At 43.1% G+C, this 72089-nt stretch overlaps 1 protein-coding gene across 1 annotated transcript; it reads right to left on the bottom strand.

Annotated features, from left to right (window-relative positions):
- Window positions 1-30470: 30470 nt before the first annotated feature.
- LOC147632444 (uncharacterized) lies at window positions 30471-57675 on the bottom strand. Its single transcript, XM_086807269.1, has 8 exons — window positions 56941-57675; window positions 34276-34352; window positions 32323-32491; window positions 32092-32180; window positions 31613-31777; window positions 31220-31297; window positions 31025-31128; window positions 30471-30907 (listed from the first exon to the last, which is right to left on the bottom strand). The coding sequence occupies exons 1-8, from the start codon at window positions 57464-57466 to the stop codon at window positions 30802-30804; spliced, it is 1314 nt and encodes a 437-aa protein (XP_086663395.1). The 5' UTR covers window positions 57467-57675; the 3' UTR covers window positions 30471-30801.
- Window positions 57676-72089: the final 14414 nt, after the last annotated feature.

Raw genomic sequence — 72089 nt, 5'->3', positions numbered from 1 at the left:
TCTTCTCCTCTTGGTGGACCAATTGATTGGTCGGGGGCTTCACTGCAATTAGAGAATCAAGCCAAACTTGGAGGTGAAATTAATTTTTATGGTTTTTTTCGATTTTCTCAATGACTTTCTTCTTCTCAACCCCTCTCAAGCTTGAAAAGCTTTCAAAATGATTGTTTTAATTCAAATCAAGATTTTTCTAAAAATCTTAATGTTTAATTAAGAGAAAGCTAATCTTTATGATTAATTGTAATGCTTTCTTTAAGTAAATCTCTCTCTCTCTAAAAGAATAGCCATCTTTATGGCTAAATCCCTTGGAAAAGGATGCTTCTCAATGATAGTCTCTTAATTCAAAGCTAAACTCTAGGCTTGATAAGCTAGAGATTAAGAAAATGATATTTTCATGTTTTTGTGCTATTAAAATAATGGTAAATTCTTTTAGATTATTTATGAGTAGTTAAAAACTACTCTAATTCATTCTAAATGAGAAATGGATTATCCTAACAAATTGGAAAAAGAGGAATGTTGAAATTAGATCAATCTAGTGGGATAATCATAGTTATGTTTAATTTTATGGTTAAAATTATGATTTAAATTCATAGTTTGATTTTAAGCATAAAAGAGGAACTACTATCATATTTTCATTACAAGCTTTTATTCTTTAGAAAAAAATTGAGAATTATTATAGCACAGCAAAGCTATGGTAAAATTTTTAAAAAATAATACATATCTTATTTTTATGCATAGTGCTAAAAGAGGACTTCCTACCATATTCTAGGATTGGACATCCTATGCAAAAAGAATGATTTTCATCATATTCATGAGAAATAAGTTTTTTGTAATTATGCATAATTAATTGATTATGAGAAAAGAGTAAATTTTGGTAAATTTATTTTTATGCAAAAAGAGGAATTCCCATGATATTTGAGATCCAAGTAATTAAATGGTAAAAGAGGAATTTTTGACATAATTGAAATTACGAGTATTTATCAAAAGTGAAATTTTGAGCATTATTAATTTTATTGGGAAATATGGATAGAATTGATTTTTGTAAATCCCATGAATCTTTTACTCAAAAGAAGAATATTGAATATATTTCACTTGAGAAAAACTGAGAAAGAATATGAAAATATCCATCGAGAAAAAGTACCCTTAACTAGGCCAAGTAATTGGCAGAAACTTAGAAAAGTCCCATCGGTATCAAAAGTAGAAAACAGTACTAAAAGTGGATGTGATAAGATGTGATGTAGAGCCGAATGAATGTGACAGGATGTAAATAGATGCGATGTGATTAGATGAGATGTGAATGTGATAAAAGGGGATGTAAACCTGATGTGATAAGATGTAAATGTGATGTGATAAGATATGAATGTGATGTGATAAGATGTGAATATGATGTGATAAGATGTGAATGCGATGTGATAAGATGTGAGTGGATGTGATGAGATGTGGATGAGATGTAAATGGATGTGGATGTGGATGTGATGAGATGTGGATGAGATGTGATGTGATGTAAATGGATGTGGATGTGGATGTGGATGTGATGAGATGTGATTTGATGTAAATGGATGTGGATGTGGATGTGGATGTGGATGTGGATGTGGATGTGGATGTGGATGTGATGAGATATGAATGAGATGTGATGATATGTGAATGGGTGTGATGTGACGTAAATGGATGTGGATGAGATGTGATGTGATGTAAATGGATGTGAATGTGGATGTGGATGTGATGAGATGTGAATGAGATGTGATAACATGTGAATGGATGTGGATGTGATGAGATGCGAATGAGATGTGATGATATGTGAATGGGTGTGATGTGACGTAAATGGGTGAGAATGAGATGTGAAGTGATAGATGTGCATGTGAACGAATGGATGAATGTGGATAGATGTGAATGTGAATGGATGGATGGATGTGGATGAATGTGATGAGATATGAATGGATGTGATGAGATATGGATAGATGTGGATGTGATGTGATATAGATGGAATGAATGTGATGTGATAAGGATAGATGTGGATGGAATGTATGTGATGTGATGTGGATGCAATGAATGTGATGGATGTGAATAGGTGTGATAGATGTGAATGGGTGTGATGGATGTGAATGGGTGTGATGAGATATGAATGGATGTGATGAGATGTGAGTGGATGTGATGTGATATGAATGGATGTGATAAGATGTGAGTGGATGTGATGAGATGTGAATGGATGTGAATGTGATGTGATGATATCTGAATGGATGTGATGTGATGTGAATATGATATGAGATGAGATATAAATGGATGTGATGTGAATATGATATGAGATGAGATGTAAATGGATGTGAATATGATGTGATGAGACGTGAATGGATAAGATGTGATGTGGATGGATGTGATGTGATGAGATGTGGATCTGAATGAATATAAATGGATGTGATGTAATGTGAATGGATGGATGAGATGTAAGGTGGATGAATGTGATGTGATGTGGATCTAGGTAGATGTGAATGGGTGAGATGTGATGTGAATGGATGAGATGTGATGTGAATGGATGTGATGTGGCATGATGTGGATCGCGGTAGATGTGAATGGATGAGATGTGATGTGAATGGATGAGATGTGATGTGAATGGATGTGATGTGATGTGAATGGATGAGATGTGATGTGATGTGATGTGGATCGCGGTAGATGTAAATGGATGAGATGTGATGTGAATGGTGTTGAAATATACAAGTGAATAGGGTGTGTGCGGGAACAAGCCCTTGGCTAGAGGGGCTAGAGGCTGTAAAAGAGAATCTGTAAATGTGAGAGAACCTATGAAAAGGTGAGAAGAACCTATGAAAAGGTGAGAAGAATCTACTGGGAGAGAATAAAGGGTAGCATGAGAGAACCTATGAAAAGGTGAGAAGAATCTACTGAGAGAGAATAAAGGGTAGCATGAGAAGATTTAGGAGGTGTGGAGATATTCTGGGAGAGGTGGAGAGAATCAAGCAAAAGAGGTGGAGTGAATCAAGGAGAAATCAGTGGGATTAGATGCTTGGATGTAAACTCTGTAAATTGAGGCATTGGCCTAATGAGAATTTGCTAGTTTTTGATTATCCATGCCTACATTAAGCTATTAGTTAATTGCTCACTAATCACGTCTTAATTATCATCTAATCTCTTTGTTAATGATGTTGATTCTATTATTTTATCCACCATAGCTCATCACATTGCTGTAATTTTAACATGGTATCAGAGCCTAGCCTAGAATCTATCAATTTGTGAGCCCATTATCTTGCTAATCACTTGGCTAATTAAGATTAGTAGCTAATTAATATTTTTCCCTCTTTTTCAACTACCCCTCTGTATCCCCAACTGGTGGAGAAGCTCTATCTCCTTACATACATCAAATTAGCCCAAATGCTTCTAGCCCAACATAGCTAACTCAGTGTGCTCTAGCCAAGTGAATCAGCGCAGCAAACCGCCGCCCACAGCTCCCGATTTTCACAGATCTGCAAGCACTGTTTTTTTAAGGAAAATTGACATCTTGTCTTCTCCAGTTGCAATGGGTCTAATTCCTCTTAGCCCCGGGGTTTTCAAGCATGATCTACAAGCTGGTGAAGTCATAATTTGATTTGATCAAGTCTACAGTGAGATCCAAGCTCTTCATCAAATCTACAAGTGACTTTGATAAAACAAAGATTAAGCATTCAATGGTTGGTCAAATCTTGTGTTTCTTGGCTTAATCCTCTACTAGACTAATTGCTATTGATGGCCTTGAAAGGATTTGAGCTCATTTGAAATCTAAGGTCTCAGATCTGGGCTCCCCGCATACTCTATTTTCTGCACACAAAATAGAGGATTAATTTGCTAATCAGTGATTAATCAGTACTAATCATTGTATTTTGGTGCAATTGAGGGTTCAAATTAACCATTAGGTATCTGATACAGATCCCTATAACTATTGCAATTCGAAGATGGTTTGATACTCCAACCATTCCGTACAAATTGGTTACCCTTGATTTAATGTAATTTCTCGTGATTTTATAATGATAAATCTATTGTAATCATCTCCTAAACACCAGATTGAGTTGTAAAAGGGTAGACACTGCCCTTGAATCTTGAGGTAAGACCCCCTTCACATCATCATGAGTACAGCACAAGAAATAGCCAAATTTAATGGGGAGCAGTTTTACACATGGCAGACAAAAACCATGTATCTACTGATGAGGAAAAATATGTGGGGGCTAGTTGAGGGAAGAGATGAATGCCCAAAGGTGAGAGGGGAAAATGAGTGGAAGAGCAGGAATGAAAAAGCATTGGGACTTATTGCACTCAGTTTAAATGATGAAATCATTCATCACATCACAGGGATAGTTGAGGGAAGAGATGAATGCCCAAAGGTGAGAGGGGAAAATGAGTGGAAGAGCAGGAATGAAAAAGCATTGGGACTTATTGCACTCAGTTTAAATGATGAAATCATTCATCACATCACAGGGATACAATGGGCAAAAGATGCATGGGATGAACTCAATAAATTATTTGGCACACAAGCTAAAAATTCAAAGATAAATCTGTTAATGCAATTCTACAAATTGGATATGAAGGAAAGTAACCTTTAATCACACACTTGAACAGATATAAAAGCATTAAGCAACAACTGGTAGCTATTGGCAAAAAGGTAGAAGATGATGAGGCACTAGCAGTGCTTTTGAAGAGTGTGGATAAAGGTGAATATGAAAATATTGTAGCAACACTAAATAATGTACCTGCATTGAAGCTACACGAGATAGAAGGAGCTCTACTAGAGAAAGAGAGCAGAGGCAAAGAGAAGAAATGGCTCGACTCAACAGCAGCAGGAGAAGAAAAAGCATTCTTCACCCGAGGAGGATTCTCTTGAGGACGAGGACGAGGAAGAGGCAGAGTAGGAGGAAGGACCTTTACTTGCCACAACTATGGAAAGCCAGGACACATGGCAAGAGACTGCTACAGCAAACCCAGTGGAGAAGGAACAACATCGGCAAACTTCATGGGGAGGCTTCTAAAGAAGAGGAGCCGAATCATCTTTTCTGAGAGAGAGAGAGAGAGAGAGAGAGAGAGAGAGAGAGAGAGAGAGAGAGAGAGAGAGAGAGAGAGAGAGAGAGAGAGAGAAACCCCACAACCCAATGTAACCTGCCCCAACAGAGTAAACCACCTCTGAGCCACCGATGATGTAGGCCATGTGGTAGATGAATGTGTGAGCACTTTAGTCAAGGTCATGGGCACTTGTAGTAGCCTTGGACACATAGAGAGAGAGAGTGTGTCAAGGACTATGAGTTTAGGGACTTGAGGCACTGGCAGACTATCAAGTAAGAGGGAAACTTGGTATAGGGTCCAGGTGCGCTAGGAGTATTCACTTGAGGGGAGGTGTTGAAATATACAAGTGAATAGGGTGTGTGCGGGAACAAGCCCTTGGCTAGAGGCTGTAAAAGAGAATCTGTAAATGTGAGAGAACCTATGAAAAGGTGAGAAGAATCTACTGGGAGAGAATAAAGGGTAGCATGAGAAGATTTAGGAGGTGTGGAGATATTCTGGGAGAGGTGGAGAGAATCAAGCAAAAGAGGTAGAGTGAATCAAGGAGAAATCAGTGGGATTAGATGCTTGGATGTAAACTCTATAAATTGAGGCATTGGCCTAATGAGAATTTGCTGGTTTTTGATTATCCATGCCTATATTAAGCTATTAGTTAATTACTCACTAATCACATCTTAATTATCATCTAATCTCTTTGTTAATGATGTTGATTCTAGCATTTGATCCACCATAGCTCATCACATTGCTGTAATTTTTACAAATGGATGTGATGTGGATATGGGTAGATGTGAATGGATGAGATGTGATGAGGATGGATGTGACGTGATGTGATGAGATATAATATGATGTGATTGGATGAAGACGATGGGAATACATATGACTGGATGTGGAATAAGCAATGTGAATTGATGTAGAAGAATGTGAATAACGAGAAATAATGTGGAACAATGTGGAAAGATGAGAGTTCGTTAGAAACTGTATTTATGAAACCTGTTTTTAAATGACTGTTTTATGTCAAGAATTCTGGGGAAGCATTTTGACCATCTTGTGAATGAGGTCATGGAGACCTAAGTGATAAAGTTGCAATAGCTGACGGAGAGTCAACGGAGGATGTCTCGCGTAGTAGCAAGCCGCGTAGTAGCAAGGTCAGCGGAGGTCTTGACCAGCCTTCATTTGATTTAAATGGTGAGCTTCCAGTACGGTAGATGAGGGACCAAGGAAGCGGCCTGCGAGTGAAGCGCTAGGTGACCTGCAAAGGAGCCTAGAGGTTGCTGACCATACGGTGCTCGAGCTCTGGGTCACATAAACTTTCCTTTCTCTTTGACCATATAACTCTATGTTAATTAACAAAGATATAGAATAATGTCTTTAGCAAATACACATGTCATTTTTTACCATAATGTCTTTAGCAAATATACATGTCCTTTTTTACCATAGGATCCAGATCATCTTTAAATTGTTTACATAAATAAATTGACCCTACTGTAATTTGTTTACAATCAACCTTAGGCATAAATTAGGCTAGATACATGTGGACTCAATAAAACCTTTAAACACCTCATCTTTAGCGGATGTTTTGTCTAGAGGTTATTCAAATAGAGTACCGTAATTTTTCAAAGGTTAAAACCTTTGAACACCTTGCCTTAGTTGGATATTTTGTCTAGAGATTATTCAAATAGAGTACCTAAATTTTTCAAAGGTCAAAGTACTAGGCATAATCCGTAGGGTCTAGATAAAAAGAATCAATTGTTTAATGTATGCTACATTAAGAGTACCAATTTGTGCTCTATTTGTGCACATCAAGGTGTGCACATGGTCTTTTCTCATGGCTTAAATTTTCATTAAAATTAGTAGGAATGTTATCCATAAAAATATATAGGTTCATGTGGTAGTAGGCCACAAAATTGGCCAAAAATGGAGGAGTGATAAAGTTATCATGTATAAAGAGAGACTCCCTTAAGATTTGGCAATCTCTAGAATAGATGTGCAACATATGGTGCAATATAGTTTTGCATTTTTACTAAAGAAGACTAAAAGGATGAATATCATAGAAGTAGCTCCCCATCAGAGTTGGAATGAGCAATTCATGCACAAGATCAGATCACTTTGGCACAAAAAAGGTTGAGGTTTCATTTACTTAATTAGAGAAACATTCCGTTCATAGAAGGCACAAAGGAGCCACAAACCAACTGCGATAGTGAAAACATAGCTACTAGCTAATTTCTTGTGATCCATTGGACTACACCAAGTCGCACTCATCATCAACAAAAAAGTTGCGTTTTAGTTGGCACTCTCAACATCCCTGATCATATCGAGGATTGCCTACCATGAATACTGTAATTGTCTCAGCATACTTCACATAGACAAAAATAATAAGAAGAAATTTTAGGCCAAGGCATCATCTATGCACACATCAAAGAAAGCAAATGAAAAATTACATCTCCCTTCAAATCAACTTTCAATCAACCACCAACCAAAAAATGTTCATATATGAATCAATGGTGGAAAAACAAAAAGCATTGAAAGGTGCCAAACACAATAAAATAGCACCACTGCACCTAAGTCATAACCAATATTCCCATGACATTCATGAATACATACCAAGGTGTGACATAGAAATCCACCCAAAAATGTCCTAATAGTATTAAAAAAATAGTAATTAATAGTGCTAGTGAATACGAGGTGAAGGTGTTCACTAGTTGTATGGATTGCTCCCCACTAGTACGTCCACCATATCATCACCAATGTGTAAAGTATTGGCCTCCTCACCTTCAGCTCTATTCTTTCTATGAAGAATAGGTTGCACATAAGGAGTGATAACCATGTCGTCCACATCCTTTGAAATGCACATGCGACCAGTGTGAAGGTATGCCCTTATGATTGGGGCTGTGCCGTAACCCAGCTCCACTGCTATACACCGCGACGGCACAACAGCTCCAAATAGAAAGCCATGAATTTATGGCTTATCTCCATGCTCCCATACTGCTTAGCACCATCATGTCCCCTAGCCCTTCCTACAAGTGGCAAATGATGGTATGCAATGGAGTCTAATGACCGCATTTGAAGGGACTCAAATAGAGGCATACTATCTGACAAGTAGACAGGTGGATCCATCCCCCATCTACAAACCCAATGTAGATGTTCTATACTGCAAGGACCCAAAACAAGACAAAGAACATATTCAGTAGCTAATGTGTGCAAAAGTACAAAGCACAACATAGCAAAGTATCATTAAACACCAAAAGAAGAGTGGGCATACCTCTATTTGTAGATCCTGCAAGCTCCACATAGCCATAGGCTGAGTGATGCATGCCAATAACTTGATGCCAAATCTCAAGATCAGATACACGACAATACTGCTCAATCCACCCTACGGCATGTCCTAAAAGCAAAGCACCTAAATTATAATTGGATTCTTTGAACCACACCAAGGTTTCCCATGTAACAAGAAAAAAGATCAAGAATACCTCCATTGGATGCCATAATGAGTAGCCATCCATGATTAGAAAGCAAAGAGGTTGCCCACTGATATCCCATATCACACATGCTCCTCCATGATTATATCCGATGTAGGTCAAGGTGAATAACTATAAAGAAATCCACCAAAGGTGAGATCAAGAAAAATAAAATATGTTTCCCACCCCACAAGTTTCCCCTTCTTCACACACTCCCTACCTTGAGGCCGATATTTCATGACATTCTCATTAATCTCTATGTACATGGGATTCTTCTTGTTGCATAAGAAATCTACCCCTATGGCAATGAAATCACCAACAATGGTTATACACTTATGCCACATTCCAACAAGCAATGAATCCATGCTATGATTAGGAACATAGACAAAAGTGCTTCTTTTCTTAAAAAGCACTTGGTGAGTGTTGTCCGCACTCCCTTCCAAACACAAACAACCAAAGAGTCACCTCATTTGAATCAACTACACCAAACCTCATTAGTGATTGTTGACAACCATTGCCTAGCCCTTATAGGGAAACCAATAATGTGACCATTCTCTTTTAAAAATAGTAGAAACCTACATTATTTCAAACACCTCAACTACACCAAACCTCATTAGTGATTGTTGACAACCATTGCCTAGCCCTTATAGGGAAACCAATAATGTGACCATTCTCTTTTAAAAATAGTAGAAACCTACATTATTTCAAACACCTCAACTACACCAAACCTCATTAGTGATTGTTGACAACCATTGCCTAGCCCTTATAGGGAAACCAATAATGTGACCATTCTCTTTTAAAAATAGTAGAAACCTACATTATTTCAAACACCTCAACTACACCAAACATCATTAGTGATTGTTGACAACCATTGCCTAGCCCTTATAGGGAAACCAATAATGTGACCATTCTCTTTTAAAAATAGTAGAAACCTACATTATTTCAAACACACGCTACCAAGAGCAACTTAGAAAACAACCAACAAACACAAACCTTCGTGCAGTAGGCAACCACTCTAAAATAGTATACCTGTACACCAGTCTTTGAGCAGCCATCTAAATCAAGTCAAGGTTTCACCCTGCCACTTCAATGTCAAGACTCTCTTCCACCACTCTTCCCCAAGAGAGGGGATCAACGATATTCAGGATCTATCCACAATAAAAATAGTGAAAAAAAAATAAGATGCTAAATCAGTAAAAAGAGTAGGGCATATTGTTGAAAGACACAATATCCAAGTTGTTCACAAAAAGTTACCTTTCCAATTCTGGCACTATACTTTCTAGCTAATTCATCCATTTCCTTATTCTTTATCTTTCTCAACTCTTCCTTAGATAAAGAAGACCTCATTGCTTCTAGCTTCTTATGTAAATCTTTGAAGAACTGAACCTATGGAAACCACATTATGCTCTCACCAACACAAAATATCCAATTCATAGAGACTTGATGCTTGTTGCTTATACCCTTGTCTTATTGTTCACTAATTTACCCCTCAAAGAGGTGGCAACCAATGCATGCATGTTAAGGGTAGATCATCCAGAAACACCAACACTTTAAAAGTTTTTCACATCAACACTTCAATCAAAACATAAAAAGTTCTTCATCAATACTTTAATCAACATAAAAAAAAAGTAAGCACTCTCAAGTTTAAACAACAAAGAAAAAGGGTTTAATTCTATCAAAAAGGAAAAACAATGTCTCTTTGATAGCCTGTGCTGGCACGATAGATATTGGCAATGTGTATTCTATTTAATTTCACCAAACACACAGACAAAGAGGGTTTAATTCCAAAAAAAATGCAAAAATAAGGTCCCTTTGATAGCCTGTGCCGACATGGTCCATATTGGTCATATTAAATTTCACCAAACACACAACATAATTCCATCAAAAAGACAAAAAGAGAGTTTTATTCTATTATAAAGAAAAAACACAGTGCGTTTAATAGCCCGTGCCGGCACGGTCCATATTGGCAATGTAATTCTCTTTCATTTCACCAAAATTCCATAAAAAATGCTAGAATGAGATGGTTTAATTCCATCAAAATTCAAAAACAAAGTCTCTAACGTAGCCCGTGCAGGTGACATGGTCTACTTTCGCAGACTTACACAAACACACACACACACACACACACACACACACGCACACACACACACACACACACACACACACACACACACACACACACACACACATCAATGACTAAGCAAATTAGGCCAAATCACCATAACTCCATTAAAATGCAAAAAAAAGAGGGTAATTCAATCAAAAAAGAAAAACAAAGTTCCTTTGATAGCCCGTGCCGGCACGGTCCATATTGGCCATGTTAAATTTCACCAAAACATGCAGCATAATTCCATCAAAAAAACAAAAAGAGAGGGAGTTTTATTCTATTATATATAAAGAAAAAACAAAGTGCCCTTGATAGCCCATGCCGACATGCTCCATATTGGCAATGTTAATTCTCTTTCATTTCACCAAAATTCCATTAAAATGCCAAAATGAGATGGTTTAATTCCATCAAAATGCCAAAATGAGATGGCTTAATTCCATCAAAATGCAAAAACAAAGTCTCTATTGTAGCCCATGCTGACGCGGTCTACTTTGACAGACTTGCACAAACACACACACACACACACACACACACACACACACACACCCATCAATGACTAAGCAAATTAGGCCAAATCACCATAATTCCATTAAAATGCAAAAAAAGAGGGTTTTATTCAATCCATTAAAAATGTAAATTATAGAGTGCAGTTTTGGACTAGTTTTTTTAATCATTTAAATATAGTGTATGCCTTGACTACTTGTATGCATTGTTGGTGCGCCCAAAAATTGGTAGCAATCAAGTAAGGCATTACATTTATAGTGGGTTGATGCCTAGTAGTGGTTATTACATGCCATTGGTCCAAGATATCATGGCATTATAGTAAGGATTATGTATTAACATGATGCTTGAATGAAACAAGTTGCATAAACAGTGTATGCCTCCTAAGGAACCTCAAGTAAGGGAAAAGGTAAAAAGTCGGTAGATGAGGGCCAAGGGACATATACACGTCTAGAACTCTATGAAACTAGGGAAATCTATCTAGTGTCAGAAAGCCTAAAGTTTGCGGGTGGGGCTATCCTCAAATTTCATTTTTGGGACCCCCTCACCTTCTTAGAAAATATGCACCCTCACTCTACAAAAATATAAAAATTAATCTTGTTAAAATTTCGACTTATAAAATCTTCTCTCTCTAAACATCCATGGTTACACATAAATTGAAGTGTGCCATAGAGTTATTTTCTAACAAATTACAACTTGATCCATTATAGCCATGAACAACATCATGAATATAATTTGGAGTGCTTCTATTAACAAATAAAGAAGTGGAAGGGTGTGACCATTTTCATTGGAGAAAGGAAAGGGTAGCGCCTTCTTGGAGGTGATGGTGTAAAGTTCATATGTGGTGTAAAAAAGCTATGAATTAGCCATACTAAAAGTAACCATTTATTCATGTAGCCAAAATTAGAGAGAGAGGAAGATGTTGGCGCCCATATTGAGTATTCCAGAGAGAAAGAATGCTATGTAGACATCGACAGCTCCCATGATGTTGGCATCCATGATGACCACGAGGTTGTCATCTAGAAGGGTCACGGGCCTGAGCTTGTGTCCAAACACCGCATTCTTAAGCATTGCACTTCTAGTGGCTCGTGGGCACCTCTACCATCACCCCTACCTCAACATTTTTTGTGGTAATGCTCACGGTCATGGTCCAAACAAAAAAAAGTAGCTCACGCCCCGGCGTTGGCTACGCGCGCTACATGGACACGACAACATCCTGCAAGAATTGTGTATTGCTACTATGTTCACGTTGTGTGGTGGCTGGATGATGGCCTCTATGACACCATCAGTAGGCACACAAGAAGAAAACGTAAAGGGATCAAAACTGGGGAATACCAAGATCCCGGCTCCAAGGGCACCAATCAACTCTACTATTGTCCTCGGCCCTCCAGCTGACATCGTTAGACACCAATACACACCTCAAACTCTCCAACAAGATCCAGCTGACTCCTCCACCTGTCCTCTCAGGTCGGCACTGACCCCCAACACCTATGATCATTCACCTATAAGCCTTAGCTAACCTCAACTGACATCCAACTCACCAAAACAACTCCTTAACACAGAGCTGACTATAAACTGCTTCCAAATGTTAATGCCAATTCCTGTCCAAAATGAGTTCTCTAGGATCCTCTATAATCCTCCAATGTCAATTAACCTTAAACACACAACTCTAGGGCCTCACTAAACACTCTACCAACCCTCTGCCGAGACCTGACTAAACTGACGCAACTATTTGAAATAGACTCGACTGATTTAGTTGCCACAATTGAATCAAAAACGTTCACATACGTGTCCTTTAACTCTTCTTGGCTCTCAAGGGGTGCTTTTTTTTTTGGCGAGCAAATACGGGCGAGCAGTTTTGCGAAACTGGTGAGAGCAGTTGAAATCGTAATAACAAATAGGTACCTCTAACATTACTCTCTTTCACACACACACTCTCTCTCTCTCTCTCTCTCTCTCTCTCTCTCTCTCTCTCTCTCTCTCTCTCTCTCTCTCTCTCTCTCTCTCTCTCTCTCTCTCTCTCTCTCTCTCTCTCGATATTGACACATGTACACACCAACACATTTCACACTTTTGCGAGATATTGATAAAAGTTTCTTCCTTATATGAGACATTGAATATAAAATCCACCAATCAGTGTTCTTGGTTAAAATCATAACACATAAGTACCTCTCTCTCTCTCTCTCTCTCTCTCTCTCTCTCTCTCTCTCTCTCTCTCTCTCTCTCTCTCTCTCTCTAACTGAGAGAGAGAGAGAGAGAGAGAGAGAGAGAGAGAGCGAGAGAGAGAGAGAGATAGAGACTGAGAGAGAGAGAGAGAGAGAGAGCGAGAGAGAGAGAGAGAGAGAGAGAGAGAGAGAGTGTGTGAATCTCCTTTAGCATGTGTGTAAAAGATAGAGAAAGTGACTATCCATTGGAGTGTTTTTATTTGTGTGTGTATTTTTGAGGGGAGAGATGCACGCAAGATGTGAGTGTTCAAAAACGAAAAAAGATAAAGAGATAATGTCACCTCCTTGCTCTTGATGGGGTTAAATCTAACCCAACCCAAACCCTTACCTAACCACTCGAGTTATACAAGTAGATCATATGCAAAATGCAACAAGGAATTTCTTATTCAAAAATATAGTGAAGTGACACCGATTCTTGTAAAATGCAACCCATGTTATTATGGCTGGCATACCATTTATAATAAAAATCATGCACCCAATGAGTGCATGTACTAAATATCTAGAAGATATTATTACTAAATATGTTTAATAATAGATAACCATGTCTAGTGTACGATGCAACAAGTGTAGTATTAGTGGAAACGTTTAGTATTGAAGCTCTCTCTCACTCTCTCTATAATAATTTAATTAGAATTTTAAAAAATACAACATGCCTTACCATATCAAAGATAAGTGAAAATAGCTCCACCCAAGAAAATATAATGTCATTTATATATTTCAAATTTTATATTGGGTTGAGTTGCTTTTCGTGTCAAGCATAGTATCGGAAACCTAGTGCTACCAAGTGCCTAATAGAAAGGAAAGGCCTAAAGATATTTGAATATATTGAAATTCTAAAGGCTTTTGAAAGCCTTAAGAAGATACAACAAGTGCAGTATTAATTGCACAAACCTGCGCTGCAAGCAATGTCGAATAGAAAACTTGAATGATCACAATGATGTCGGTAGTGGTGCGTGTGGAACTAGAATCAAGGTGAGCTCAAACGGACTCAACGATCGCGTGTCGAAGAAGAGAAATCCAGTGAAAATTTAGCACTCTCAAAAATCATGCCACACTACAAAGATTAGCATATCAACAAGATGTGGCAAATGATGTGGCAATCAATTGCCATGTCATATTGCGGAGCATCGGCAATATGACGTGGAAATTGATAGCCACATCAAATGCCACTTTGCCACGTGTATACCCTCATACGCCACAATGTTGACTTCCCAATGCTGTCATTCCCTCACTCTATTCGCTAGCCATGATCTTGCTCCCTTCCTCTACCCACAATCTCACTCCCTCTTTTCTATCACTGCCCCACGATCTCGTTCCCTCGCTCTATCGTTGTCGATGCCACGTCCAAGCATGCTCCATTTTAGCACCTCCTCATGAAATGGCAGTTAACTGCCACATCATATTGTTGATGCTTTGCAATATGACATGGCTGTTGACTACCACGTTTGCTTACCTTTGCACCACCCTCATGCTCCCATCTTTGTCGACCACCTGTGTAGCTCCCAACAATTCTCATCGCCATCGTACTACATCGAGCTAGGCGTTGTTGTCATCAGCCGCTCAACTTCACCTTGCTTCACCTGTCTCCATTGTTGTCGATCAAGTGGGTGCAACAAAGCAATGAAGCCAATGGTCGTCTCACCGAGTGCACAGTAGTAGCTGAGTAGTAGAAGCCGATTAGGGCATGTCTGCATGTTGGGGGGTAGCGGGAAACCTAGTGCTTTATATTTGAAATTTTATATTGGATTGAGTTTCTTTTCATATCAAGCTCAATAATATTGGAAACTTGATGCTCCCAAGTGCCTAATAGAAAGGAAAAGCCAGGCACCCCTTCCAAAATAATGTGATCTACAAAATGTAAGCATCAGGTCTTTCAGGAAAGCCATTATGGAAAACATGCTTTAGTAGTGATATGGAGAGCATACGATAGCTCATATTCGAGACTATCATAGAGGTATAGAGAGCACATGTTTGCAATGGATGAATGGGGATGGAGGGGGTCAATTTTGCAAATGTTGCATATATGACCTTGCCTATTGACACCTTCATCTCCTTCAACCCTCTTATGGTTTATTTCATGCTTATTTCCAAGTGAATTTCTTCTCTCTTAGGGGAATTTCTTCTCTAATATTAATTGAACATGACCTAGACTATGAACCAACCATGGCAAAAATAGGCTAGAAAAATATATGAGAAGATAAGGCACCATGTTTGTGTATGAGGTAAGTTCTTGATGACTTGATATCTCTTACATATGAGGTAAATGTAAGCTCAAAATCTAGTTGGTTTCCTAGCCATTAATGATTGGGGCAATGTAATGATTTTAGTATGTATAAGAACCATTTTCTTAAAAAACAGTGTCTTTAATGATGTTTTTTATATGTCTCTAACTATTTCATAGGTGGAGAAGAGCGGTGATTCGTCATGTACACCACGAACAAACTTGTCAAAGTCTAAACATGGAAGCTAGTTAGCCGGGGAGGGTTTCAAACAAAAAATGACACTCTACAATGCATGTGTATATCAGACTTGGCTAATGCTTTATTTACACAGTGCAAAGAAAAAATCATACATGATGGGCAAGCATATCGAAGGAGGTCCAAGTCTTGAAAAGCGAATTGAGAGGGAAAATATGCATACTCCAAGCCGAGGTGGACAAGAACATTGACCATCCCCCACACAATGTGCCTACTATGGGTAGTGGTTGAAGGCACAAAACTGATAGTTGAGGAGGCCAATGTGTTGGTGCTTGTTGGCTATGACTCCATTGAGCTCAACTCAACCAAAAGTGCCTAAAGAAGAGACAAACAGATTCACCAACCAATTTTGAGAGAAAGAGAGGTAACCAAATGTCTATGCAAAGAACAAACTTACCTTGAATTGGTTTAGTGTACAACTCATGTTCCTAATTTAACTTCATAGATGTATGGGATGTGCAAAAATGTTCGGGGTTATCATTTTATTGGAAAAATTTCCATGGAGTAATTTTATTTGAGTTTGTATCATTTGATTGGGATGTATTATTTTATTAGAGTAATTGAGAGAGATAGATAAGAGAGACAGAAATAGATATATATATATATATATATATATATATATATAATGAGAATCTGCTGCCATATTTGGGAAAATGCTCGCCCAAATTTTCTCGCAAAAAAAAAATCCCATGCTCTTAGGCTGCTCGCACTCAAAGAGATACCACACTATAGGCTCTCTGTCGACTACAGCTAACACTAATCTAATTGTCCTCTCAAAGATGACTAACTGACTCAGTTGATGGAGGCTTCCACTCCTCTGCATCTGCTGACACTTCTAGATCCTCAGAATCCTCAAACCAAGAAATAATCTAACCGTATGGACACTCAACTAACTCAGCTAACTCACAGCAGCTGCCACAAAAACACCACTTAGACCACAAATCGGTCCGACTGCTCTGACAGTTGTCTTCTGTGATAGACTTCTGTGACAGTTGGCTCTAACTCAAGATCACTTGCCTTCAACTCTCAGACAAACCAAAGCAACGACCCTACACCTTCTGCTGATGGTTTTGATCCCCATCTCACACACAGAAGCTAACAATGTGCCTTCTCTCATATGATGCTAACTGAGTCAGCACTGACTCATAAGCTACTCCCTACCCTCCGACAGCAGAGGGATCCCCCACTTCTTGGGGATCAAGTGGAACTTGACACATGGTCACCAAACATTACTCTAGTACCCTAGCTCCCCTTCTTCCCTTGTCTTAACCCCGATGTATAGCCATACTTGTTCTATCTTTCTGTCAAAAAGGTGCAAAGCTGTCCCAGCAACCTGCTCAGGGGACCATCTAGTCAAGAGTGTTTCCCAATGGAGGCTTTCAACGGGGAGGGTAGGATTTGAAGCAACAGTAGCATATGTATGAGTGAAATGGCATCCCCTTGCTCATGAACGATGGTGATTCTCTTCTTTCTTTTTAAAATTACTCGTAAGTTCCGATTCATCTGGTCTCATGACGGTATATATAACTCCCGAAGGTTTAGAAATTGCTTGGAAAACTTATCCACACTGTCCCACAGGTGAATGTGGGAACGAGCTCACACAGCTTCAATAAATGCACATTAAACACACTTGGCCAAGTAAACTTCGTTCTTGGAAAATGGACATATGTTGAACATATGTTGAACTTTGGATGAGGATTAATGGCTCTTGGGGTATTAGTACTTATAAACGAGGACTTGTTAAGATGTCAACTCTCCATAAATGAGGTATATTTAAGATTTCATATGATAATACAAGGGTAAAGTAATAGGCTTTTCCACGAGCCAAGTTAACTTAGCTTTTTGTTTTGATCAACAGTTTTACCCATTCAAACCACAGTACATGAAATGAAATGTCTGCTTTTATAACACAGTTGTTGAAACAAATAAAAACGTTGGTTAACGAGTCATTTATAATATCTTATATATTCAAAAAATATATTACAATGTTGGAGATTACAAAAGGCACAAAGGCAGCATAAAAGCTTAATCCTATCCAATAAAGCCTTCCCTATGGAGCGCTTTATGTTATTTTTTCTGGGTATTGATTCTTGAATTTGTTGCTCAATATTTGTCGAGGCAGTAGGGAAGACTTCTGGTTAGTTACCATTGGGCTTGCTTAAACACACAAACTCTTGTGTAGGTGCTAAATGCACGAGACTGGTTGAGTGACTTGCTTGGTGTTGCTTGGGCCTCCATTCTTGTCAAACTTTAGGTGAAGCTGTTGGGGTTAAAGTTGATAGCGAGGTTGTCTTCACTTTGTTCGATTTTTGTAACCATATGATGGGATGACCATCATAGTATCCTTGTTGATGATGAAGCACGTGCACATGCATTCATCTTTGATGAACATTATAAGTTGGTGGGGCTGATGCTTTTGGTGATGAGGCTTTGTTCTTTGTTCAAGCTTAGGGGACTTTGTGATGCGCTTGGGAATCCAAGCTTTGGTATTACTTTGGTAGTACCCTTGTGCTTGCAGTAATGTTTTGGGTACCCACACTTGTTGACTTGGTGGATTTCTTTGAGGAACTCACATAGGCTTTTGTGGATGGTGTTATGGAGTACTTTTGTTTTTTCCTGGCTTTTGAGTGCTGTGTAAAGGAAGAGGCTTTAACTGACGAGGCACCCAAATTTGATGCACCGTCGTAGTAGCCTTGAGCTACAAGTAGATGCTTCTCCATCCACATTTTGATACCATTAAGAGACCTTGATTTTTGTTGTCTTGGTGGATTTTTCTTTTTGGTTGAAGTGGAAGGTTGTGAGTCCTCCTTCACATTGGTTGGTGTTGAGGTTGCATGTTTAAGACTCATGGGTATTTTTGACGATGATGAGGCTAGAGTCTCTTGTGGAATGGTTGTTGATGATGAGGCTTTCGAGCATGCGGTTGTCTCCTTTGGCGAGGTTTGTCGATGAAGAGGCTCTGAGGCTTTTCCTTTGAGTTCCTTTTTAGAGATAGATGGTTGTGCGGGGCAGGAATAGCTGTTGATTGCGAGGTTTTGGCATCGAACTTCGTTGGTGAGGATGGGGTTGAAGGAGTAGATGCTTTATCGGAGTGAGTCGTTTTGACGTAGATGGTAGGTCACTATATAGAGGGGCTTCTCTGTGGAAGAGACTTGTAACCTTTTGCGTTCAGCATCATAGAAATCCATGAAGGTTGGATCCTCTTCCTTTCAATATGGTATTGTCAACTTTGTGTCGTTGACCATCATGAAGACTCTATCACTAGTAAAGCACAGTGGTTCTTGGGAAGCAATAGTCCATTTATGCCCCAAGATCAAATCTGCTTCTAACACATACTCAACCACAAAAAACTTGCACAAGTAAGGGGGTTAGTTTCAATATACATTGTATGTTCAAAGTATCCCAAACATGGTATGTTCAAGTCTTGTGTAAAGGAAATTCTTTCAGGATGAGCCGTGAGTGTTGGTTGACCTAACAAATCCCATAACTCGAGAGTCATGAGATTGTGTTCTCGCGTGGATAAAGCTATACTTGAGTTATGGGTGATTTTATTGGAAAGTTCCAATCCAACGAGAATCCTAGGGATATTTTCAGTAAGATATGTTGGAAGTTCCAGCTCCTCCAAGTTCTCTTCCTCCCATAATTGTACAATGCCTGCAGGAGTGTTCAAGGTGACTGTTTGTACGGCTTCATCAATTGAATACAACGAGTCACGTATCCAAGTTCCACCAAGGATGACATCATACTCAAGGGAATCCATGGTAACATGGAATGTAAATTTGACATCTCCATTGATTGTTTGAGTAGCATAGCTAAAGTAACCGGGACCTTCAATGTTTTGTCCATTGGCTTCCCTTGTAAGACCATTGTCTATAGGGATTAGCTTAGGTTGTCCAATGACACCCAAGTGTCTATTGTCATGATGTTATGAGTAGCTCGAGAGCTAATCAATGCGCGTTTGCGCTTAACATCATTGTTTGTAGGAAAATCTAACTATACCATGATAGAATCTTCAAGAGGAACCATGGATGTTTTAGTTTGTGTTTTATCTTCAAATCCCATTTTTGTTTCATACTCCCATTCAGTTTCATCCTCTTTTTGGCTCTTAGCTTTTTCAAGAGTACCCAATGTGTACACTGGCACACTTGGTCCTCTGACAATTCTAAATGAGGTATGTTTGGAAACTTATGAATCCTCACAGTCTCATTCTATACAGCTCTTTATGTCTTGGTATAACTCATGTTAAGCCCTTAAAGGTGTAAGTGCTAATGTTATGATGGCTTCACCACCATGAGAAAAGAGCGTTCTTCTAAATGAGGTTTTAAGAGACTTCTTTGATTTCATAAGGGATTTATCGAATTCCTCACATGTTTTCTCAACCGTATAATTCGTGCAATGTGTCTCGAATGACTCTTCTGTAGAGAGTACGTCTTCCTCTTAAAAGGGGAAGGGGTACTTCTCTGGGTTTTATATTTTGGTTGCCTTTTTAAGTTTAGCATTATTAGGTTCAATCACAACCGGTGATCCTGTAAGACATTCAACCATGCTAAGCATACTCTCATGAGCTTGCTTTTTGCATTCCACATATGTAATATGATCCTGCTTTTCAATTTGGGGTGGTTGGGTGGGTTCTAGTTTCTTGATTTGTCTATTAAGTGACGAATCAAAACTTACTTTATCCTCACTAAGTGACATACTAGAACATGTTTCATCTTTTGACTTTCTTTGGATCGTCAAGTTTCAATATGTTTGCCATGCGACGAGATCGATTTTTTTTTAAAAGCTTTTATATCTTGTGTCGCACATATGGGTGGTATGTTTTGTGTGGTAGCCTTTGAGGTGGATGCATGTGCATCATGTGTAGCTTTTGGCTCTTTTGGGTTTATGTTCTTCATAGGCTCCTTTTCCATGTCCTTCATAGGCTCCTTTTCCATGTCCTTTAATTCAACCTTGGTTTTGATGGTTTGTTGTCTCTTGTTTTCTTGGTTTTAGAAGGTTTTGTTTTCTCTTTTGGTTTGTGCTTTAAGGCATGTTCTTCTACCCATTTCGAAGTGTTATCTTTTGCATTCTTTTTTACTATCTCTCGTACCTTGGATTGTAAGCATGTAAGAACATTCAAGGGTACTGTGGACAATTGTCCATTTTATACACTTAAGATATTAAGAGTTGTATTTTGTGAGACAAGTTGCATTGAAGCAACTCATCTTGAGCAATCTTGGAACGTGTGATTAATGCCACATCATTCACACATAGGTTGCAAAAAAGTGTCAGTGACTATGGGGATGAAAGTATTCCAAAATGTGCAGTCTGCCACTTTGTGAGGTCCATAACAATAGAAACATTGAAGTGTTCGATTAACTGCTTCCTGGGCAGTTTCTACTCTTTGAACTGTTTCTATTTGTTGCACAGGAGATGGGGGTTTTAAGTCAATTATTGATGAATTGGGACACTTTGTAGTATCATAATCAAAGGATTTACAATATATGTAGTACAGAAAAATAGGTGCCTTGTATGCACAATGGGATTGGGATGGTCGTAGTGATTGCACTTAACACAAGGCATTTCGCTCCTCACTTGTAGGCATTAAGGATGGTTGGTTTTGAAGGAGCTTCTCACTTGTAGGCATTAAGGATGGTTGGTTTTGAAGGAGCGCATCCTCTCTTAGAGATTTCGATTGAAAGCTTTTGGGGAATGACAATTCCAAGATCAATCTTTCTTTTGCCATTGCTTCACTTGGTTTAGATGAGGAACACTTCGTAGCATGATCATCTTCCATCATGGTGTCATCTAAACGTACTGCGTCTTTACAACATTGATCGAATGTTTCCGGATTGGATACAATGATCAAATTATGTAAGCTATTTTTCTTAAAGCCCATCATGAAACATATTTTCAATTGAAAATCGTTTAATTTTTTCCATGACTCACATCATGAGTCCAAGAGTTTTATTCATAGGATAAAGTCTCTATGGTTTCATTTAGTTATCTTCTATTCCACCATATTGATTGAATGGTGAACTTTGTTTGGTGCATCTAGCTATGTGGATTCTTGCCATTTAAGTGTCACTTTACCCACTTCTGCTCCACTATATTTTTGAATGGTGCACTTTGCTTGTTGCATCCAACTAGTGAGTTCTTGCCATTTAAGTGTAGTTTTACCCATAGTTTTGGAAATGACTTTGTGCTTCGTGGTTGCTCAGGTTCATCATCTTTATCTTTAGATTCAACCTCATAGTATGAAATGGATGCATGCTTTCCTTTCACCTTGGATTCACCCTTGAAGAGGAAGCCTGAGAATATGCATTTGGTGGTTGTGAGTGTTGGGTAATGATCTCCTCATTGTTGGATAAAGTAGAAGAAGCCTCCTTCTCCACTTGATGGGAGTGGTGCACTTTGTAGCACAATGCACTTTGTTTGGTGCATCCGACTATGTGGATTCTTGCCATTTAAGTGCATCTTTACCCACTTTGGACATGACTTTGTTCTTCATGATTACACAGGTCCATCATCTTTAACTTTAGATTCAACCTCATAGTACAAAACAAGTGCATGATTGCCTTTCACCTTCGAAGAGGGACACCAAGAATATGGATTTGGTGGTTGTGTATGTTAGCTAATCTCCTTATTGTTGGATAAAGTAGAAGAAGCCTCCTCCTCCACTTAATGGGATTGTTCTAAGAACATCACATCATAATTCACCATAAGCTTTCTTGTCTTGGAATCATAGATTCTACGAGATTTTGACTCCATATTGTATAACAAAAAGATGCCTCTTAACTTTTAGATATGTACTACTCAAGAGCTTACCTTAGCCTTGTGGAAGCATGTGTCGTTGGGCATTTTTGCTCCATATTGTATACCAAGATGTCTCAAGAGCTTACCTTAGCCTTGCCAAAGCATGTGTCATTGGGCCTTGCCTTTGACCATGAATGCAAATTCCTGATGTGGATGTGCTAGCTTGTCCATGATGTCCTCACTCAGCTGTCACACCCAAAGTCTCCTTGTTGATGATGGGGTGAAGGGAGAGCTCTCTCTGCCTCGATGGAGGCAAATAGAGATGCTCCTTCTTGTGATGGTTCTCTCTCACAAAAGGCAAGGGAAGAAGAGAAAGCTGGTGCAAGTACAAAACCTACAATAGTCCTATCTAGCAGGCATCTATCAAGCATGCAAGCTTCAATAGAACACACAAGCAAGAAAGAGTAGAGAAGAAGGGGAGCTCACAAGTATTCTATTACAAGGGAATAACTATGTATTGCTTATTGTTAAAAAATGACTTATATACAAGTGACTAGTTTTCACATTAGGTAAACCAAACTTAAAAATAGGCCCGCCTCTATTACTAGCCTTAGGCAAATATGTACACGAAGACCTTAGACTTTCACTATTTGACATTAAGTATAAGGTAAGGCTGCTTTATATATTCCAGCACCATCTTACAAAAAAAGATAAGTGCCCGTTCGAGTGGGTAAAGATGGCAAAGCATCGATGAATGAAACCATTTTAACCTACGAAGTGGTTAACCAGATCCCACTTGGTCTTGTTGGAGTTTGGAACATGCATAAAACAATCACTTCCAAAAGTCAAAAGGCCTCTTTGCTTAATCTAGACAAATTGGCTACTCACCCTCTTTATTTCCTAAAGTATGGATGAATGGCATGCAATAATAAAAATGTGTCAGCGTCTATTTATGTAGCTTTAACACTTTGCCTATTGTTTCTATTTCTGATAAGTTCTCCTTTTGTGAGATAAAGCTTATTTTTTTATCTCTTAAGTTTGGCTTTATCTTTTGATAGCTTTGTAAATTTGTTATTTATAAACTTGTTTTCTCTCATGCAAAAATGTGCTCTTCTCTTTGAGAGAAGGCAATTGCTTGCCCGTTGTTGCAACCCATGAGTATTTCCTTGCCCAAACATACATTATTCCTCACGCCAACTCTGTTGGCTTTCAATTTTAGCATCTCCAAGCCTTTTGGCAACACTTAAAGGCCAAATGGGCTTTCGTTTCTCCCTCTTCAACTCTCTTGAAAACTCTCTAAGTTTGTGGCTCTCAAAATGTCTACACAAAGCTCTGCTAGTGTAATCCAAATATTGGTCCTAGTATGTTAGCCTCAACACCAGCAACAATGTTCACGTTTTTCAAAATATACCTCTCTTTTTAAGAGAATACAATTGCTTGTCCATTGCTACAGTATTCTCTAATTGCCTTAAGCAATGTTCAAGTTTTCCAAAATGTGCTTTGTCTTTGAGAAAAGATAATTGCTTGTCCATTGCTGCAATCTTCTCTATGATACAATAGTAAGATACATAGTTCACCACACCGACGCATCTGGCTTTCGGTTTTGGCATCACCGAAGAACTTAAAGACTCTTCAAGACCAAACAAGCTTTCATTTTGGCATTTCCAAGCCTTTGAACACTCTTCAAGATTGTTTATCATCACGCTAAATAAGTCAATGAAGCTCTATTGGTGTCACCCACAAGATTGGTACAAACGTGTTGGCCTCAACTCCCAGAGAAACATTCAAATTTTCTAAAATCTACTACCGGGAAAGAGGGAGGGCCCACGGCCTCGCGGGGGGTTTGGACGCGGGGGGGGGGGGGGGGCAATTTGGGCAACAAAATAAACTGAACGTGAATAGATGCCCCGAGCACATTCACGTATCCTCTTCTCTATCCACAGGGATCTATTCCCACCTCCCACCCTTGTACAACCTTCCCTTGCGCCACAACTTGACATTCCGAGCTTAGCACAAGCTCTAGGAAGAGGAGTGTCACAACACTGGCACCCACAAACATCACATACAAAACCTATGTGGGCAAAAATTTTTAACCTTCTGCCAAAATTCCACGGAGTGGGAAGACCCTGTATACCACATCGATGTCTTTAAACAAATCGGTCAGGCATTTGAAATTTTCGACGATGCAACCAAAGTCCATCTCCTTGGACTCAGCCTTGAAGGTAAGGTCGTGCAATGGTTCCAATCCATGGACCCTTGAAACAAAAGCACTTTCAAAGCGGTGACAGAGGCCTTCATTCTTGGATTTACACCCTACGGGCCCAAACGGAGCCCCGTTATCCAACTGTTCCAATTGGAACAAAAACCCGAGAAGACTACATCACTCATATCAAGTACCTTGATTCGCGTTGCAAAGAGGGAAAAATTAAGAGATAAGCAATTAATGGACCGTTTCCTCTTGGGCTTGCACAATCCAAGGCTTCTGTTATTCAAGGACCCCTCCACCTTTGAGATCAGGCCTGCAAATAGGCGATCGATGACAACATGCGAGAAAGCTATTCCACGCAATTGGCCACCGCGCCAATAACAACCCAAAGCTTATTTGTAATGTTACCTTCCTCTCCTCCCATGCCCCAAACCAACTAGTCACATAACGCGCCATGATGTCCCTCTCCATTGCCAATCTTTCCATCCCAATCGTTGCCTCTCCAGGCACACCCTATTGCTGGAAAGATTCCAACCAAGTCCATTTGCTAAACCTGTGGAGCCATGCGCTCCACCATCCCCGCCGAGGCACCCCTAACACCTCATCTCCCTTTACCGGTGCCTCACATGGACCCTAAACTACTTGTGCACACTATAGGTGCACCCGTAGGGAAACCACCTCTTCTACGTTTCCTCTGCCATGGACCCCATAGAGTGGCAGAATGCCCTAAAAAGAAATGTATATCAATGCAATCACAATGTCTGACTGTGGAATTGACCATTACTATAAGGATTTCCCTTTGCAATCATTTTCTCATTTCACAGTCGAAGGCATGCCATCCCTCAACGTGTTGAGCATTCAACATGGGAAGATATCCACTGCAATGTCGTCACACAGTTGCAGGCCAAGCTAAAGAAGGCCACATCCCAAAAGAAACAACGCTCTAAGCACGTTGGCCACGGAGACGATCGGTTTAGCATCCGCACGGGCTCAACAAAGACCACATCATCCTCCTCCGGGAGCAATGATCCGACTGAACTACCACTCCCCCATGCAGCCCACCAAAAACTCACCAAACGGGAAAAACGGCTGGCCACATATCCCAATGCCATCCTTGAGAAGCAACATCTTTAAGAGGCCCAAGCACTGGTAGAGAAATACCAAGCTCAACTTGAACCACCACCCGTTTTCATAACCTTTGACCCCATACCTGAGTGCACGTCGTCCCCCATTGAACCTAAACTTCCGCACCATGTATGGCAAGAGCCCCCACAAATGCTCAAGGCCGAGGACGATTCGTTCGCCAACATGATGTTGACAAACGACGATTTTTTCCCTCCTGTGCCTCTTCATCCTCCAATGCTTAATCCACAAACGGCCCAGCCCAAATCCCACGTTCACATCGAACAACTCGATGGCGAACACTAACACAGAGTCCGACATAGACTCACGAGGTCCGCACACCAAATTTACTGAGGTATTTTATCCTCCTATTGCAACCACCTCTCAACCTCCACACCTGTCAAATAAGGACCAACTTGAACTTCCATATACTATTGCTGGTCTACCCTATGAGCAAGCCCCGCCCCTCAAGAAGCCCCTACTCATCAACACGACCTGGACGGCCTCTCTATCTTCCTTTTCCCCCAAATTCAAATGCCCATTGGAACCTTGTTAAAAGGTAGTCCAAATTTATGGAATGACCTTCAGAATTAGAGATGGAACACAAACTACAAGCTTCTGTGGTGGAGACGAGGAAGCTCCCTCAGATTCCTCAGACGAATCTGAGCCCCGTCATCCAGACTTACTCCATCACCACCACCCACAACCCAAAGGTGCAGTAACAATTTGCGTCAATGTGCTGGGACAATACTTTGAAGGTGATGACACAAACGCAACAGTGCCCATTTCCTATAACAGACATATGGTCAAAGGCATCCTGGATGGAGGTGCTGGTGTAAGCATCCTCACACAAACATGTTGAAAAAATTGGGGCCAAACATTTCTTGATCCCACCAAATTGGTGATCAAGCTTACGGACGGGAACTCTACAAAACCCCCAAGCCTAGTGCATGACCTCAAGCTCAAAGTCTGTGACATGACATTCCACCTCACATTTGTGGTCATGGACTTTCATAATCACGCCTATGATGCCATCTCAGGTCAACCCTTCATGAGAAAAGCCCGACTAATCCATGACTAGGACCTGTATCATGTCTACCTCCGCAAACAGTCTCAAATGCTTAAGGTCAATTTATATACATAGCACTCACATCCCATGGCCAAATCTCCCTTTGCTAAAGACTCTATGACCACCACCATGAGCAATGATCTCTTGGTTTACGAGGCTTGTCATTAAGCCCTTGACGATGCGTGAATGCCATGCACAGTCACTTCTGTCAATAGTGACAAAGTCGATCACGATTGGCTTAAAATCCTTGCTACACTTGAAACCCTCCCAGGTCGCAAACTCCGCACACAATTCGTGCTCCCAAATGGCCAAACCCTTCATTAACCCTACAAAGCGATTGCCTCGCTTAACACCCTGAGTGTAAGTGTAGTTCCACAACCTGAAACAACCACCCTTTAGGTCTAGATAGATTTTCCCTTTGGTAGAAACATGCAAAGAAAACATGCCTTGCTATCTCCCATAGCTAGCCATAATCTTTTACCATGGGAAACATAGGTCTCTCTGGGCAAACCCTCTTAAAACTGTCCATGCCAAAGGTCAATTACCTAGTGGACAACACATACAAAGCCTTGGGTTTGTTACACAAACTGTACATATACTGTAGCTAACCCATTGGCTTGTAAGTTTTATGTAGTTCCCACATGTGAAACAAAAGAAGCGGTCATCCTTGGAGGAAGTTGAGTCTAGAACGCTACAAGTACAATCAACTCCGCTGACAACACAGCTACCCTCAAGCTTCCCTAGGTCCAGGGAACAATGATCCTCTGGGACGGAGAGTGCATCAACTTTGAGCCTCTTCCCCTACCAACTACTTCCATAAAGGGTACTTTCTTAGTCCCCAAAATAACTAGTTAGTCTTCCACTACCCCTGAACTACCACCGAAACTTAACCCACAAAGAATATGGATTGGACTCCCGACCGAGAATGATCTACAATGGTTGTAAGCCCACATATATCCTATGATACACACCAATCTCATATTCTTGGAGGCATGAAAAGCTCTTGGAAAACCCACACTAACAAAAGAAGACACTTACATTCAAATCTCACATGAAATGCGTCTCTCGAGTGTTGGGTATTTCATTCCTATAATTTTTATTTAGAAATAACTAGTTGGAGTGCAGATTTCATGTCATAGATGCAGATGCACTCCAAGGCCGGATTATCATTGAAAAAGAGTGGATTGATGCCACTCACTTCCAAATCAATTGGCATGAAGAAACGACCACCATGAAAATCAATGGCAAAAAGGCTAGTGTCCTCTTGTGTCTCCAAGAGGAAATCATCCACACCCTCACCCTTGACTGTCCTTCCCCCCTATTCCCCCACCCCATGCCTCACCTAAGCCGATCGATCGGCCAATGTCGATACCACCCCCACCAATGACAAACAAGCCTTGTCTCATCAACATTGCCCCTCAACTCTACATCCTCAACCACCCCCACTGCAAGCACCCCGACCTCATATCTTTATCATGACAATAAATGGTGGGTGCTCAAGAATCTTCTAGCCGCTCGCTCAGGGATTCTACGATGGTTACACAGAACTATGGATCCCCAGACGGCCATCTCTAAAACCCAAGCGCAAAAAGCCAACTAAACCAACAAACACCAACCCTAAGACAAAGCGTCAACATTGGCTAGTCCCCAACAACCTGTTACGAGCACAAGGCTACTATAAAGGCAACTCGCCTCTGGCTACCCAAGCATGCTGCTTGTGCTCATCCACCACCACAACTCCCCAAGAAGCCACGACAAAAGGTCCCACAACCACGGGTTTGACAACCCCAAGCATAGCAAAGCCAACAACGCTTCCAACACGCTCAAAGCACAAGGCTTCCCTGAAGGCAACACACACGTGGCTCCCTACGCCACAATCAAAAGCCTCTCCTCTACGTACAACCACCTCATAGCTCTCGACAAAAAAGCCGAAAGCCTCGCCAACTACGGATCTTCATCACTCAGCAACGTTGGTGGGTACCCAAATGTCTCTTAGAATTCCAAGGCTTCCATGCTAGCAATTCCATCATTTGATTCCCAAGGCATACTCCTCAGCAGTTTGCCCAAACCACACCCACCACGCCAGTACATGTCCAATCAACAAAGATAGTTTGGCAACCAACGGGCAAGCAAGTTCCTCCTCCGAACTTTCCCATACCCAACCCATGGGCACTCTAAAGCTCAATTCGCCCAATCCTTTCAACTCACTGAGCCTCATCTACGAAGCCCCACCTCGCTCCTCGACTTTGCCACCAAACCAAGGGGCAATGCTACACATGGCTGAGCTTATCCAACCACTCAAAGATAAACGCAAAGGTAAGCTCACAACTCTAGCCACATGGGCCACTCAGTACAAAACTCTTTTCAGGGGTGCTGACCAATAAACACATCCAAAAAAAAAATGAGTCTCTAAGTGATTAGGACCACGAGCACACCTTTTGTCCTCACCCATGCACAAAACCTGCAAATCTCATTGGGCTCTGTCCTATAAGCACACACCGCATAAAGATTCGTCATTGACAGCCATCCAAGTACATCTCTGGATGGAAAAACCATAGTGGGTGCAAGTTTGGTCCATGCTACGACACATTGCTTGCATCTTCTTAATCACCCCTACTGCACCTGAATAACTGTGCTTCATGTCTAATCAATGGCTTTTATAGTTCCAAGCCTTTTCCCATTAGGCCACCCGCGAATAAGTGACCCGAAGCGCCCAAAACATAGTTACAAGGCTTTTCTTTATGATTTGACCAACTGACCAAGATCGTCTTGTTTGTCTTTTGAAGCTCAATACTTGGGAGAGTCTTTATGGCGTTTTCCTCATCAAATGACGAGATTTACAATATAGCACGGATGCCCCATTACATAAGTGTGCGGACATAATTGTCATAAAAATATGTTAACCAATATGTGATTAACATCCATAGACACAATGCAAGCTCCTCATTAATTAAAACTCCGGACATTTGTTGATTTCAATCCACCTACCAAGATGGCACACGTGGAGGGTTGTTGACCAATCAAATTATCCACCATACTTTGCAACTCGACTCTCAACAGGAGGTCCAGCTCTCTTCCACCACCTACAAGCTCTTGCAGCTTACCCCTAAGCAGTTTGCCTCTTTTTGCTACCATTAAATAGAGCTGGCAGTGATGTCAATGCTTGCATTAGGAAAACCCCTCCTTTGATTTATCTGTACCGAACGTGCTAATTGCCGAGTATAAACCTCCACAAAACCTATGTGCCTCTCTGCCGAAGCTCCTGCAGTGAGCTTTGTTGTAATTTTAGCAGGCTCATGACTGCATAATAGAGGGGAGGTGTGCTGAAGGTTGAAAGCTAGACCTACTATTTAAAAACCTGTTGGAGCACTGCACTAGAAGTGTGTAATTGCCCCAAAATAACTAATTGGCTGGTGTGATATTGAGCCCAGTGGCAACAGAACCGTGCAGAAAGAAGTAGAAATCATCAAGAGATTCACAAGAAGAGTGATACAAGTGAAGCACAAACAAATAAACAAATGCAATATGATACGAGCACCAGCTTGTAGGTAAACCCATCACATTATTCATCTTTATGAGGAAGATCAAAATTGTGAGAAGAGCTCTGCTGAAGTCAGCATCTCCACACATTCTGGGTTGAATTGCATCCATCCTACTGTTACAATCACAATCCTGGACCTCATCATGCCAGGATTGTTTTTCATATATATAGACTTGTTACAATAACATAGCTATGGAACACATGATAATGCCACTTGGATAGGGCAGCATTGCCAATATGAACAAACCCCGCCTTGTCCATAACTTTTTCGATTGTTTGATGCACTTCTATACACAGTTGTAGCCTTTAGACAGCATAGCACGAGGGTTCAGTCAAAACATCTGATAAAAGAGACTTGTTGAGCCATCCCCAAATGACTTTAGTTCCGCCGGCTTTACAACAGCACGACACAGCGGACATGTCCTCTCCCTTTCAAACCTGATTGTAACAACCAGCATATGACGTGATGTGTCAAATACCTAATGGAGTTTGATGATGCACATACCAAAGATTGAGGCTTGAGGCAGCAAAATCAAGATAACTTTACTGACATACCATTCAGACACACAATCTTCACAAAACAGATGTTTGCAGCTGAGCAAGATCGGTGCATGCATTTTCTCTTGGCATATTGCACATAGGTCCCCTGCTGCAACAACCTGGGAAAACACAACGTTTTTGGATAGAAAGCATGGGACTACTCTTTGCAAGACTATAGTGGATCAAACTAAGCTTGAAAGATTTGAATACCTCTTCTGTTGTTGCATAGGATCCATACTGCACTTCCCTCCGTGAAAGTGCCCTCAGGGCTGCGATAAACATATGCACCTGCATACAATCCATAGGCAATGTCCACCTTAGATGTATGTACCAAGTAGGCATTAGACCTCAAAAAATGGCTTTCCAGGTTTGATGGGGGCCATTGCCCACTCCGCAACCTTTTTCTTCTCTTTTACCCTTCGATCCACAGTCTTCAACGCTCAAAAAGCATCAGACTTGTTTGTCCATTCACACTGGCATATGCATGCTGCATGCAAGTGCAAAGCATGTCTATATACACACGCATATGCATATTCCATACAATTATAAACTACTAACTAAGAAAGGTGGTAAGCATGCTCATAGTAAGGTTGGTCTGGTTACCTTTTCCAAAACAGATGTAAGCTTAAAAGTCAGGTACAATCCAGTCGTTAGGGATGAGAAGAAGCTCCCGTACTCTTTGTTCAGAAAGAAGCGATACCAGACAGGTGTCGGGAGCAAAGCTCGGTATAGAAGTAGAACATACTCTACGAAAGTGAGCAGCTGACCCTGCATGGTTGCAACATCAACAACAAATAAGCCCAACAACAACAACAACAACAACCCCCAAAAAAAAAAAAACTCTTATTATAGAAAAGCCAATCAAAGTGCCCTAGTTCTTAATGAGGTTCTTTATGGACAAACCGCTGCCCTTCCAACAGGCAGGGGTTTGGACAGGGGAGATCGCTGTCTGAGGGCCATGGGAGGGGGATCCAAATAGTGACCCTGCAAGAGGGGAGGATTTGAGATCTGTAATTCTACTAACATAGACAGCAACCTTGCAAAGCCTAGGATTTGTCACAAGCCTATGAGTGAGAATGTACCTGTCGGCGATAGTTCTGACCCCGTGTGTTTTTGTAATAAATGAGAAGCCCAGATTTCAAGACCATAGCTCCTTGCCTAACCATCGTATCTTGGGAAAAACCAAATCAAAAATTGCCACTCAGCAAAGAATAGATATACAGGACGTGAAGAATGCATTGACAAACAGACAACTTTAAGTAAGTTTGCATATTGCCGCTTTAAAGCTTTTTAATGCACCAGAGCTTCCATACCATTCACCATGATGATAAATACAGCATGCCAAAACTTTGGGATCTCCTTGGGTGGAAGCATCAGTAGAGGTCTCAGTAACTCCTCCTTTCTATACCACCAGTAAACCGCAGTGATTTGCATGAACAGCCCAGCTGCGACCATCAGGATAACCAAGCTCTTCCTCTCACCCTATGCAAATCACAATACAAGCAAACATCTGAACTGAATATAGTACTAAAAAGACCGAACTCCAAAGGTACTACAAGAACTTGAGAAGTAAATGCACGAGGAAGAATAGGAGCAGGAACTTCAAGAGGCCGTGGTTGGGCCTGAAAATAGGGAAATATCTTAAATGGTCCCTTGTTGCCCTTCTGTACATACCTAGCCCTGGACAGGGCTGCTGCCTACTATGGGCTGCAAAACATGCCTAAATCTACTGCTGTTCATTTGTTCCCAGCCTGCTCATCCTCATGGGGAAGAACCTTAGTGATGGACAGGGCTGCTGCCTATGGGCTGCAAAACATGCCCAAATCTACTGCTGTTCATCTGTTCCCAGCCTGCTCATCCTCTGTGCGTTCCTAACCTCCAAGGTCATTTCAGCCTCTGCCCATCAATTAGGATTCACTTAATCTCTTATAGTTCCTCAGGATAACCAAGCTCTTCCTCTCACCCTATGCGAATCACAATACAAGCAAACATCTGAACTCAAGATAGTACTAAAAAGACCGAACTCCAAAGGTACTACAAGAACTTGAGAAGTAAATGCACAAGGAAGAATAGGAGATGTACAAGGAAGAATAAGAGAAGGAACTTCAAGCGGCCGTGGTTGGGCCCGAAAATAGGGAAATATCTTAAATGGTCCCTTGTTGCCCTTCTGTACATACCTAGCCCTGGACAGGGCTGCTTGCTATGGGCTGCAAAACATGCCCAAATCTACTGCTGTTCATCTGTTCCCAGCCTGCTCATCCTCATGGGGAAGAACCTTAGTGACTTAGAAACCCTCACCTCATCCACCTGTGCATTCCTAACCTCCAAGGTCATTTCAGCCTCTGCCCATCAATTAGGATTCACTTAATCTCTCATAGTTCCTCAGTGGTAGGCAATAATAGCCTTACCTAGAAAATGAGGCAAAACCCTCTACCCATTATTAGAGAGCCATGTATGACCAATCCATCTACATGGCTAACATGGCCTTAAATAATCCATTGGTTGTAGTATGAGAAGGTGGTGAACTATGTGCTTTAAGGCACCGTTTGTTCAAAGACGACAAGGAGGGCATCAGCCTTTGAGGAGGACTGCCTTCCTCTTGTCCACAAAGTTTTGCATGTTGTGATATGACTTCAATGAAGCCATAAAATGAGACACAGTGTATTGGTGAAGATAACTGTGAGATTGATAGCAAGCAAGGAGATCCTTGAGTGTGGCAACACAAACATAATGAGCTTTGTAATCAGCCATAAAATTATGGCCCATTGAATTTCCAGTAACCCTTTTCAGCCAAGTTTTTACAAAGGTTAATCCATACAAACATTTGAATAAATAAAAGTCCTTTGTAGGTTAATGCTACAAATTAAGAGACCAATAATCAATCAGATCTCCTCCGTAACCATCTAAGATGGAGCGGAGCCTACCTTTAGAGCTGTTTGCTTTCGAAGAATATCATTCAACTTAATCAGCACAATGTTGTGATTTGACAACAATGAAGCCATAAAACAATACAGTGTATTGGCGAAGATCACTGTGAAATTGATAACAAGCAAGGAGCTCCTTGAGTGTGGCGACACAAACATCATGAGTTTTGTAATCAGCCATAAAATTATGGCCCAATGGATTCCCATTTCAGCCAAGTTTTTCCAAATGTTAATCCATACAAAAATTCGAATAAAAGTCATACATAGGATAATGCTACAAATTAAGAGACCAGTAACCAATAAGATCTCCTCCTTAACCATCTAAGATGTAGCGGAGCCTACCTTCAGAGCTGTTTGCTTTCGAAGAATATCATTCGCCTTAATCATCACAATAGAGAGCCAGAAAGTTACAAGAAAACCTGCAAAACGCCCACATCGTAAAAAAATCTTTGCAGATTGAAAGAGATCCAAAATAATTGCATATAAACAAGTGTTCTACATGAACTGAAAACGTTAAAAAAATGTCTTCTCAAGACATGACAATAGAGATGGTCCAAGATTACAAAATTGTCAAAAGATGGTACTTTCATAACCACGTAAGTTACCTCAAAAGAGGTCCTTAGTTTATACCATGGATTTTCAAATAGGACAGACTAAGTGGGTGTAGTAATAGGCTATAACCCTACACCCACACTCGAAGCCATTCATGAATCCTGGAAAGTCCTTGACCTTTAGATTTGCCAAGCTGCCAAGCACATTTAGCTCGTTTCTCTACTACCATACACTCTCCTCCTGCATGGCTTCAATCAACACTTGTGCACACACTACTGTGCCTACCAAAAACCCCCTTGCACTAATCCTGACGAAATAGCATGAGTACTACAAGGCAACCTTAACTTACTGATTGGGTGCAAAAAACGAGCCAATTATGGATTTTACACCACCAGCTTCCTAAGCTTTGGGCATGTATTTGAGCCATTGGGCACTTGCAATTGCCATGGGTATTGTATCTCAGCCATACGAGTTCATGGACAGGCTTATGGGCATATGATTCAGCCATATGGGCTTATGGACAGCCTTATGGGCTTATGATTCAGCCAAATGGGCTTATGGACAGCTTTATGGACTTATGATCTATTGAATAAGCTATGTTGGCCGGTATCCACACGGAAGATACATATTCCTGGCATTTTCATGGGGCTTTTTCATGACAGCCCGTGTATATGAATTATTCATGGTTGTATGTGGATAATCTGAAGCATGTGCTCCCCCATACCTTGTACATGATATTTTATTCCTTGGGTAATAAAATACTCCCCGGCGAGGGAAAGGGGGGGGGGGGGGGGGGGTCGGCCCATTCCGGCATCTATGTGTTTCAAACGTGCACATCTCTCTTTTAGAGTTTTGTGGAGTTGAGTGGCATATGTTTTTTTAAGGCTGTGGCCAATTTAAGTGTTCAATTGTATTAATGGTCAAGCGTTTTGTGAAACCCCCTTTTGCGCTAGTTACATAAAGGTTGCATCGTGGATGTTCACAGGGAGATTGAATTTGATGTTGATGACATTAGTGAACGGACGCATCGAGAAGGGTCCATGGTCCTTCATGGTGGCTTAAAGTTGATCAGGAGAGAGGGGATACCCATTGCTTTAGCAAGTGCTCAATGGTTAACCAATTAAAAAGACAAACAGGGGGGGGGGGGGGGGGGGGGGGTCGACCCATTCCGGCATCTATGTGGTGTTTCAAACGTGCACATCTCTCTTTTAGAGTTTTGTGGAGTTGAGTGGCATATGTTTTTTAAGGTTGTGGCCAATTTAAGTGTTTAATTGCATTAATGGTCAAGCGTTTTGTGAAACCCCCTTTTGCGCTAGTTACATAAAGGTTGCATCGTGGATGTTCTCAGGGAGATTGAATTTGATGTTGATGACATTAGTGAACGGACGCATCGAGAAGGGTCCATGGCCCTTCATGGTGGCTTAAAGTCGATCAGGAGAGAGGGCATACCCATTGCTTTAGCAAGTGCTCAATGATTGACCAATTAAAAAGACAAATGCCCAATGGCTATATAATGATCAAATACCCTTGCCTTCAAGATTTCTTCGTGATGGAACCCAACAACCAGTATACTTCATGGGCAGCCTTCAAGAGAAAGAGAGAAAGAGAGCAGACAGCATTAGGGCAGCCTCTAGTGATAGTAGAGAGCCATAACCTTGGAGTAGAGAACAACCAAAAATAGAGAAGAATTGCCAACATGGTAGAGACTGCCAAACGCAAGGACAAAGTGACCAAATGTCGGGCAGAACTGTGCATAAGTTGTAGGCGAACTGTGAAGCTATCTTCGAAGAGAATACACCGGCCCGAGACTGAGGGTTGGTGTGCTGAGAACTCTGGGAAGAGACTGAGCTTCGGATGCCTTGAGCTTGAAAGCACAAGAATGCTGAAAGTATGCAAAGGCTGGTTGCCTAAGGACACAATGCACATGCTTGATTGATGCTTGAGAACTTGACTTTTATCTGATGATTTATGGACTATGGCTGGCTCGCCTTTATATATATCCATAGGATGCTGGTCGGCTGATTTACCCTGCTGTCGGTCTGTTTAATATCTGCGACGACTGGATTTATTAGCATTAAATGCTGAAATGAGTCGTGAGCTGTCCTGTCTACTGGCCGACTGCTGCCAAGGCCCTATCTAGGGCTGCTGACTGGGCCTAGATGATGGCTAAGGGTATTTACACCCCTTGCAGGCCGTCCCCTCCATTGGCCCCTGCATCTAACATGATCTAATGCATTCTAACCTAATGCTGACATCTACATGAGAACTACTTGCTGAATTCTCCAAAGTGGGTTAAGAGGACTGCCCTAAGAGACCTCCGTGGCTGGGAGACTGACCTATGTAGCTCGTACCTGACATGTCCCGGACTAGGGTTCACAAAGAGGTCACGACATACGACAAAATATCCTTGCACTGTTGATGAGCCAACGTGTCATCGTGCACCGCAGTGCATGGGTGCATGTGACATTCCCTCCCACTTAGCTTGGCGGCACATTCATGGCTTCAAGGTAGTCGTGCCAATAACTGTGGATACTCGAGAAAGAATTCATCATCTAGCCAAACAACTTCTTTGGGTCCCTCAATCTTTGAACTTGGTATAAAATTGGTGAAGTCGTCGTCCACAACCATGCTTCCAACGATGTAGAAGGATCTACTCGGACTCTATCACTTCTGAATCATCAACTATTTCTAGCTGCTGCTCTTCTGAGACATTCTGTAATGAAGGTACGATATAAGGCTTTAACCAAGAGACGTGGAAGACATTGTGCATCATCCAACTATTTGGCAACCTGAGTTGCATGGCGACATCACTTAACTTCTTGATGATGGGAAAAGGACCAAAACTCTTGAATGATAACTTTGGACAGCGTTTGCCCACTTGCTTGAGTCTTTGCTTCATGATCCTTACGTATACCCAATCAACCTCTTTGAAGTTGACGTCTCTCCTTGACTTATTTTCCTGTTTGGTATAAGCCTCTTGAGCTTTGGTAAGGTGCTCTTTGACTGACTCAATGATGCTTGAAAAGGTTTCTGATGTCTTGTTGACGTCCAAGGAGATATCATTCGCGTGAGGAGGGATGAAAATCTTCGACCAAGGCCACCTCATAAGGTGTTCTGCCAACACAAAGAGTATATGTCATTGAGAATCGCCTGCACCAACGGGAGATGAAGTTCCCCTTCGACTGCTGATCATAGCAATACTCTAAGCACATCGAAAGCCAAGTGGTTGTAAATCTTTGTTTGGCCATTGGTCCGAGGATGGAATGCACTGGACAATTGCAATTTGGTACCAAAGTTGTCAATCAAAGCTCGCCAGAAGTGAGATGTAAACTTCAGATCCCGATTTGAAGTAATGGGCCATGGCAAACCACATACTGGATACTGATGTTGGAGAAAGAGCCAGGCTATATCTTCTGCTGTGGCCATCTGTTTGCATGGTAGAAGCATACAAAATTTCCTAAATCTGTCAACTATCGTCATACACTAAGTATTCCGAGATCCAATAGATGCACGAAGTGGTCCAACGAAATCCATCGAAATGTTGGGAAACGCCTTCTTGTTGCAATATTACTCGAATGGTGAGATTACTAGCATCAGTGATCACCTCGAAGGGATCATCCCATGATGCGAGGTTGAGGACTTGTGCTTCTAAAGCCACCTTTTGCAGAGCAAAGAACACCTCCAAAGTCTTTCCTGTGACTAGTCTTCACTCCCTTGAGCAAATCTGTCAATGGTGCTGCAAGGTTCGAAAACTGATGGTTCAATCTTTGGAAATTGATTGGGCTAATGGGTCCAACATAATCCATCCTCCACTTGGCAAATGCTCTAGATGACAGAGACGCTCGCTAAAGCTCTCCCCCCCCCCCCCCCCCCGAGCCTACTGCCCGCCTTCGCCATCGCCCCCTGCCTGCCTGCCTGCCTTCGCCCTCTCCTTCGTCCCCGCCTGCTCGCGCCCCCCCCTCCGCGTCCCACCCTTGCCCGCCTGCCCCCTCTTCCTTTCGCGCCCCCTGCTCCCCTTTCGCGCCCACCTACCCCCCCCTCCCCTTTCACGCCCGCCTGCCCTTCTCCCCCCTTTTCGCTCCCCCCTTTCGCGCCCTTCCCGCCCCCTATCGTGCCCTTCCCAATGCCCGCTCCCGCTCCCTCCCCGCTTCCCCTCGCCTCCCCCCCCCCCTTTTTCTCTCCTCTGTCATCCGCCCCTCCCCCCCTCGCTTTCGGTCTTTCCCTCCCCGCTCCGCGCTTCCCCCCGTTTTCGTGCAGCTTGGTTCTTGTAGGACCATCCGTCTCCGCTTCGCCCTCGACTCAGCTTCAGACTCTGATGGAGGCCCCTCCCGCCTCACCTCAGAGGGACTCTTCCGCAGCCCCCTCGGCCGCCCCAGAGGATACCCCCATCAGGCTTTCTCTTTCGCCAGAAGAGGAAGCGAGCCTCGCCGCAAAGGTGGAACGCCTCCAGGTACATTCCACCATCTGCCGTATAGTTGGCACCCGCCCCAGCAGAGGGGAGATCCGGGATCTTCTCGCCCGCCTTCTTGCAGATGTGGGCAAGATCCTGGACGTTCAGTTACTGGGCCACGGACACTACCAGATTGAGTTCAAGATAGCCCAGAGCATGGCCCAGGTCCTAGCCATGAGTCCCCTTGACATCAGGGGCGCTCGGGCCTTCTTCAGACATTGGCAGCATGGTTTCAACCCAACAGCGGCTGAGCAGGGAGAGCGCCTATTCCATGTCACAGTTTGCTTTCCTAGACTTCGCAGCGAGTACCTTCCGCTCCTTTCCAGGATAGGATCATTGGTGGGCTCGGTGCTTGAGACTGGCCCCACAGCAGCTTCAGTGGTGGCTAGAGCAGCTGGCCTTCCTTCGGTCAAAGTTTTGGTTCCTAACATCTCCTCCCTTCCGAAGGTCATTCAGTTTCCTAGAATAGGGGGGGATGGATCGATCAGAGAGTGGAGTTTTCGGGGCTCCCAAACCAGTGTTTCATATGCAGGCAGGTCGGCCACCTGGCCAAGGCCTGCCCTCGCAGGAGACCCCGACCTTCACCGCAGCAGCAGACCTCCGATGGCCCGTCCCCACATATGCGGCTCGGCAGGCAACCTCCGGGACACCTGCTCAGCCCACAGAGACCTCTGATTGGCAGCCTGGACAGGGGCGCCGTAGAGAGAGACAGCCACAGCAGCATGCCCAGAGACCGACGCAGCAGCAGACACAACCTCAGCATCATTGGGTTCCAGTGAGGAACAGCTTTGCTCCCCTCCAGGAGGAGACCCCAGCGCAGACTGAGGATTAGGAGATGCCAGCGCCCCCCCCCCCCCCCCCCTTCACCTCCACCCCCCCTCCCCCGTCCCCCCCTCCCGCCTCGCACCCTCGCCTCCTCCCGTTCCCGCTCCCGCATTTTCAGCGTCTCCTTCCCCACCCCCTTCTCCCCCCCCTCCCCCCCCCTCCGCTCGTCTCAGCTCCCCGGGAGGCACTAGCAGTGCCCTGGCGCTCACCTGCAGTCCGGCAGGCACTGAGCACCGACCTTGCTCGTGTACCGCAGAGGAGACCTACCATGCCGATTCATGCTTCACGGATATCCTCTATCCGCAGTCGGCTGAGTAGTCTCGACACTAGACAGCGCTCGGAGGCTTTCGACTACTCCTTTACACGCCTATTTGGAGCGGAGGGCCCCCATGAGCCAGCACCTATCAGAGTTCATGTGGTGATACTTCCGGCCCGAGGGGAGGAGGCACTTGATTCAGCGGTGGCCTTCTCCTTCCCTCTTTGCGGCACTCGCGACCGGGAGTGGACTCTGGATCTTGCTCTTAGTATTTTGCAGACACAGGCAGTTGAGTTTTCTCACCATGTGAGCGACTTGGAGATTGCAGACATGGTAGGCCGACTCTGGGAGTTGGCTCATTTCTCTGACACCGAGAGTGCGGATGCCTCCGGGAATCGACACTTGGTGGTTCGGACCTAGCGCGAGACCCTGGCTATGTATGCATACATGAGGATTCTTTCTCCGAGCGGGAGGCAGTCACTATGGGACAGCCACTGGCGCTTGGTCCGAGACTCTTGTAGCACACTGGGTGGGCAGATTCGTAGTCGCTCGGATGGGGATTACTCTCCATCCAAGCCGCTTGCGAAGGCCCGCCGTATGGCTGAGACAGCCTCCACCTCAGCATGTCATCCATGAGGATCATCTCATGGAATGTACAGGGCCTTGGCGGTGCACACTATGTACATTATCGTGATTGCTTGAGGCAGGAGCTTCAGAGATGCCTGGTTGGGGGCAATATTGATATTCTGATGATGCAGGAGCACCATTTGAGTGAGAGCAGGATTCGGAGATATAGTTCGGTAATATCTCGTAGATGGGACACTTTTTGGTCTGCACGTTTTGGCCCCTTGGGTGGGCAGGGAGGAGTATGTATGGTCATTGCGGATGCATGGCGGCAGGCCATTGTGGATCGCGGGGTCACTGTGCTTGGTAGAGCGCAATATGTTATTCTGAGGAAGCACGATGAGCACATTGGTGTGCTCAATGTCTATTTGCCCAATCATGCTAGTGCCAGAGTAGAGTTTTGGACCCTTGTTACAGATGCATTGCCCGAGGCCGCACATTGGTGTGTTGGGGGAGACTTCAACATGCTTGAGGACCCGACCGATAGGGTGGGAGGCAATCATGTTACAGTGCACGGCACGGAGCTTGCAGCTTGGGAGCGATTTTGTATGACACTGCGGATCATTGATGCATGGCAGCATGAGGCTTTCTCCCATTCTCATGACAGTCTTAGTTTTTCTCAGTCGGATCACCGGCAAGGAGGGACTAATCTATCACGGATTGATCGCTTCTATGTGGGCGACAGGTTCGGGGAGCGTGGTGGCTCCGTTGGCATTCTCGCTGGCACCTCTTTCTCAGACCATGCACCAGTTATTTTGACTCTTGAGGAGAGGACACGGGAGACCAGCTTGCAGTTGAGGATACCAGAGAGGATACTTACAGACCCCAGTCTTTTTGAGGACATTGAGAGGATATGGCAAGATAGCCAGAGCTCTGACCTGGATGCAGCACGCCAGTGTGCCCAAGGGCTCATCGAGCTCAGCTCTTTTTTGCACGCTACAGCCTTGACACGGCTAGGAGAGACACGAGAGCGGGAGCGTCGCTTGAGACGTAGCCTTGCTTCGCTCCAGCGCCTTCAGGAGCAGCAGCCTACATGTGAGTGGGTGGCGTCCCAGCTGAGCCAGGCACGCCAGGAGGTTAGAGAGGCAGAGGAGCAGAGACACTATCATCGCCAAGCCTCTCAATGGACTCAGCTTGGTGATAGAGTGACTGGGGGGTTTTTTGAGATCACCGGACTCCGCCATGCTCGAGCAGGAGTACGCCAGCTCAGGAGGCAAGACGGATCGTTAGCCACTAAGCTCGAGGAGATTAGAGCTATTGCCACTGAGTTCTACAGAGACCTGCTTTCAGCGGAGCCAGCCACGGAGGCACGTGATGCTTGCAAACAGACTGTGTGGGCCCATGTGCAGAGGAGGGTCACAGATCGTATGCGCACAGCTTTGGGTGAGCCCCTTTCAGAGGATGAGCTTGGTGAGGCTTTGAGGGCCCTCCCGCGTCATAGTTGCCCTGGGGAGGATGGATTGACGCCTGCCTTTTTTATGCGCTATTGGGACCTTTTGGGGCCAGGCCTCCGCAAGTGTTTTCAGCATGTTTGTCACAATATGCAGCGGAGATGATGACCAAATCTGGGAACACGAGCAAAAACGCAGGCAAAAAAACAGCACAAGAGAGAGAGAGAGATGTTGGCGTGTAACTCTGCTCTATATACACAAGAAGATCCCGAGAATTGATACAAATGAGGTATGGGGGCTGAGGACCTATATATACCCCCCTAGAGGGCAGTCGACCAACATAAGGAAAAGCCCACGACTGATAAAAAGGTCCACGACTGCATAAATGCAGTCGGCCAGCAATCTGGTGCCCAAAACTGATCAAAACCAATCGGCCAGCAGCAAGAGTGTCCACGACTGATAAACATCCAATCGGCCAGCACTGTACTGCTCTTGGCACCCTCTGGCAGCCCTCCCAAGCCTCAGAAAAATGGGAAAAAATAGGGGAAAAATACGGGGAGTGAGGAAAAATGATAAAACACCTCATAAGAGCGGGCACACCCACAACAAAGGCCCTAGTGTATAAATCTAGACAGGAGATGACTTCTAACACCCCCTCTCAGCTCCTGGCTGTGTGACCAACCACTGGGAGCTGGGGTGCCGCCTGAGCAAATCCTGAGAGAGCGACTTCGTGAAGAGGTCCACCGTACTGTCCTCCGTCGAACAGAACTCCAGCAAGATGTCATCAGCAACGATCTGTTCACGAACAAAGTGCCTCTCGATGACCATGGGTTCCTCCAGTGGAAGCCCAAACCTGCAATGTAACCTCCTCCTGCTCCATAAAACTGCTCCTAGGCCTGAAGTAGATCCCCTCGTGTCCGGATCTCCTCCCCAAACCGAGTCACTCCAACCGTGGAGTCGGACTCCATCCAACAATCCCCCTCCTGTGTACAAGAGTCCATGATCCTTCGCATGCCGCAGAAACCACAGGAAACGCAATCCTGCCTCCCAAAGAGACATCCGCAACCAAGAGCTCAACTGCCTCATCAGGAAGCTCCCGTCCAATCCGGTGTCCATCAACCAGATCAATGAACCATACAGCTTCTGAGTCACAGAGACATCACACTGCTCAAAAGGATCAACACCTGTTACGGTGCACAAACAAGTCCTGGAAACCTGATGAAACTTGTCAACCACCCCCTCTGAATCCGGAACCACAAAGCCTGGAGAAACCACCTCCTTCTGCAAGTAAGCACCTGCCACCTGCCTGGCTTTCCGAAAGGTCCCAGTGGAAAGAACATCCTCAACTATTGGAAGTTCTATGTCCCGAACACGACGAGACATCAGAGCATAAGTGACCTGTTCAGCTTCCTCTGACTCACGAACACACGAACTACCAACATCAGTACTGGAAAGTTCCTGCCAACTGCTGCCATCTACTGGCAAGCTATCCACCACCTAGTCTCGGAAAGCCCGCACCTGCAGCGTATCCACACTTGAGTAGCCATAACCAGACTGCCACTCATCACAATCCTGAGGACCTGGGAGAGAGAGTGCTGAAAGCCTGTAAACTCCATTCTCCACTCCGCCTTCCCAAACCACTTGGCCTGTTGCTTTGTCCCGGAGAGCAACAAAATGCTCATCAAACTCCACCCGTACGTCAGTCTTGCAAACTTGATGCACTGACAACAGATGAAAACCAAGTGCCGGAACATACAACACCTGGGAGGAATGCTTCCCCCCTCTGCCATCGGGAACTATCTCCATCTTGCCCTCACTGTGAACTGGGATACCAGTAAGAATATGACCAGAAAGCCTGCAGAGATCCTGTAAACCGGAACGGGAAGGAGTCATGTGCCTGGAAGCACCACTATCGAGAATCCACTCCCGAGTATCCGTTGCTGCGAGTCCTCCAATCTCCTCCCTGCCTGAAGAAAATGAAGCATCGGTGTCCATCACCTCCAGGTGCACAAAAGCCGGAGTCTTCATGATTGCTGCTGAGGAGTCTTCACCCTTCTCGGTCTTCCGCTTGGGACACTGCCTCCAATAGTGGCCTTTCTCGCCACAATCATTACAGGTCCTCTCTGCCTTCAGTTTCTCGCGGTCAGCGTCGGACTTCTTCTCAGAAGACTTCTCCGATGAAGCCTTCCCTTTGCCCGAGTTACGGCCTTTCAACCGTTGGCCAGTTAAGGCATCCGAACCTCCACCCTGAGGAGGGTTCGTGAATCGTTCCTCCTAGTCCAGGACCATGGGCACAAGCTCCTCCCACGTAATGGTGCTGAGCCTGCCACTGGTAATCAACGACGAGTAAAATGCTGAGTACGAAGAGGGCAAATGTGACAGCAACGTGATGGCCATGTCCTCTGACGATATCTCCTTCCTAGCCTGAAGAACTTCCTGCTGAAGAGCCTGCAGCTTGTTAATATGCTCCCGCATCGTCGACGACTTTGCAGGGCTCATAACCCGCATCTGTACTTCCAAGGAAATCCTCTTCATGGGCGATACCCTGTTGTAAAGTGAGGCCAAATGCTGCCATATACCTCTGGCCAGCGTCATGTGCTTGACATGATTGATTACCTGCGGTGTGCAGTTGAGGAAAATAAACGAACGGACCCTGGCGTTGACGCGAACCCACATTTGCGTCTGGGCCTCCCGGTCCTTTCGGGTTGACGGTAACTCCCCTTCCTCTACTTCCGGCCGTGGAACACCAACAACGACGAAATCGGCGAGGTCGTAAGACTCCAGAACGGATTCCATCATCACCTTCCATATGCCGTAGTTGCTCCCGTCCAACTGACGGTCCACCGGGAACGTGGGGAGTGTCGGGATCTTCACATGTCTCTCGGCCATCTCAAACAGATCTGCCATAGCGGGGATGTACTCTGAAAAGGATGGGTGGGTGGGAACAAAGAAGAACTAAAACCTGCAAGTGGCTGTCCAGCAAATCAGCCCGCCTTCCTCTTGCTTCTCCTCTTCCCGAACAGTCCAAAATAGTCCACCAATCAGCCACAAAACAATCCCCCTCTTGCTCACACAAATCCCAAGACCTATCTAGAGCCTAGGCTCTGATACCATGTCAGAATATGCATGATGACCAAATCTGGGAACACAAGAGCAAAAACGCAGGCAGAAAAACAGCACAAGAGAGAGAGAGATGTTGGCGTGTAACTCTGCTCTATATACACAAGAAGATCCCGAGAACTGATACAAATGAGGTATGGGGGCTGAGGACCTATATATACCCCCCTAGAGGGCAGTCGGCCAGCATAAGGAAAAGCCCACGACTGATAAAAAGGTCCACGACTGCATAAATGCAGTCGGCCAGCAATCTGGTGCCCAAAACTGATCAAAACCAGTCGGCCAGCAACAAGAGTGCCCACGACTGATAAACATCCAGTCAGCCAGCACTGTACTGCTCTTGGCACCCTCTGGCAGCCCTCCCAAGCCTCAAAAAAATGGAAAAAAATAGGGGAAAAATACGGGGAGTGAGGAAAAATGATAAAACACCTCATAAGGGCAGGCACACCCACAACAAAGGCCCTGGTGTATAAATCTAGACAGGAGATGACTTCTAACAGTTTCGGACACTGGTGTGATGCCACAGAGTTTTTCAGAGGGCTTGATCTTTCTTATCCCCAAGGGGGAGGGAGTGTCAGATGATATTTGGCAGTGGAGGCCTATTACGATCCTCGATACTGTCTACAAGGTCCTGATGGGAGAGTTAATTAGGGTTAGGTTTCATGTGGGAGACATACACAGAGAAACAAGGGAGAGAGAGAGAGAGAGTTGTGGGGATAAGTCAACTCACCACATGAGTGTGTGACTCCCCTATCATACATGTATATTGCACTAGTACACATAGTGCACTTAGTACATTAAAAGTACTAAGTGTACTATGTACTATAACTTATGGGCTTGTACACACTATAAGGGTGGGCATAATGCCTTTATCCCAACAACCTCCCACTTAAAGGCAAAGTGCGCTTAAGTAAAGGAAAAGAAAAATCAGCATGTACATGATAATATACAAGGCCATATCAAGGCTGAAACTGGCCTCATCCAATGCCCATCAAGTGTCTGCAATGAGCAAAGCGCTCCGGAGGCAAACTCTTTGTCAACAGATCAGCCGGGTTGTCATCCGTATGAATCTTAACAAGCTGAATTTGCTTGTTCTCTATCACCTCTCTGATGAAGTGATACTTCACATCCACATGCTTCGTCTTTGCATGAAAGACGGGATTCTTTGCCAACTGGATGGCACTCTGACTGTCACAATGCAACAATGGAATATCCCCTGTATAACCCAAATCAACCACTAACCGAGACAGCCATAATGCCTCCTTGCAAGCCTCTGTGGCTGCAATATACTCGGCCTCTGTAGTAGATAAGGCTGTGCACTTCTGCATCTTGGATATCCATGACACAGCACCTCCTGTGAATGTAAACACATAACCGGTAGTAGACTTCCGGTTATCTGGATGACCGGCATAATCTGAATCCGTGTAACCATGCACTAATGCATCCTGTTTGCCAAAACAAATGCACATATCCTATGTGCCCTTCAGGTATCTCATGACACCTTTCACTGCTTCCCAATGCTTCTTGCCAGGGTTGGCCATGTATCTAGAAACCACTCCCACTGCAAATGCAATGTCCGGCCTAGTAGCAACCATGGCATACATGAGACTGCCACAAGCTGAAGCATACGGAATCTTGGCCATATCAGCCCTGCGACTATCTGACTGTGGGCTGTCCATAGCACTGAGTTTCACATATGGAGGCAAAGGAGTACTAGTCTTCTTCCCCCCGTCCATATTGAACCTCTGCAAAACTTTGCCAATGTATTCCTTCTGAGACAAATACAACACATGTTGATTTCTGTCCCGAAGTATCCGCATATCCAAAATGTGATTTGCATCACCCAAATCCTTCATATCAAAGATTTGATGCAGTTTCTTTTTCAAGGCATCCATCCCTTTACGAGATTTCCCGGCAATCAACATATCATCAACATACAAGATGAGGATCAATAGACTGCCATCCAAAGCTTTCTTGGTGTACAAGCAGTGATCTATGTCACTTCTCCTGAAATCCTGTGATTTCATGAATGTATCAAATTTATGATACCATTCCCTTGGTGCCTGTTTGAGCCCATAAAGACTCTTTTTCAGCTTGAATACAAGCTTCTCCTTTCCATTTACTGCATAACCCTCTGGCTGTTGCATATATATCTCCTCATGGAGATCACCGTGAAGAAAAGCAGTCTTCACATCCATCTGAATCAAGTCCAGATCATCATGTGCAACCAAAGCTAACACAGCTCTAAGTGTGGTCATTTTGACCACTGGAGAGAAGATCTCATCAAAGTCCACACCATATTCCTACTTGAAGCCCTTAGCCACTAACCTGGCTTTGTATCTTGGCTTTGCATCAAGTGCAACTTTGAGCCCGTAAACCCACTTGCATGGCAAAACCTTCTTGCCTGCAGGCAAATGCACCAACTTCCATGTACCATTTTTGTGCAGAGAATCCATCTCTGACTTCATGGCACGCTCCCAAAGAGCCTTGTCTGCCCTCTGTAAAGCCTCCTTATAACATGAGGGCTCCCCACAGTCAGTAAGCATCAAGTAGTCAACCCCTGGAACAAACCTGTCAGGTGCTCTGGAGGGTCTTGTGGACCTCCGTACCCAATGACCATCATTTGCAGGTTGCTGTCCAGCCTGCATATCACCTATTGGTGGCTCCTGTTCCATGCCATAAGGCTGAAAAATCATGCCCGGTATCTCCTCTAACTGTGGCATATCCATAGGGATATCTTCTGCCATCTCTGGCTGTCCATTTGGACCATTTTCAGCACCATTTAAGGGCTGGTTTTGCTGCTGTAATGGCTGATTTACAGCCCTTGGTTGTTGTCCATGATGTCCATCATCATCAAAGATGACTTTGCCAGGCTCCTGTTGCCTTGCAAGGTCCTTATACATGCATGTTTCATCAAAAATGACATCATTGCTGCGTATAATCTTTCTATTCACGGGATCCCAAAGTCTATACCCCATTTCACCTTTGTCACCATATCCTAGGAATATGCATTTGTGAGACTTAGGATCAAGTTTGGTGCGCATTTCCCTGCGTATGTGCACATACACAACGCAACCAAACACTCTCAAGTGCTTGTATGACGGAGGCTTCCCTGTCCATACTTCCTGTGGCACTTTCCCACCAAGCCTCGTGTTAGGTGACCTGTTTATAAGATGAACGGCTGTCATAACAGCTTCAGCCCAAAAACCATGAGGTAACGCAGCATGTGACAACATAGAACGGACCTTCTCCTGAATGGTCCTGTTCATCCTCTCTGCTGTCCCGTTTTGTGGAGGATCATAAGGAGTAGAGAGCTCCCTCTTGATGCCTTTAGCATCACAAAAGTCCTGAAACTGTTTGGACATATACTCTCCACCATTGTCGGAACGCAAAGCCTTCAGTGTTTTGCCAGTTTGATTCTCAACAAGAGCAACAAACTTCTCAAACACTGAGAAAGTATCACTCTTCAAACGAAGAGGATAAACCCACACCTTGTGTGTGGCATCATCTATAAAAGACACAAAGTATTTTGCCCCTCCCAAAGAAAGCTGAGGCATCTCACAGACATCTGTATGCACAAGCTCTAACTGAGCATCTTTTTGTCCAAGAGCTTTCTTGTGGGGGCACTGGAGTTGCCTGCTATATATACAATGCTCACAAAACTGAAAACTTGAAAACTTTAGAGAAGGCAAGTAACCAAAACGAGACAATTGCTCCATTCCTTTGACACTCATGTGTCCCAACCGGCTATGCCACATAGAGATTTCCGGCAGCTCGGTTGCATTTACATTAGCATGGTGACAAACACCTGCATGCATAAAGTAAAGAGTGTCCACCTTAGAGCCTCTGGCAACAACCAATGAGCCCTTACTAATTTTCCACTTTCCACGACCAAATGTGGTAACATAATCAGCATCATCAAGCTGTCCAGTAGAAAGCAGGTTCTTCTTGATCTCAGGCACATGCCTGACATCATGGAGCATAAGCTGTGAGCCATCTGAAAACACAAGCCTCACATCACCTCTGCCAAGAATCTTGCATGCATGGTTATCACCCAAATAAACTACTCCTTCACTGCATGTAACACCAACATTGCAAATCATGTGACGCCGAGAATTGCCATTGAGTGGTTTATATCATTAAAATAGCAAACAAGCCTTTTAATAGAGTTAAGGCTTATCCATCTCATTTTTAACTTTCCTGGGTGTGGTCCCATCCTGGAATTGAATAGCAGGACTGCATTGGTACATGAATATTTGGTCTTTCATTTTCCGTAGGCCTCCAGATTTTGCACTTTGGAATATCAACGCCCTTAATTTTGTGGTCATCTTGAAGATGACATAACATTTTAATCCTCTTCTCATAATTTGTGTTTCTTTTTGGACAATCCTTATAAAACACGACATTGACGGACCACCTTTCCATTTGCAGGCACTACTTTTTCAAAGTAGGTGTTGCCTTAATGGTAAGTCCACGATTATTGCCAGCAGTATACCTGACAAACAAGTCTCTGCAACCTGTGACATGATAGGAGGCACCTGAATCAATGATCCATGAGTGCATACCATGACCATCTCCTGTAAGAAGTGAATGGGCATCAAGTGAAGACGTGAATAGGACCTCATCCTCACTGTCACCTGCATGTGACACATTGATTTCTTCAATCTTGACTCCACTTTTGCCCTTTGGCTTTACATCTTTGGCTTCATCTTTGTCTTTGTCTTTGCCTTTTCCCTTTTCCTTTTGATCATTTTTCCATTTGTAGCATTGCTTTTTGATGTGTCCCTTCTTGCCACAATAATGGCATTCCAAGTCCTTTTTGGAGCGAGACTTGCTCCTTCCCCGTTCTTGGCTTTTACCCCTTTGTTGGGATCTCCCACGTGCATTCATTGCATTGGACTTTCCAACAGAGTTGTTCTTCCTGTTCATCTCCTCTTGAAGGAGAGCACCCTCAACATCTGCATATGACAGCATGGCATTTGAATTGCTAGTGGCTGTCCTGAATGTGTCCCAACTCTCTAGCAAAGTGCATAAGAGAAAAGTGGCTTTGAACTCATCGTCCATTGCCAACTTTTGATTTATAACCTGGCTGACAATACCATTAAACTCATTTAGATGGGCTGCCATAGACGCCCCTTCCTTCATCTGAAGACCTATGAGTTTCTTCAACCAATACACTTTGCTTGAGGCACTTTGCTGGGCATACAAGTCCTGCAATCTTTGCCACATTCCCCAAGCTGTCTTCTCTTCACGAATGCTGAAAAGTAAAGAGTCTGACACAGACAACATGATAGTAGATTTTGCCAGCTCATCCATATCTTCCCACTCTTCAGCAGTAAGAGAAGCGGGCATTACACCCCTTTCTTTGATAGGCTTGTGCTGCTTCTTCTGGAGCAACACATTATAGCACTGGGTTTGCCAAATATCATAGTTATGTGAGCCTTCAAGCTTCTTGATGTGAAGCAATGAAGAGCTCTCACCTGTAGTTGCCATAGTAATATGCAACCTGTCAATGCCTGACTCCCTGCAAAATGTGCAAACACTCCACCAAAAGCACACAAAGTGCTCACAGTTGTTCTCCCAAAGTTTATCTCCCACTACGGAAGCACAAATGCAACTTTACTCCCACTGTATGATGAAATCACCAAAATCTGGTTGCTGCAGATTTAGGACAGCACCTTAAATGTGCTCTGTTGCCCTTCCAAAGTACTGTACAACAGTACTAAGTGCTCACCAATGTGAAAGAGTCAAAAAGGTAAGAAATAACCTCTATGTACCAAACCTGTACCGGCAAGTACAACAACTGAAATTGAACCTTTTCTCACTCAAATCAGTGTACAGCCATGCCAAAACTTGTACAAAGCTGTACCAAATTTGTACCAGTAGGTACAGTAGCAATAAATGCTCTCCTGGCTGTCCAAATGAGTGAAAATCAGACTTTTACAGTCCCGTTCACTGTATACAACAGTCCCGAACAGAAATTGGGCAAAAGCCCCTTGACTGCAAGCTGATTTCTGAGGATTCAAGGCATAAAAGTGTTGCCTGCTGCTTTGCCAAGCTCAACAAGCATAAAATCTTGAAAAGCCCCTTGATTTAAGATCAATTTCTAATCATACATGGTACATTGACGCACATGAAGGCATCCAGAGTCTTCATAATGCTTCCCCCTGGCCACATATACATCCAATACATGAAAGCCCCTTGATTTACAGGCACATTGAGTGCTTGACAGGCATCAACACATTGCCCAAAGCATCAAATGCGATTGCCTACATGCAAATCAATCCAATCGGCACAAAAGCCCCTTGATTTGCACTGCAATTTGCTGCAATTTTGCCCGAATGTGCGATTTCTCACATCATACAGCATGTATGAATGCTTAATTGCACAATTACATCAAAAGCCCCAAATTTCGACATCCAATTTCCTGCAAATTGACTCTGATTGTGACCAATGTCACCCAATTTTGCCAATTTCGCTCAAAATTGAGCCATTTGGCACCTGTACCTGCTCAATTGATAATTGTACTTGCTCAATTGCAAATCCCAAAAAAAAAAATTGAAGCATGTACCTCTTAATTTCTGATTTTTTTTTTGTGTTGCAGGAAAAGGGGGGTTTGGCTGAAGCTGCTGCAGAAAGAATTGTGCTGATGAAGGACTCCTCACGCTTGCCAGTTGAATGATGCTGCTGCTGCTTTTGTAGTCGGGCTTGGGCTGGTCACAGACGGGGCCCTGTTTGGGCAGGCGAAGGACCAGACGGCACTGGTAAGGGTTGGTCGAAAGGCGTGGGCCTTGTTTGGGCAGGCGAGGGATCAGACGGCGCTGGTAAACACCCCGCACCCTCCTTCGCACGGCGCCCGACTCCTCATATCAAAAAGCAATGCTGGGTGCTACGAGTCGGCGACGCACGGCGCCCGACTCCTCAGATGCGCGCGAACCTGCAGCACGACGCCCGTTGCTCTTCTTCTTCGCTCGCCTGCCTAGTGTTCGATGGACGCCCGCCTGCTGTGCGCTGACTCATAGACGTGTTCGCTCGCTGCTGAGCGGTTTTACGCCTTCGCCTAGTAGCGCTACACGCTTCCCCACGGAGTCCACTTGCCGTGCGCCTTGTGGACCAACGCCTGCTGCAAGCTGCTCACGCTGCCTACGACTTGGCTGAAGAAGCGAGGCAACCAGGGTTACCAGGTCTGCACAGCAACACACAGGAGTCCGTACAGCACATGAGGTCGTTTTGCAGCTCTTCTACGCCGATTTCCAGCTCTGCACCCTTGAGAACAAAACCCTAAAACCAGGGCTCTGATACCAGTTGATGGGAGAGTTAATTAGGGTTAGGTTTCATGTGGGAGACATACACAGAGAAACAAGGGAGAGAGAGAGAGAGAGTTGTGGGGATAAGTCAACTCACCACGTGAGTGTGTGACTCCCCTATCACACATGTATATTGCACTAGTACACATAGTGCACTTAGTACATTAAAAGTACTAAGTGTACTATGTACTATAACTTATGGGCTTGTACACACGGCTTGTACACACTATAAGGGTGGACATAATGCCTTTACCCCAACAGGTCCTAGCCAAGTCCTTGAGTTTGAGGATCCAGCCCTTCCTTGGGGATTTGATTCATGCTACCCAGACAGGATTTGTCAAAGAGCGCAATATCCTTGACAACATTTTCACCTTCTGGGAGGCGACGGCCCGAGCTAGATCTCTCGGCGAGGACTTGGTCATTATGCTTCTCGATTTTGAGAAGGCATACGATAGAGTCGACTGGGTTTTTCTGGAGGGCACTATGCTTCGCTTGGGTTTTGAGCCAGACTGGATTCGAGGGGTGGCGGCTCTATATTCCACAGCTCGTAGCCAGGTGTTGCTGGCAGAAGGACGGGGGCCGAGTTTTGAGCTGACCAGATCAGTCCGTCAGGGATGCCCTCTCGCTCCGTTCCTTTTTCTTTTCTTTGCAGAGACTATGAGCATGTATCTGACAGCAGAGGAGGTTGGTTTGAGAGGACTCCAGCTTCCAGTCCGGGGTGAGGACTTGCTTGATTCGTTTGCTGATGACACGAGATTGTTTTTGCATGGCCAGGAGGCCAATCTGCAGAGGGCAGAGCAATCTCTACAAGTTTTTGGTGTGGCTTCGGGAGCATTGATCAATTGGCGCAAGACAGTGGCTTTTTGGATCAGTAGCGCCCCCGCTCCGCAATGGAGCCCAGACCCGGGTTTTAGATGGATTCCTCCTGGCACAGCAGTGCGGTATCTGGGACGCCTGATTGGACTTGATTTGTCACCTGAGCAACAGATCGCCCCGCTTCTTATGAGCATTCGGAAGAAGCTTTTATATTGGAGTACAGCTCGGCTTTCCTTGGCTAGAAGGGTGGTGGTGACAAATCAGGTGCTTTTAGCGACTATGTGGTATATCACGTCTTGTTGGATTTTCTCGAGCTCTTGCATCAGCCAGGTACAGAGGCTGATCAGGAACTTTCTTTGGTCTGGGCGGGATGGTCAGCCGGCCCGAGCTAAGGTTGCTTGGGCAGTTATTACTCTTCCGCTGGCCCAGGGGGGCTTGGGCATTATAGATCCAACTGATCAGAGTAGAGCCTTGTTGGGGAAGCTTATTGTTCGGGGGCTACTTCCAAGCGCTGAGCCTTGGAAGGAGCTTCTTTTTCAGCGGCTGCAGGCTAGAGCTCCCCCAGCAGGGGGCACTTGGGCACCAGAGATACGGTGGATCTTCACAGAGATGAGGAGGACAGGCCTCAGTAGAGGATGGGAGGACAGATTTGCCTTGAGTATCCTGCGAGCTTGGGAGTTGCTGAGACCGGGGCTTTCTCAGAGACCTCCCACTTGTGAGGAGGAGCGGGCCAGACAGCCGCTCATCTGGAGCCCCACAGTACGCACAGAGCAGGGTCATATGTGGGTTCTCGGCCTCGTCTAGCCTGGGGACCATTGGCGGCAGGCCCAACAGGCAGTTTCGGAGATTGGCAAGCCTTTTGCAGTCTCCCGGAGGAGATCCAGGCAGAGAGGCTGAGTCACTTCAGAGGGGGGCTGATTATGAGGGATGACATTCAAGAGGCTCTCACTGAGGAGTGGTCCACGCCTTTTGAGCCAGCGGCCCCACGGTGGATGGGAGCCTTTACACAGTTGGAGATCTTGATTGCTGTCAGAGCTTGCACTGAGGATGGTAGATGCCTCTACTATGAGATACAGGATGAGGGCAGACTTCAGAGAGTGGAGGCGGAGTCGCCTTTGGTTGCAAAGTGCATCTTTCAGAGGATACGGGTAGTGGCCGCCGCTTCTCGGAAGTGGCATATTGATCCAGACCCTGCAGATGTGGACTCTGATTGGTGCATATGGGCATATGCTGCGCGTCTCTTGGCCCGGCTCCAGTGGGACCCTGACGAGTACGAGTGGCATGATCCGTATGCGTCCCCCGAGGCCAGAGATCACCTTCGAAGAAAATTCCTCTCTTATCTTTCTAGCGTCCAATACATCGTGTTATGTTGCCAATATTTCCCCCCAATTTTTCATTTTTTTCCATTCTCCAAAATTTTTCAATTTCTTCTAGTTTTTCTAAATTTTTCCACTTTCTCCTATTTCTCCTAATTTTCCCTAGTCCGTGAAATGTATATTTACATACACACATATACATATATGGACATACGTAAGTACATACATGTATGTGTACATGGTGTATATGTATTTATTTCTATATTTCTTTCTTTCTTTCTTTATGTATTTATTGTATATATTATACACACACACACACACACACACACATATATATGCATGTATATGTGTATTTACATATATGTTTTATGTATATGTGTGTATGTATACATATACCTAGATGAATACATACACACATACATACAAATATAGTTCTATTATTTGTATATGTATATATGTACATACATACACACATATATAAAAATATAGTTGTATACGTATTATGTATATATATATATACCTAGATGAATCCAGGAACATGCCCAAATTCACCTTTTAGAAACATGCATGCTATATACTCATGGTAGTCAACCCACAAGACTGTTAACTCACGCACTCCACACACACACACACACACACACACACATAAGAGCATATATTCACACAAAGCCCTTCGTACTGAGTTTCTGTCAAACCTTCGGAGATGCAGGGCAGACTCAGCCATGATGAAGCCTAGCACTAAGGGAAGTAGCAAATAAAAAGAAATAGTACAGCAAATAAGTAGTTGATAGGATAAATGCACCGCACAATATCAACTGGCCGCAACTCAGACAAAAACTTCACAATGTGAAATCTGTATTATGTATCCATACACACATACATACAAATATAGATACACACAACATACACGTATATAAAAAGCTCATTTAGGGTATTCCAAGGCATCTAGAAGAATTTGTGGAACCTGCCTTGGTTAATTTGCATATTAAAGAAGCACTTTGTGTGTACTTGAGCACACACGTGTATGTGTATATATACATGCATATATATAAACATTTCATTTAGGGTATTCCTAGGCATCTAGAATAATGTGTGGAGCCTGCCTTGAATAATTTGCATAATTAAGAAGCACCTTTCATTTTTGATATCCCTTGTGCATGTGTGCATGTGGGTAGGTGAGTGCGTGGGTGGTGGGTGGCTGGGCCAGGACATATAAAATTTACTAGGTGAAGAAAAAATGTACACTAATCCACTGTCCAAAAGGACTTCTAGCTACCAACATGCAGCCCTTGGTTTGAATCCTGCTTGAGCATGAAAAAGACCACAAGCTTGCACAAAACAAACAAAATCCTGGCTCACAGTAAACGGTATCCTTTCACAGAAACAGCCCACCCAAACCATATTCTTCATAGTGGTAGATTACAGACTAGAGTGCTTCCTTGTAGAATGCTAAAGACTTAAACTATGCTTGAAGTAAACATTCTGCCCACCAAAAAATTTATAATCGATAGACTCAAAAGAAGATGTATGTATGCATGCATACAAGCGAGAGGAGGTACGTATGTATGCACGTATGTATGTATGTATGTACATGCATACAAGTGAAAGGACGTAGCAATGGGGAAACAAGATGTAGTATAACAAACAAGATGAAGTGTGGTATTTTCAAAAAGTATGTTGGGCATCCATCAATGTGGTATGTTGCTTTTCCATAACCCTAAGAGGCAACAAGATTTACATGTAGCAATATCTGACCATTAGTAGGTAGTTGGTATACATGTATGGATGCATGCATACTATGCATACAAGCGAGAGGAGGAATGTATGTATGCACATATGTATGTACGTACATGCATACAAGCGACGGGAAGTAGCAATGGGGAATCTTCTGCAATCCTGACAGAGCAATGCCATGTGGAGGTAGAAACGTCTTCTTGAAGGGGTGACCACATTCCTTGGTTTTGTGTTGTGTCGGTGGAGGATGGATGTCAATCCCAATGGCGGTATTCCAAAGCTCATAAAAGCAGGAGAACAAAATGAAAACATGCATGGATGCTACCATGTGTGTGTGTGTGTGTGTGTGTGTGTGTGTGTGTGTGTGTACACATGTATGTGTGTGTGTATGGGGGTGTGTGTGTTTACATGTTTGTGTGTTTGTGTGTGTGTGTGTGTGTGAGAGAGAGCCATACAACACCATTACCTAGGTATAAGTCCTGACATCCATACAACACCATCACCTAGGTACAAGCCCAAAAATCTAACAGAAAACAAGATACATGTAGCAATGCTTGCCCATTAGCTATGTCTACGGTCAAAATTGTAAGTAGAGAGAGTGGTATTATGCAGGTCTAACCTTGCAAATGCTGCCGGATGAAGACTGTTAACAGAAGCAAGGAGAAGGGTAGGACTTGCTCAATCCATCTGGCAATCTGCTGGAAGTCGTATCTCTGTGAACCCTGATTAGCCAGAGTGCCAGTTTCTGCACCTTCAGATTGACTGGCCGGCGCAGGAGCATTACTTCCACCCTCATCGGAGGTAGTGACTGGCGGGGACAATGTGGCACTACTGCTAGCATCATCGCCTATCCTGATCTGGTTCATCTCGTCCGCCCCAATGATCCTAATGGACACTTCCGCATCATCGTCTGAAACCGGCCCTGTGCTGGAAACCCTAATCCGATCTGGCCCTGTGCTGGAAACCCTAATCCGGTCCAAACCTGAAGTGATTGTGGCCTCATGATCCGATGGCTGGGAGGGCCCCCTGAACACGCCCAGCAGCTCCAGAAACCCAGAAACTGGGGTTTGCAGCAGATTTAATGGCAAATGAAGGCCATATCTCCGTCTTCTATAGGGTTCCCCCGAAGATCCAGAACTGTCCATTGATGCAGACTACAAAACCCTAGTTTCCAATCGCAGTCGAACAAAACCCTACTTTAAGATTCTGTAACAAAGCCTTATCTGAAATGTACAAACGAGGGAACTAATTACAGGGAAACCCCTAATTCCGAGGATCGCAGTTGCAGATTGTGCTTAGCGCTGATTCGATAGTCATATACAGGGGTATACAGCGTTGAGGCGTGACGAAGATGACTTATTTTAGCCGTTGTACCTCTTGTTGACATCATATAAACTAAACTAAATATAATTATAATATATATATCTATACATATTAACCTTCATGGACAACGAGAGCAGAGGAAAGAGAAATCCTCGAACGTGGAGCAATCGGCTGGCTAATTACATCTATTACATATTAACCATGGACAACGAGAGGATAGAAAAGAGAAATCTTCGAATGTGGAGCAATCGGCTGGCTAATTACAATGAATCGCCAAAAAAAAAAATCAAACACTTCATTGCTGTGGTGGGCTGACGCTTCATTGCTAGGGCCGCTTTGCCTCCCTTTTACATACCACAGCAACGTACGGGTTGAGGACTAGTATATCCTAAATGGCTCCTAATTTCTAATTTCTAATTTCTTTTCCTCATGAAAGACCAAGTAAATCATCAAAAGTTGAGACAAACAAATAAATGCAGCTATTTTCAAAGTTAGACTTTGTGAAGTACAGCTCTTTTCAACTAACCTTGTGAGATCCCCAACAAACTAACCAATGAGAAATCTACATTTATTTTAAGCTCGACTTAGGGCGGGACACAACTCTAATTCAATCAAACTAGTTTAGATGGAAAGAGAAAATTTCATATGGTTTTAAATTAGTTACAGACGAGGAGGAAGCTCCAGAGTGGAGAGGTAGAAAATGGGAGAGAGAAATCTTGTGTGTGTGGGGGGGGGGAGACAGAGAGAGGGAGAGAGAAGGAGAGAGATTCATAGGAAAATCTCATCTATGCTTGTTGATGCTTATTTGTGTGTGTGTGTGGGGAGGGGGGGGGGGGGGGGGGGAGACAGAGAGAGGGAGAGAGAAGGAGAGAGATTCATAGGAAAATCTCCTCTATGCTTGTTGATGCTTATTTGGAAAGATTAAGAGTGTTTACCTTCTCCTCCAAGAATATTCCTTGCTTTTCATTTGATTAAACCATTCAAATCATGGTACCACCCTAAATAATGAGCATATTATAACTCCTTGCAATTGAAAGTGAAAGGTGAAGTTAAGTGACATAAAGAATTGGGCAAGTCATGCTTAAAGTTAAATGGCTCCTATTATATACTATGGGTTCGATCTTTTTTTGTGGTTTATTCATTCAATTAAAGGAGGTCATTGAGTTACAATAAAACCAAATGTTTATACTAATGTGAAAATTAACAAAGTTTAAAACTGTTATTATTAATAATAGCAAAGCTATTTTTATTATGGTTCGCTTTCTTGGTTCATAATAGAGTTCTCCCTAATATAATAGAATCTCTCTCTCTCTCTCTCTCTCTCTCTCTCTCTCTCTCTCTCTCTCTCTCTCTCTCTCTCTCTCTCTCTCTCTCTCTCTCTCTCTCTCTGCCCCCTTAAGGTCTACATCAATTACTCCCTTTAGAGCCCAATCTATCGCATAGGCAAAAACGCACTATGTTTCTCTCTCACGATAGTGGCCAAGAAAATCCCACAAGCTCAACTCTAAATAGGTTAAGGGGTAGGAGGAGGGAGGCCTTAGCTCTAAATACGCCAAGGTGAAGGAGAAAGGACGAGGGGTAGAAATTAGAATCCACCATATTTTTTATTTTGTGCTATAGCCATGTTGATCACCATTAGTCTTGTGAAAGGGAGCCATGGAATCATTTGAAAGTATATGTAGTACCATATAGAAAATTAATAGCTAAGGTCCCATTCAACTTAGGTTGAGTTATAAAAATTTTAACATTTTTACTTGCTTTCTGATTTTAATCTATATTAACGGGTTGAATATGTGCCCTCACGATGAATTTTAACCCAATTCAAATAAATTTACATAGAATATACCTTCAAGAATGACTCCATGTCCAAAGATTGTGTTGTTCTTTCTTAAGCGAGAAATATTTTTAAATCTTCCCATTTTCATATGCAATTTAAATAGAATCAATGCTTATTTGGAAAGATTAAAAGTATTTATCTTCTCCTCCAAGAATATTCATTGCTTTTCATTTGATTAAACCATTCAAATCATGGTACCACCCTTAATAGTCAATGTATTATAAAATTTCAACATTTTTATTTGCTTTCTCAGTTTAATCTATATTAACGGGTTGAATATGTGCCCTCACATTGAATTTTAGCCCAATTCAAATAAATTTACATAGAATATACCTTCAAGAATGACTCCATGTCCAAAGTTTATGTTGTTCTTTCTTAAGCGAGAAATATTTTTAAATCTTCCCATTTTCATATGCAATTTACATAGAATATACCTTCAGGAATAACTCCATGTCAAAAGTTTACGTTGTTCTTTCTTAAGCAAGAAATATTTTTAATTCTTCCCATTTTCGTATGCAATATGTGTGTTTGAACATGTAGCTCGTCTCTCTCTCTCTCTCTCTCTCTCTCTCTCTCTCTCTCTCTCTCTCTCTCTCTCTCTCTCTCTCTCTCTCTCTCTCTCTCTCTCTCTCTCTCTCTCTTTATATATATATATATATATATATATATATATATATATATATATATATATATATAATCAGTATTGCATTAAACTCGGCCCTTATGGAAGGGTGTGGTTTGAAGAAAAAGAGAACTCTAATCTTGAACAGACCAAGGGACGTCCAAGTAGGTTAAAGTCGGGGAGGGTCGAAGCAAGGCAAAGTTGAGCTCAAGTTGGCAAGTCGAAGTGGAGAAAGCTGAGCGGCCTCTAGGAAAAGGGTGGCAATGATGGTTGGGGTAGTCTTGATAGGAAACGCCTAGCGAGAGAAGATACAAAAAACCCGAGCGTTGTGCGTAGAAAGAAAGAAAGTAATATTAACATCTATAAAGTCCTCAAGGGTCTATGAGACCAGAAGTGGTACAATGATACCATGGATACCAGGAGCCATGGAAAAAGTAATAAGAGAAAAGGAAAAGTGCCTATCACTAGTGTATACGGATGTGATGTCAACATGTGACCGTGAAAGCCATGATCAACTAATAAGGATGCCCTCCTCAACCAATACGGATCTAATGGAATATTTGGCCTCTGATGTCATGGTGACAAAGAAACTCTAGGATGTGCATCTATTTGATGGAGAGTTGTGGTGCTCTTCACAAAGACATATGGCCCACAAAATATATCAAGCTCTACCACTATGGAAGATCAGGCCACTAGTGTGGGCAGTGGGGCCCTCTAGGGTGGAGAATTGTGTTACCATATTATAGTAGTGATGTGTGTGAACACACTTAGGACCGCCGGGGCACTTTTTCCCTCACTAGGAGGTTTTTTCCCCCGTGCATTGTATATACGCCCATTATCTTCTAGGGCTTGTTATCTTTCATTTTTGGCACTCATAATACACTACTGTGTTGTGCTCAAGCTTCCTCATCTTCTTGAAGTTGTGTGTGCATTCCTGCAACCCTAATTCCAACAATTGGTATCAGAGCAGGCTTCCTCCTCCCGGGCAGCATCACCGGCACCTGCCGCTTCATCTCCTCCGATTGCGACGAGGTTTCACGAGCGTCTGCAGGTTAGTATATGCCGTGGGAGAGCCCATAGGGCTCGGTCATTTCAGAATTTTGATCTGAGGTCATTTCGCCCTCCGTTTTTGCATTCCAAGTACTGCGCAGGCAAAATCGTCCTACTGTGCAGATTTTCTGTCAAGATTAAAATCTGCAGGACAGGTGCCCATTCGTCTGTTTTGGGCTGTGCTACATAGCACAGGTCGATTTTATACAGGTTTACCTCTTACAGACAGCATTTACATCTAGTAGTACAGTCATTGGCCATGGCTGACAACAATGATGTATTCCGCATGTTGGCTGCTGAGGATAAGTTGGATGGCACCAACTATCCATTGTGGGCATATATGATGCGACATGTATTGGTAGCAAAGGGGTTATGGAATATTGTGCAGGGTATTGATGCACGTCCTATTGTGGCTGGGAATGCTGCAAACACATCAGAAACAGGTACTGTTGATGATGGTGCAGGCACAAGTGCTGTAGCAGCTGTTCGAGAACCACCACTTTCAGCAGAGCAGATTCGGTGGGATGGTAGAGATGCGCAGGCTCATGCCTTGATTGCGCTGTCTGTCAAACGTACCATTATCCCACATATTCGCTCTTGCAGGACTTCTAAGGATGCTTGGGATGTACTTGCCACATTGTATCAGGCAAGAAATGAGGCTCGTGTTGCTTACCTCCGAAAACAGTTGGAGAGTGAGCATATGAACGAAGGTGATTCTATGGATAGCTTTTTGACAAAGATCAAGGATTTCAAAGAGCAGCTCATTTCTGCAGATGAAATCCTGTCAGACAGTTCACTTGTGCAGACTGTTTTGAATGGTTTACCAGATTCTTATCAGGGTTTTGCTTCCACTCTTCGCTTGATGATGAAAGGCAATCCCAATGCCTTATCATTTGAGGAGTTAGTTTCTGTTTTGCTGCAAGAAGACCAGTCAAGGCAAAACAGGAATATTATGCGTGTCGCAGATCAAGCTTTTGTTGCTAGTCAGAGAAGCGGGAAAGGTAAAGCTGGCTTTTCTTCTAGTAAGCAGAAATCTGCAAATGCTGCGCAACCAAAGAAGGAAGACAAAGATGAGAAGAAGGGTGACAAACAGAAGACATTTTGCAAGTACTGTAAGGGAAATGATCATGTCATCAAAGCGTGTCCTAAGCTGGCTGCGAAAGAGGCTAAGAAGAAAGAGGCTGGTATGGCTGTTGTTGCAGATGCCTCTCCTTCTAACAATGAATCTGCTAATGTTGTGCTAGATACAGAATGGGCATTCAATGCGCAGTGCAGTTATGACCCATCTTTGCATGACACATGTATGTCTGCAGTAGATTCAGATGTATGGTACTTTGACAGTGGTGCCACTAAGCATATCACCTCGCAGCGCAGTTTATTCACCTTCCTTGAGTCTGCTCCCACAGGGAATACTGTCACTTGTGCCAATAACTCCTCTTATCCCGTTGAAGGAGTTGGACAGATTGTGCTGAATGTTGCAAATGGCAACACCTTTACACTTTTTGATGCATTGTATGTGCCAGGGATCAAAAAGAATCTGCTGTCAGTCTCCGCATTTGCCAAAACAGGTTTGGTTATAAAATTTGTGGATGACAGATGTACTGTTCATGATCTCTCTTGTGGTGACATCATTGTAGCATCTGGTTCACTATGTCGAGGGCTGTATAAGCTCAATATGGATGGCAAATGTGTAGAGGATTCAGCATGTGCTATTATGGATACGCAGGCTATTTCAAATGCAAAACTGTGGCATGCACGTTTTGGTCATCTGAATTTTGCAAGTTTGCTGCGCCTGCAGAAATCTGAAATGGTGTCTTCTTTGCCTAAGCTTGAGGCACCTGTCAAGCATGTTTGTGAGGGCTGCATATTGGGTAAAATGCAGCGTGCTTCCTTTCCCAAAGATGGATCAGTGAGAGCTGAACGCAGATTGCAGCTTGTTCACAGTGATGTTTGTGGTCCCATGCAAACTCCATCATTTGGAAACTACCTTTACTTCGTGACTTTCATTGATGATTTTACCAGGCATGCATGGGTATATCCTTTGAAGGCAAAGTCCGAAGTGTTTTTGTGCTTCAAACAGTTTTTGGTTATGGCTGAAAATGTGTCACAAAGTAAGATGGGCACCCTCCGTTCAGATCGAGGGGGGGAGTATATGTCTTCAGAATTTAATGCATTTCTGGCTGAGCGTGGGATAAAACACCAATGTACAGTGCCGTATACACCACAGCAAAATGGTGTGGCTGAGAGAAAAAACAGGTCTCTCATGGAAATGGCAAGATGTATGGTTAAGAGTCAAAGTCTACCACATGGTTTTTGGCTTGAGGCTGTCATGTGTGCCACTTATGTACTAAACAGGTGTCCCACCAAAGCATTACAGGTTGTCACTCCATATGAGGCTTGGCATGGCCGCAAGCCATCTGTTGGCCATTTACGTGTTTTTGGTTGCCTGGCATATGCATTAGTGCCTGTGCAACATCGCAGAAAATTGGATGACAAAGCTGTCAAATGTATTTTTGTTGGATATAGTGCTAAGAGCAAAGGCTATCGTTTGTATCATCCACAGACAAAGCGCATTTTGGTTAGCCGTGATGTTGTATTTGTGGAAGATGCAGTTCAGCCCTTGGTTTCATGTACTAAGGAGACAGATATCAGCTCACGTGATGTCTATGATACATTGTTGCCTCTTTTCAGTGGTGCACAGTCAAGTGCAATACCTCATGAGGCAGTTTTTCAGCCTATGCAGGTTTTAAATGATGGCACAGATCAGCCTATATCTGATGCAGATGTGCATGATGCACTTGAGGATGAGAGACAAGAGATTGAGGGCTCTAAAAACATGCCTAGATGGCTGGTGCAGACTTTGCGTGACAGCAAGTTGGATGCCCCTTTGTCTAGTCGCACTCGTTCTGGCTCTCATGGTGCCTCTTATGCGTCAGATTGTTATGCATTGGCTGTTTCTAGTATGTGCGATGAAAGTGAGCCTGTTTCATTCGATGAGGCACAAAGTTCAGAAAATTGGATGGCTGCTATGCAAGCAGAATACGATGCTATTATGAAGAATGGTACATGGTCTTTATGTGACTTGCCCCCTGGCAAGAAGGCCATTGGCACTAAGTGGGTATACAAATTGAAGCGTAAGCCTGATGGCACAGTGGATCGCCATAAGGCTAGGCTTGTTGCAAAAGGTTATGCTCAAGAGAAGGGCATTGATTTTGATGAGACTTTTGCTCCCACATGTCGTATGACCACTGTTCGTAGCATCTGTGCATTAGCAGCTCATAATGGTTGGAATGTACATCAGCTGGACATAAAGACTGCGTTCTTAAATGGAGATTTGCATGAGGAGGTGTATGTATCGCAGCCTCGTGGTTTTGTTCAAAGAGGGCAGGAAAACAAAGTGTGCAGGTTAAAAAAGGCTTTATATGGTTTAAAGCAAGCTCCACGAGCTTGGTATGAAAAAATACATGCATATTTGACTGCACATGGGTTTCAGAATAGTCCAACAGAAAGCACTTTGTATGCTAAACGTGTGGATGGTGTACATCTAATCATTGCTCTCTATGTCGATGACATGCTGCTCACAGGACCAAATGAGAGTCATATTGCTGATTTTAAGGCTGATTTGAATGCCTCTTTTGAGATGTCAGATTTGGGGCATTTGCATCATTATTTGGGGATACAATTTAAGCAGTGTGATGGAGGTATTGCTTTGTGTCAGACAAAGTATATTGAAACATTGTTGCGGAGATTTGGCCTTGAAGACTGCAAGCCTATTGCTACTCCAATGGAGACAGGTTTGAAGTTGAGTCTTCATGATGCTGGAGATCACTTTGATATCACACTCTATCAGACAGCTGTTGGTTGCCTCATTTATGTATGCATTACGAGGCCAGACATTCAGTTTGCAGTCTCACAGGTGAGCAGATTTATGCATAGCCCAGGCATTAAGCATTGGCAGGCAGTGAAGCGTATCTTTCGCTATTTGAGTGGTACTCGGCATCTTGGGTTGTTTTATCCCAAGGGGGGATCATTGTCGCCAGATTTACATGCTTTTTCAGATTCTGACTGGGCTGGTTGTTATGACACACGCGTGTCCACGAGTGGTTTTTGCTTCATGCTTGGAAGCTCATGCATATCATGGTTGAGCAAGAAGCAGCCTACTGTGGCCACTTCTAGTTGTGAAGCTGAGTACAGGGCAGCTTTCACAGCTACGGTTGAGTGTGTGTGGCTCAGACGCCTTATGGCTGATTTGGGTGTTGGGCAGCCATCTGCCACCACCATCTTCACTGACAGTCAGAGCGCATTGGCAGTTGCGCGGAACCCAGTGTTCCATGCTCGTACGAAGCACATTGAGGTGCACTACCATTATGTCAGGGAGAGACTCTCTGCAGGAGAGATCAGTTTGGCTTATGTGCCAACACAGGATAACCTTGCAGACCTTTTCACAAAGGCTCTGCCTCGTGAGAAGTTCGAAGCTTTTCGCAAAGCTTTGGGCTTACTCCCTTTTGTGGATTCGTCCACATAGCTAGACACTTCCCTATACATGAGTGCTAGCTCTTGTTCACCGCATCACTCCAGGGGGGATTTGTTACCATATTATAGTAGTGATGTGTGTGAACACACTTAGGACCGCCGGGGCACTTTTTCCCTCACTAGGAGGTTTTTTCCCCCGTGCATTGTATATACGCCCATTATCTTCTAGGGCTTGTTATCTTTCATTTTTGGCACTCATAATACACTACTGTGTTGTGCTCAAGCTTCCTCATCTTCTTGAAGTTGTGTGTGCATTCCTGCAACCCTAATTCCAACAAATTGGGCCTCCACCCTAGAGGGGTGCAATGCCCACACTAGCGGCCCTATCCTCCACCCTAAGAAGAATACGGGGGAGAGGATAAGCTCGAGCTCCTTGCAAGCAAACACACACACACACACACAAGAGTAAACAAGGACACAAGGGATATGGATGATTGAATTTTCTTCTATTCTCTTCTCTTCTCTACAACCATGACATAAAGAGATAAGAGTAAATACTATAAGGGAAAGTACTCTCCTACTATAGCATACTATGGTCGATACATAGTGTGAACCCGACTACATGAGCTAGCGCTATAACTATACTATAACTCAAGTATGCCAAAGTCATCTAGCCTATGAACCATTGTGGTGACAAATCGCTCATAATCTCATCAACCCAACTAGTGGCGTAAGTGTTGTGGAAACTATCAACCAAGCAAGTCATCAATGTTTGTTGCACTAGTTGAGCTCAATATCTCAACACTCCCCCTTTAGCTCAACTCCACACATTGCACTCCAACTAAGCTGCTTCTTTGTACCCAATGCCTTTGTGAAGATGTCATCCACTTGATCCTCTGTGTGCTAACATATACCAAATCCACATCATTTGCAAACTTTCTCCCTCACAACATGATAATGCACGACAATATGCTTCATCCTACCATGATAGACTCGGCTACCCACCAGGTGTATGCTACTCATGTTATCACAATAAATGACAATGGTCCTATCCCATGGACGCACCCAAATCACCAAATAGCTTTTGAAACCAAGTTACCTTACAAACTCCCATAGCCCTTGTACTCTACCTCTGTACTTGACAAGGCAACTTTCTTAGGTAGCTCCCCCAAAAGAAAACATAAATCCACTGGTAGATCTCTTGTATAAGACACTAGCCCAATCAACCACAATTGTGAGGACCTCACTATACAATACGTCTTCCCAAACAGGGTCCTTTAGGGTTCCTTGAAGAAAACAACCTTTACTAACTCCATCATTTCCTAAAGTTTAATTTCTCGAATTTTCCCATTTTTCTAAACTTTTTCAAACAAAATTTGGGTTTCCGTTTATTCGGGTCCACCTTACTACCTACTTCCTAGTGGGTGGTGTATCTAATTTCTACTTCAATCGGATCCATACACATAGCCTAGATCCCATCCAATCCCCTAGATCTAGCCTGTCACCCTACCACCATTGCTCCTAGCCGGTGTGAACTCAGACACCTATAATTGATTCATTACTCACACACCCAACTCAAGCAATGAAGAACAGTTCACATACACACTCCATGGCATATAAGTCTTTTGAAAGCTGACATTGCACATAATACCTTTATACGTCAAAAGTATTGAAAGACATACATATTGAAAACTCGGGAATATCATCCAACTAGCAATTAAAAATAATATCAAGTGAATCTAGAAATATATCCTCACACCATGCCTCTGCTCCTTAAACCAAGAAGATATGCATCACTAAGCTCGAGAACTCCAACTTGTGCTACCGTTTGGCAAGGAGCCCACAAGTCTCGCATCGCAGATGGGTAGGAGCCGCTGGCATAGTACACTCTAGATCCGCCTCTGTCCTCACACCAGGCATGTCATGAGCACACCCACATCTGAGATGGGTCAAGGTCTTAGATGACCATCTCTATGCGACATGACTCACCACTCGGATGACATCTGCCCGGCATCACTTTAACTTGTGAGGTACCTTCATAAGTTTCACTAAGTATTTCGATAAACAATATCTAAACAAATATCAAACATGATCAAGGACCATATATCATGAATGCATATTGTGAAACATGGTAAATCATCGCAAGCTCTAATGAAACAGTCTCGGTCCTCCATCAGATCTCTAAATGTGTTTCGTGATCCAATATCTTTGGTTTATTCACAAAACTTCAGCAACAGTTGAATCCATCCTTTAAGCCATAAGGTCTTTAAGGCTAGATCTTTTCCTTTCGGCTCTCCCATTAATTTCTTTAAGACATTTCTCAGGTGTTACTAATCCTTACTGTTGAGACTAGAACTGAGCCCCTTATTCTAAGGTCTTAATCAAGGTCATGATGAATTTCTCGATTCAGAGTAAAAGCCAATTATATTTACTATTTGCTTAGAGAGATTTGACTACTTATTCTTCTTTATAATTCACTTTAAAATTATACCTTGAAGTACTATATCTTGATCCTTTTCTAGCTTTAAGAGATAATTCCAGCTAGCCAACATTCTTTATCTATGTTGCTTTGTCCAATTTCTATGCGGGATTATAAAGAATTTCTACATTCTCTCTCTAGACTCCTATTAGACATTGAACCAAAGTCCTTCTCTTTCCTTACCATTTCAACAATTTGGCTCAATTCATGTAAATTTTTACTATGCATAAGCCTTCTTTTAATCTTGATCCTATGGAACTATAGGTCATTAAAGTTAGACGTTCTCTCTTTACGATTCCACGATCTCTCTCTAAATCTACATATTAATCATTCTATTATTTTTAAAAGTTCTAACTTAATAACTTCCTTAACTCTAATGGGAAGCTATTTTCATGATTTTTACCATTTTAGCCTTCTTTAGTAAAAATACAAAACTATATTGCACTATATGTTACACATCTATTCTAGAATTTTCCAAAACCTAAGGGAGTCTCTCTCTAGACATGAGAACTTTAACGCTCCTCCATTTTTGGCCAATCCTATGGTCTTCTACCATGATAACCTATATATTTTGATGGACAAGATTTTTACTAATTTAATGAAAATTTATGCATACCTTGATGCACAAAAATAGAGCAAAAATTGGTACTCTTAATATAGTGTACATTAAATAATTAATTCTTTTTATTAAACCCTAAGGATGATCCGTAGTACTTTAATCTTTGAAAATTTTAAGGTACTCTATTTGAATAACCCCAAGGATGATTAACCTTTGGAAAATTTAAGGTACTCTATTTGAATAACCCTAAGGATGATCCCTAGTACTTTAACCTTTGACCCCTAGTACTTTAACCTTTGAAAATTTAAGATACTCTATTTGAATAACCTCTGGACAAAATATCCAAGTAAGGTAAGGTGTTGAAAGTTTTTATTGAGTCCACATATATCTAGCCTAATTATGCCTAAGGTTGCCTAAATAAATTACTGTAGGGTCACTTTATTACATAAATAATTTAAAAAGAGTCCTATGGTAAAAAAGGACATGTGTACTCTTTTTAAATTGTTTAAATTAATAAAGTGAACTTACTATCATTTATTTACAGTAGGGTCACTTTATTAAACAATTTAAAAAGATTCTTATGGTAAAAAAGGATTGCTAAAGATAATATTTATTGTCTCTATTATTTAACAAAGAGTTCTTTCCCCACCTCTCCAATTGACCGCCGCAGAGGGCCTTCATTCGTAGTGATCCCACTCATGAATGAATGAATGAAGCAGTTATCTACCAAACCACTATAGGTTTCCTTAACTAGTCGAGATATTTGAATTATGCACCACCGAAAGGGTCGGAAGGCAAGTTTATTTGTCATGTAGGCTAGTCATTACCGTAGCACCATTACGGGCGCTCACAGGAGGGGACGGCTGGCTAACAAAGAATCTGGTTTCAGTTGGCCAGATGATTGAGCAGGGTTTGCAGGTTAGGTTTAACCCTTTTAAATTCTTTTAGGATCTAAGTGCTTTCACATAGGTATCTATAAATATATGTATGTATCTATGTATATATATATATATATGTGTGTGTGTGTGTGTGTGTGTGTATATATATATGTATATATATATATATAAGTGTGTGTGTGTGTGTGTGTATGTGCATGTCTATATGTTTTTATATGTGTATACACAGAAAACAGCTAAAGGCTCTATTAATTCAGCAATGGGTTCCTAAGAACCAGCTTCGAGCCCAGGGATACTTGTTGAAAAATAGGTAGTAAAGGGAGAGGAGACACACACACAGGAGCAAACCCTAATGTATATTACAAACCCTAACCATAGAGGGAAGCCATCTCCCTTCTCACACAATGCATAAAGCCATAATCCATAATACACAAGACACACTATGAGTTGTGTCCACACACATCTAACCCTAGCTAATGTCCACACACTATGACCAGTTGGACGCCGTCATTTATGTCTCACACATGCTGCTACCTAACATGCCAGCACATAGCATAGCTGGCACACACTGACATCGAGCTTGAATCTCAACAGCCCCTCTCAAGCTCATGATGTACTGCCATAGATGAAGATGTAGATGAGCTTGGACTATTAAAGCTCTCAACACTCCCCGTCAAGCTCATCTCACGTACTCCCAACATAGTACGGAAGTACTCAAACTTCTCCCTGCTAAGTGGCTTTGTAAAGATGTCTGCCACCTGCTCGGTCAGTCTTCACATACTGGGTGTAGATCCACTGTACCATCTAGCACCTTCTCTCTGACAAAGTGATAATGGACCTCTATGTGTTTGGTCCGCGCATGAAACACTGGATTCTTTGCCAACTGTATACTGCTCATGTTGTCACAATGAATGACAACTTTGCCATCAAATAGGCTCACCCAAATCTGCCAAGAGACTCTTTAACCATATTCCTTCACAAGTAGCAATGGCTGCACCTCTGTATTAAGTCTCTGTACTAGATAAAGCAATTGTAGGTTGCTTCTTGCTACTCCAACTCACCACGGCACTTCCAAGTATAAAGGCATAACCACTAGTAGACCTCCTGTCATATGAGCTACCTGCCCAATCAGCATCTGTGTAGCCATGTATATCCAAGCCTTTACCATTCTCATAAAGAAGACCATAATGGGCAGTGGTCTTTACATATCGCATAATGCGTCTCACTGCATCCAAATGAGGTTTTCTAGGGCTTTGCATAAATTGGCTTACTAGCCCCATAGCATAACTCAAATCTGGGCGTGTGATAGTCATGTAAATGAGACTACCAACCATCTTTCTGTACATAGATGGATCATCCAACTCCTCACCAAAATCAGCCCGTAGCTTTACATTCTGCTCCAAAGGTGTAATCATTGGCTTACACCTTGTCATGCCATATTTTGCCAACATATCCAATGCATATTGGCGTTGCACTAACCATGTACCTGCATGGTCTTTGATCACTTCAATTCCAAGAAAGTATCTCAACTCACCCAAGTCTTTCATGTCAAACTGCCCACTCAATGCCTTCTTGACATGCATCACATCTGTACCATAATCACCTGTGATAATCAAGTCATCCACATAGATGACAAGTAAAACAATCCCATGATCTGTTTTCTTCACATAGAGTGAAGAATCTACTGTAGAAACCTGAAATCCAAGGGAGATACGATATCTGCTCATCTTATCACTCCAAGCACGAGGTGCTTGCTTTAAACCATATAATGCCTTTTTCAATCTGCATACATGAGTGGGATACTTTGGGTGTACATATCCTTCTGGGGCTGTGCCATATAAACCTCTTCTTGTAGATCACCATTTAGAAATGTATTTTTCACATCCATTTGATGCATTTCCCAACCATTTGCTGCAGCCATAGCAATGACTACTCTCACTGTTTCCATCTTTGTCACTGGACTAAATGTTTCATCATAGTCCAAGCCTTGGGTTTGTGCATAACCCTTAGCTACTAATCTTGCTTTATGTTACTCAATGGAACCATCTGACTTGCACTTCACTTTGTAAACCCATTTACAACCAATGACATTTTTGTCCTGTGGTAATGCAACCAAATCCCATGTATCATTATGAACCAGTGCGTCCATCTCAACATCCATTGCCTTCTCCCATACATGCTTTCCAATAGCTTTTGTATAGCATGTAGGTTCCACATGCTTCCCCAAAGAAGTCATATATGCATAATGCATAGCAAAATCACGGTATGTCCACCTGTCAACTGGATATCTAACCCTTTGGGATCTCTGCAATGCATACGGATCACTCTGAACACCTGTCACTCTAGCATGTGGTGGCACATATCTATCCTGCCTTGCACCAGGTGTGCATAAAACGGGTATACCAAGTTCCTCATCCAAACTCTCTGAACTTGATGACTCATAACCTGTAATTCCAATTCCTTCAACCTTCTTCTTGCCTTTATCCATAGCACTACTCCCAGTGCTCACACTCTCATGCCTCAAACATC

The sequence above is a fragment of the Cibotium barometz genome, chromosome 13 (genome assembly GCF_041138505.1).
Source record: "Cibotium barometz isolate CiBa-2024 chromosome 13, ASM4113850v1, whole genome shotgun sequence".
Classification (NCBI taxonomy): domain Eukaryota; kingdom Viridiplantae; phylum Streptophyta; class Polypodiopsida; order Cyatheales; family Cibotiaceae; genus Cibotium; species Cibotium barometz.
Note: the sequence above shows the minus strand (reverse complement) of the source record. Positions and strands in the feature narration are given on the sequence as shown.

Coding starts and splice junctions, on each gene's coding strand:
- LOC147632444 (XM_086807269.1), bottom strand. CDS start 57,466: ATGGACAGTTCTGGATCTTCGGGGGAACCCTATAGAAGACGGAGATAT. Junction 32,492..34,275: donor GAAAGCAAACAGCTCTGAAG/GTAGGCTCCGCT, acceptor TGATTTGCATAG/GGTGAGAGGAAGAGCTTGGT. Junction 31,298..31,612: donor TTACATCTGTTTTGGAAAAG/GTAACCAGACCA, acceptor GATTGTATGCAG/GTGCATATGTTTATCGCAGC.